Consider the following 72,089-nt stretch of genomic DNA (forward strand, 5'->3'; position numbering starts at 1 on the left):
AGAGGAAAGAGCCTTAAATCTGTGGTTTCTTGTAAAATGTTAGCCAAGGGAACAGAAAAGGGGAAAGGAGACGGGGGAGTGTGGGTTTGAAAAAATGAGACTTGGCAAACAGGAAGAGGAACGAGAAACCGCTCGTTCCTGTCCTGGCTGCCCAGCTCTACGCTCTGCGGCCAGGCCCTGTCCACGCCTCGGCCTCCGGGCCTCCTGGGATTGACAGAGCCAGGCCACTGAGATTATCAATTCTGAAGAAAAAGGGAAGCTTCCAGAACGATTAGGTCAAAATATTTCCTCCTGTTCCTGGGAATTCAGAAACATGTACAGGTACAAGTCCTTGCAGTTCTCAGTGATGGAGGCCGGAGCGCCTCCCCCCAGGCCCTCCTTCTGCCTGGACCTGCTGGTCACTTGCTGAGAGCCACGGCTGAGTCTGTATGGCCCCTGGCATTTTGCCAACAGTATTGATTGACAGGCGAGGCATTACTATCCGCCTCTGCCACAACTTTTGAGTTCTCGCACTATTTTGGAGTTCTCCTGGGGATTTCCGGGGATTCCCCGAGAGTTCCCATTGGTTGGGGAAGTGCAGGAGGAGGGATTTCCGGGAGAGATATTTCCGGCTGGGGGTTCCTGGACAAGCCTCCTGGTGTTCAGGACGATTCCCCCGGAGCTGTGAGAAGTGTTTTCCTACAGTTTAAAAATAAAGTTTGTTCCTGCTTCAGTGGCTCGTGATTTGTGCCCAGCCAGACTGCGGCAGTCAGTCACTCTTAAGGACGTAGAACTGGACCTCCATTAAGGCACGAAAGGACAGGGCTGTGTCCAGCTAAAACGTATCTCGGGCTGAGTCTGGACTGGGATCTTCGGAGCTACAGGGAGCCTCAGAATCCACCTGGAGCAAACCTCTAACCTTGTACCCAGGGATCTGTGACACGTCAGAGAAGTGGCTGATCTGCCTAAGGTCACACAGCCAAGAAGCCATAAATTAAACCAAGTTCCCCTATTTCCATATCATGCTGCGGTCTATTCTTTCTACTTCAAAAGGGTGACTAAGAATGAATGAGGAGCTGGAGGTGGCAGAGCACTTGCCCAGCCAGCCCAGAGCTTTACCCCAGGACAAAAATTTAAAAAAAGAATGAAACTACTTTTTGAAAATCACACATACCCCTCTCACATTAGACGAATCAATGTCACAACAACTATTCAGAAGCCCTGCTTTGGCATGAGCACTAAGTAAAAAGCCTCAGCACCTGAGTGAGCGGAGAGGAGGCCAGGAGGCCGAGGCGTGGACAGGGCCTGGCCACAGAGCACAGAGCTGGGCAGCCAGGACACCTCTTCCCCTTGGGTCCCAGCCACACCTTCCTTTGTGGCTGACTTTAGCTTCATCTGAAGGTGGGGTAGCTCCCAGCCTGAGCTGCACATTAGGCCTGACTGCTGTCACAGCGTCTACACCTTGGGCCCAGCTCACACCAGGCTGAGTCCTACAATAAACCTGGATGTTTGCTTGTGTCTTTGTTTGGGGCTTTTGAGCGTCCTGAAGAAGCCCTGGCCCTCATTTTTGAATAGTGCCAAGCCCTACGTGTTCCCCTGTAACCAGGCCCACAGCCTCGGAGTTTTTCCATAGTGACTTTGACTTTAGAAAAATTCAATAAGAGACACATCACTCCAAGTCGTCTGAGTGGGTGGGGGCAACGCCTTGCACCCCACCCCCCACGGCCCGCCACTCATGACCAACACAGTGCTCGGACTCAGGGCACTCAAGTTCAAGTGCTTGGCACTGCCTCACTGAAAGTGGGTTACGTCTACACTCAGCCCCAACCCTGGCTGCCCAGGACTCAGCCTGATGACAACGTATTAATGTGGCAGTTTTATTGCTGCAGGAAAAGTGTCACACAGGACAGCCGACTCGCTGAAGAAGGAACAAAAGGCCTCCTGGTAGGACTGTCCTACTGAGGGCCAGAGTGGACTCCCTGGGGTTCCCAGAAGGGACCCCAACCCTAGGGGTTCACACCCAACCTGTCTGTGCACATAACTAGCTAACTATACAAACCTGTGAGCGGCCATCGTTTCTTAAGCGCGTCTTTACCCAGCATCCCCCACTCTCTAGGTTAATAAGGAACAGTTGCCCTTGATCCCTTCATGGTCACCGCCTTGCTTTTGTGTCACTTCCTCTGAAGAGGGTGTCGAGAAGCACTGGCAAGACTCCTCCTAGCTGCTGCAGGGTCCTCTCATGGGCCGCCAGGAGTTTGGTTTTCATGAACATTACCACTATAGGTGGGCGGGGTGGGGTACTCCTGAATCCCAGCTACTCTGGAGGCTGAGACAGGAGGATTGAAAGTTCGAGGCCAGCCTCAGCAATTTAGTGAGACTCTGTCTCGAAATAAAAAGTAAAACGCACTGGGGCCATAGTTCGGTATAGAGTGCCCTGGAGTTCAGTCTCTAGTACAAGGGCTAAAAAAAAGTTACTGCTGGGGATGTAGCTCCTTCCCTTATTAATGTTTTTATGCAGAAATTCCTTAAATTGCAAATGCTTTGTTATTATCCATTGTTGGCTGAGTCCAAGAGAAACTGGTCTGTTTTCTTATATCTGCTTCAGAGACAAGGAGATAAGAGATTAGGTAGCAAGGGCTGAGGGTGCAGGTTAGTGGTAGGTGACTTGCTTAGCATGTGTGAGGGCCTGGGCCTTCCCAATACAGGAAAAAGAGAGAAAGAGAGATTGAGTAACAAGCAGGATTCATATTCTTTCTAAATCCTATTCACAGCTTCCTAAGAGGCAAAAACATGGGAGGGTAAAACATGGACTTTTCTTTCTTGTTAGCAAGTACACCAGGGTTCCGGTTCAGGCTGGCTTAAATTTTCACTAGCTGTGTGACTCTGGGCAAGAAACTTAACTCCTCTGAGCCTCAGTCAATACATCCTATGAAAGGTTTATAAGAAAAAATTGCGGGAAAATAATTGCAAAATGAATAGATGTAACAATTATGATTGACCCATAACAGTCCCAAATGCAGGGCATCTGTACTCAGCTGGTTCGTTTATTACCTTGGAACTGAATGGCCTTCTGTGCCATATGGCACAAATATTTTTGGTTCAAACACTTAGGGAGATCATTTTGACCCCCAAAATATTCATTCTCTATTCAAGTGAAAAACAGAAAACCCCACATCTGGAATACTGTCTTATTTATACTGGAAAATGAAACATTCAGCTTTTGAAGTGGACATTGGCGGTTTCCTTCCATTCACTTCATCCAGTTTCAGTCAGGAATATTGCATATCACTTTATCCCATCTCCAGGGTGGATCCTGATTGTCCCGTGCCAGCTGGTTTAATTATTGTTTCAGGGATGAGCATGTAACCCAAGCTAGTTAATCATAGGGAAGTCCAGGTTTTTGTTTATGGTTGAGGGCAGAACAATTCTAAGGTGTGGCTTGCACATGAAAAGTCTGGAGCTGCTGCAACCACTTTCTATTCAGAGGATCCCAACTGACAACAACATCAACTACCAGAAAAGGCAAAGCCAAAATCATCTCAAAGAAACAGAAACTGGGAGCTCATGGAAGCACCCCTGAGGACTCCGAGACTGTTGAAATTTTCAATTTCTTGAGCCAATAAATCCCTTTAACCCATTCAGAATTGGGTCATAAGATAAGCATAGTCTAATATACTTCAATACAACTTAATTTCCTTTTTCCTACTGTGATTCACTGTGGCAATTCACTCTCAACCCTCCATCAAAGTCTAATGTGGAAAACCCCTTAGAGAGTCAGCCCCGTATCCCTGGGTCCCACATCTGTGGATTCAACCAAATGTGGTTCAAAAATATTTGGAGGAAAAACACGTCTGTACTGAACACATGGAGACTTTCTGTCATTATTTCCCCACAAACCAATGTAAAGCTTATTTATATCGCATCCCATTGTATCGGGTGTCATAAGTAATCTGGAGAAGGCCACTTCTCTGGAGTCATCCAAGGAGGACGTACACAGGACACATGCACACACTCCCTGCTTTGTGTGAGGGGCTTCAACACAGCGGCTTTGGAACCAGTTCCCCCTGATGCTGAGGGGTAGTAAGTTTCCACATCTTCTGAGAAATCAACATGAGGACATTCTGTTACTGTTTCCCGTTAAACCTGAATCCTCCAGTGAATCTGTCCTTTGAATTTAATGTAAGAGGAGAACAACATGCACCTCTCCACAATCTAACGGCCAGTCCCCAACTAGGGGACCTGTGTGCGGCTGAATGTCCTTTTGGCCTCCACTGTCTGCAGAGCAGAGATGCACAGTGTTGGAAGTTGGTGATCAGCGCTTTGTGAGCCACATGTGAGGTGGGAGGATGGAAGGACGGGGTTGCAGGGTCCCCACACCACCTGGGCATCAAGGCGCTTGGGAGGACAGAGGGTTCAGAGGGGGACTCGGTGCCCTGGAGACGCAGAGCATCCTGGGCGGGAGGCGGCTCGCCAGCGGCACTTCTTTTGTGAACAGCATTTCTAAGAGCGGCAGGAGGGTCACCCACATGGGATCACCCTGGGAACAGGGGCTGAGAGTGCAGATTCCTGGGCCTGTCCTGGGCCTGCTCAATCTGGTTCCGAGTGGCCAGTGAGCTTCCCGACTGATCTGGAATATTCTAAATCCCCTCAGCTTGCCTTGCCCCAAGTCTGATCCAAAGCACTTTTTTTTCCCTTGATACTAGGGATTGACCCCAGGGCCACTTTATCACTGAGCCACATCCCCAGCCCCCCCCCCCCACTTTTTTTTTTTTTTTTTTTTTTTTTTTGAGACTGGACCTCCCCAGGAGCTTAAGGCATTGCTAAGTTGCTGAGGCTGGCCTCAAACTTGTGATCCTCCTGCCTCAGCCTCCCAAGTCACTGGGATGACAGGTATCCCCCACCAAGTAGGGCTCCAAAGCACCTTTGAATATACAAACTACAGTGTCCCATCCCAGATTTCATGGATCAGAACCTCCAAAGGAAGAGTCTAGAAATATTCGTAATTGACAAGTGCCTCAGAAAATTCTTATGATCACTTTTGTTCAGACCTGCTCAGCATCAGGGCGGCTGCTCAGAGCTGACTACACACAGCCAGAGCCGGGGAGGCCCTTGCTGCTTGGCCCTCAGATTTCAGCCTCTCACGCTCTCTTATTGTTGGACCTCCTGGTTGTTTTAAGTCACCTGAGGAGCTTTAAATAAAATGATACAGGGCTCCACCCCAAGTTAATTAAATCATAATGGCCGAGGCCGAAAGCTCGGTTGGTTACACCCTCCATTCCCTATCCGGGCGCTCCTTGCGTGCAGCCACGGCTGGGGAGCGCTGTGTGTCGTTTCCGCTCTCTTTCCCACTCTGATCTTACTTGCAACTGCCCTTCCTCAACTATTTTATTTAAAAAGAACTTCTTTAACCATTCTTGGGAAAGGGCGTGGGAATACATTAAAACATATTAACTGACTGGTTAATATTCAGCAAAACACCAGTGAGTTTGTTTTTTAAATACCCAACATACAGGTGATGTCTAAAACTCTTTCCTCCAGGATAGAATATACATCAGAAGGAACCCCGGATCCTCACTGATGCACTGCTGGCCTCTTCAGAATGCGATACTTTTCATATAGTCCATCCACATTAAGAGGGGGGGGTCCTTGGCTTTGCTTCTCACGAGGGTGTGCGCCCTCCACAGACTTTGGTCACGTACTTAAGAAGTCACACTTGCTCAGAAAGTGCTGCGGGCATCAGGGCTGCACAGCAGGGGGACTGAGAGGGTGTAGCATCACCCCCACCCACAATGATAAAATCTCCTCCCTAACAGTAAGCAGGAGTTCCAGGTCAGGTTTCCCAGCACAGGGTGCATCTGGGGGGGGGGGGGGGGCGGGTAGGTAAGCTCTAGACGGTGGGCAGCCAGAGCTTCTCTGACACCCTGAGCACCGCTCCTTCAGCCCCCCCTCCCCCACGGCCAAGTACCCAAGGGTCAAGAGTCAAATGGAAGGATTCCGAAAGGTCTGGAGGAGAGGAATTGATTAAAGCCATCCACGACGGTGGAAAACAGAGTTCTTGGGAAGTAGAGCAGAAAATCACTCCATGACCATGTACTTTCCAACGGTTTGTAGGCGTGAGCTCGGACACAGAGGAAAGGACACTGGAATCGGTGACCTCAGCCCAGCCCCAGCCGGAGCAGGTCCCGGCGCTGCTGGCCCAGGCAGGTGGAGTCTTCTAGAATCTTCTGAATCCCCCATCCTGGGAAAAGCAGGGAGAGAGGGTACCCAGCCCACCTGGTTAGAGTGATCAAAGAAGGAAGCAAGAGCAGCCTGGGGAAAGGGAAGGACGTGGAAGAGAGTTCTCCGACAGGACCTTCGCGGGGGCCCCCGAGCATCCAGAGATGGTGTCGTTAGAGCTGAGGTCAGGAAAGCTTTCTGCTGAGGATTTCAGGAAATCGGATGTTCCACAGCCAAAGGAAGGACATGGAACCTGGAGGAGACTCAGAAGAGCACCACAGAACCACCGAGCTCCAAGAAAATTCTTTCTTAAAAAAAAGAGTGCCACAGAGATGATTAAAGGGATAAAAATCAAAACCATGCTCAGGAAAGGCTAAAAGCCCTGGGCTCACTCTGCTTGGAGAAGACTCATCCACAGCGTGATTTAATGACTGTTTACAAGTACCCACAGCCTGTGGCCAGCTGCTGTTCCTGACAGACAGCGAGGAAGGAACTGTGGACTCTTGACACTGGCAGGTTTGACATGTGCCTTTCAGACGACGTGGTATGACTCTGAAGGCTCCTGACATGTGATAAATCTGTATTTTAACCACAGGTGTGTGAAGGGACTCCATTAAGGGGTCTGTGACTCAGTCTTTCCAATCACCCACAGTAGAAATCTCCACGGGAATGTGCTGCCCTCCACTAATCATCTTTCACACAGTGATTCTTAGAAATAACAAAAATAATAGCTACCTTTAAGTGTTTACTCTGTACCAGGCAATTTATGGCTAAGACCTTCATGGGCAGTACTTGTTTAATGGAGAAAGGAAATGAGGCATGAATAGGGTAAGTAACTTGCTCAAGGTCACCCAGCTGGTAAGCAGAGGAGCCGGGATTTTAACTCAGGTCTAATCCAGAGCCAAGTTCGTACACGCAGTAGCAAACTACCCACATGAACAATGATCCAAAATACAGCCTTCAGCCAGAGCTGAGGGAGCAATTGGTAAAATTTAACAAAGTCAGATAGTAATGGCTCTCACGGGGAGCCCAAAGTTTCACCAAAGTTGGATGCAGTTGATATTTGTGACACAAACTAGATCTTCTCAGAATGTGACACAATTGCTTACCTGGAGATGCCCCGGGTGTGCGGCCTTTCTCCGGCCTGCCTGGCTGGATTCAGGCCGGGCTCTGGGGACCTTGCCACCCATGCGGGTCTGGGATGCTCTCTCCATCCCTGCAGCCTCTGTGCTCACTGTCTGCACAACCCACTGCCAAGGCACGACCCTGCTCTCTGCACATAACCACCTTCCTGAGTGCCCTGCTTTCCAAAGTCAGAGCCTGGCGCAGGAACTAGCTGGGTAAATCCTCCTGCTCTTTGTCAGAGGTGAGATGGACCAGGCCAGAGGGTGAGCCTGGGAGTCGGTGCTTAGATGCGAACCAAGGGACCTGCAGCAGGCCCAGCTGTTGTCCAGATGAGGTTAGGAGGAGGCTCATTGGAAGACGGAATTAGACGTTGGACCCAAGGGGAAGTCAAGGCCAAGGCCAGAAATGGAACATCCAGATTCGTGGAGGGAGAAGCCACAGCAGGATGGGAGGCCTGAAGCCAGAGGGTGATTGGAGGCTGGAGGTGGCCAAGGGAGAGTCGCAGGTCGGCAGCGACAGGGCGCCCATATTGAGACACACAGCTCACAGGCCCATCTCCCAATTCAGAACACAGATCAGGCCACTCTCACTTCCTCTGTTTCCATGTTCACCTGGAAAAAAACGTAACAGGAGCCACATAATGCAGTGAGGCCATCTGGAGCGATAAAACACAACGTGACCTAAAGTCACACAGGAAGAGCCCGGAGCCCTGGGAGGACAGGAGGCTTTGAGGGAGCGTAAAAGGAAACCCAGTGGTCAACAGAGACAGAGGCCAGCGCAGGCAAAGTCAATGCGGTGGAAGTTTCTGGAAAGGTAAACTTTGAGGTCCAGCTGAGATTTAGAAGATCCAAGGCGAATGCCCAAACCAGGGAGCAGGTAGAGCGCGATCAACCGACAGCCAGAGTCCAGAAGATTCCAAAGGTTGCAATGGAGACCGTGGCAGTGAGAAGGTCAAGAAGTGGCAAGAGAGAGGCTCTGAGGAGAGGACGCCCACACCTCCAGGCAGGGTCACCAGGTAAGCCATGCTCCCTGAGCGAGGTGGGAGAAGGCTGGCAAAGCCCCCAGGGGAAGCCAGCATCCGGGCACTGCCAAGCAGGGCACCACCCGCAGGAGAGAAATTGAACTCCAAGGGCAATCTGATGAAAAAGGAGGAAGGCAATGAAGGGCGTGGGGGAGCAGGGGGGGTTGCAAAGAGGAAGAAAAAATAAGAAGCAAAACCAGGGATCTCACAGCCACTATAACCCCTGCCCCGGGCTGAGGCAGGAGGATCTCGAGTTCAAGGCCAAACTGGGCAGCACAGCAAGGCTGTGTCTCAAAATAAATAAATAAATAAATAAAGGGCAGGAGAGGTAGCCCCTGGGTTCAATCCCCAGTACCACCAAAACATAAATAAAGACAAGATTATTCTCTGAGCTCTTAGGAGAATCGGATACAACTCCTCCTGAGGGCAGGTTCCAGTGTCTCTCTTCTGCTTGGAAGGCGGAGAGAACTGGAGAGGAAATTACAGTCGATTCCCAACCAGAGTGCCAGGTTAGGCTGCCCGTGGACAATCAGTGATTGGCCCGTCACCTGTGTGGTCCTCTGCACTCTTGGGCAACCTCCTATAATGTCATTAGAAATTGTATCACATAAATCAAAACATGATATTACATATTTGATGTTATATACCATATGATAGATACGTATATACTATAGGAGTTCAATATATCAACATTGTTAGAAATGACATTATCCTCATAGTGATACCCCCATTAGGTTATGTGATTAACTAGACTACCCAATTATCATTCAAAATGCAACAGAGAGAAGAGTTCAGTGCCCACACTGTAAAACCACAGGTTCAAGTGTGGGCCTTGGAGGTCCCAACTGGGTGATCTGATCAGGCATGGTTTCCCAGTTCCTAAAACAGAGACAAGAACGTCACACACTGCTGTGGTGGAGAGGAGCAGAGGTCCTAGGTTTCAGGAAATCTAGGGACAGTCATGCTGATCCAGTCTGCCTCTGGACAGAAACAAGGCCACCCAGCCACCGAGAAGCACCTGAGCAGTGAGCCAGCTGCCTGGAGGGAGATCTGAGGAGCAGGTGGAGTCCTCCCGAGTCCTCCTGAGCCAGCGGGCAACTTGATGTGCCGAGTCCTTCTGGAGCAAGCCAGGTTTTCTGGATAAGGGTGATCTACAGATAGCAGAAGCACAGAGAGATTCAGGAAAATCTCACCAGTGCAGGGAGGCTGGGGGTGGGGGGACCTCAGAAGACACACACATTTGCTTTTCATGGCCTAAAACAACTGTGATCAGATGAGTGCATCGGACACACAGAAACTCCTACTTTAGAGAAGAGTTAAGACATTATTAGAACTCCTTATTTGGGGCATAACTACTTTATTTCCTAACAATAAAAGGAAATAAGTTGAAGCTATTTGTTCAAATATCAGTGTCTTGTGAAATCGTTCTTGCCCTTGGGGAGGAGAATCTAAGAACTCGTCCCCTATCCATCACGCAGACATCCAGGAAAAGGACCTACGCAATCCCATGCTATTACTGACACCTCTCATTTATCCACCTTGAGGTTATCTATAAGATTGCCCCTTCAGCCCCCAAACTTCTGGGCCATTTCCTGCCACTGTTGAGAAATACCCAAATATTTTAACAGATTTAACAAAAAATCTGGTTCAAAAGTGTTTCCTACAAAAAATAGGTGCTGTCTTCCAAAGCCAGTGAAAGTTGAGTTAGTTTCTGTTCTTCTGATGACTCTCTCCCACCAGAAATTTGCATTTCAACAGAAACGGCTAACATCTTGGATTTCCCTCCACCACATTTACCCAGCAGAACTAAAACACTGCACATCTCACTTAATCAGCCCATATTTTCAAACACCCTACTCAAACAAACAGGAACTCTAGTACCTTGCAGATAACAGGAATTCCATAAATTGGCTTCTGATGGCTGAATGACTGACTGATGGGTACCCTGGACCCCTCTGCCTAGCTAATGTCATTTCCTCTCTCCCCAGCAATGGTCTCCCCTCTGGCCACACTGGCCTCCTGGTTCCCAAAAACACTCAGAAGCATCCCTACCTCAGGGCCTTTGCACTTACGTTCTTAGGCTCAGAGGCCTTTCTTTATGATAAGGGTCACTCCCTAAGAAATCTTCCCACTGGACGCAACACAGCATCCCCCAATCCATCCACACCTCTGCAGCTACCTACCACCCATCCATCCGTACTTTTCCTTCCTGTCACTTCTGATATTTGCATATTTAACTTGTTTATGTTTACTGTCAGTCTCTACCATATAAACTCCACAATGGAAAATCTTTGTTTTGCGTGTTTTACTTACTTTAGTAGCCACAGGACCTCGGCAGGTCATGGTTCATAGGGGATATCACTAATAGTGAATGACTATTGGAGAAAAAAACTCAGTGTCAGGGTGAAACAAATGAGAAATTAAATTTCCTTTTTCCTAGGACCTGTTCTGAGCATGTACACAGCCACTTCAATGCTATTGTGAAAGTGGACTTTCTTTCTTAGGTCATCAGGATGTCCCGTAAAGTATTTGAAACCCTAGGCCTTCAGTGATAAAGCTTGCTGATGCAACTTGATTATAACATAGCAGTACAAACTCAGGCACCAGTGATATACTTGAAATGTAACTACGTGCTTCGTTGCTAAAGGATTAGCTGGCAATATGTTGAAATAACCGGTTGCCCCTGATCTGATAAGGCCACAGTCCCGGTGACTAGCCTGCTTGATAAGAATGAGCATTGCACCCAGCTGGTCCCATTAGAAAGGCCCTCGGGCCGTCTTCCTGCAAAAGCCCAAGGCATCAGTGCAAGAAGCTACCCTTGCACCTGCCAGGACTGGCTCCTGGAGAAGTATCCCTCCTCCCACTGGACAAGAAAGGACGCAGCTTCCCCGGGATCTGCCTGAACCCAGCCCTTATCTAGGGTGGAAAGAAATGTAACCCGTAACTGCCCTAGGAATGCCCACAACTTTCCAGCCTCTCCCAGTCTCGGGAAGACAGATTCGTTTTACTCTGAGAATCTACACGTCTATGCAAAAGTGTTCTTCTCTATCAGAACAGGAATTTGATTCATCTTTGCTTCTAGATCTAGAAAGTCAGCACTTCATCAAACTAATATACAGAAAGATAAGAACCACAGTTGCCAGGACCTCTAAATAACACCAACAAATATTTACTGAGTGTAAGACACTATGCCAGCAGCCGCCTGGAGGGAGGATGCAATCTGAGCTATCCTGTCGAGATCTTAAAAGACAAAATCTCAGTATGAACAGCAGGACCCAGTCCTGCCCCCGATAACCAGTGGAACCTCAGGATAGGTTTCTGAGAGGACCCTAGCATTCCTGAGTGAAATGGTAAATAAGACTTTAAACTGTCAGATGGAGAGAGCCTGGGAAGTCAGAATAAGAGAGAGATGACAGCAATAAAAGAATAAAATCATGGCATTTGCAGGTAAATAGATGGAGCTAGAAAAGATAATGCTAAGTGAAGTTAGCCAATCCCAAAAAACCAAATGCTGAATGTTTCCTCTGATATCAGGAGGCTGATTCATAGTGGGGTAGGGAGTGGGGAGCATGGGAGGAATAGACAAACTCTAGATAGGGCACAGGGGTAGGAAGGGAAGGGAGGGGGCAGGGGGTTAGAAATGATGGTGGAATGTGATGGTCATCATTATCCAAAGTACATGTATGAAGACACAAAATGGTGTGAACATACTTTGTATACAGAGAGATGAAAAAAGTGCTCTATATGTGTAATAAGAATTGTAATGCATTCCACTGTCATATATAAATTATAAAATAATTTTTAAAAAAGAGATATCAATCTACTGAGGACCCCAGAGACAGTCTAAAGCAAAGAGAGATAAGGTCTCAATCTCAAGTCCAGGAGAGTCTAGGAACAGTTCCTCTTCCTCTGTGAGGACACAGGTTTGTGTTTGGAGAAGAATATTTTGAGTGGGATGCCAGGTATTGTCACTTAAATTAATCTCCAGCTTCTGGAACTTTCTGAACCTCTCGCTTCCTTCCTTTTAAGTCCTTGAATCCTAAAAGGGAGAGGGTCTTTTAATGAAATAAGACATTAAAGATATGCAAGGTCATGGGTATAATCAAGAAGCTTGGAGCTGGAATGTAGCTCAGTGGTAGAGTATGTGCTTACATGTTCATGTTCAAGGCACTGGGTTCAGTCTCCAACACCAGATGAGGAGGAGGAGGAGGAGGAGGAAGAGGAAGAGGAGGAAGAGGAAGACAAGCAGGAGCTACATCTCTGTCTTGAATGAACACCATTCTGAGACTCTAGGAGGGCCAGGCTTGCACATATCCTGCTGTGCTTCAGGATGGAACCAAGCCTTGACCTCTTGAGTCATTACTATACACTTAAGTGGTGGGCAGGAGATGTGGTGTGAGAAAGGATGAAGAGATATCCAGGAGGGGAAATGGCCTCCCACTTCCATCAGAGACAGCTGTCTGGCGAAAGCAATGAACGTTCTCCATCACCCTTGGGATGACAGCAATAAAAGAATAAAACCATGGCATTTGCAGGTAAATAGATGGAGCTAGAAAACTCCATCTATTTACCTGCAAATTGGGAGAACTCCAGATCAGAGGCTGGCGACTCCTGCCCGCCATCAGTTTCTAGAAGTAAGATTTTATTGAAACATGGCCACAGTCAGTTTTTCTCCTGTCTGAGATGCTCTTCTACTTCACAAGATGAGAAGTTGTGTACAGACTCTATGGCCCTCAAAGCCAAATAGAGTCATTATCAGAAAGTTTGCCAAACCACTGGCTCAAACAGGAAAGAGATTCTGCTCACCCAATGTGCACTCTTTGTCGGAAAGCTAAAGAGATCCAGGGTTCTCCATCTTTCCCCTGCTGCCTACCCTCCCTGGTTGCAGCTCTTTTTCCCCCCTCAACTCTAGTCTCCATTTACATTAGCCTAGAGGAGAAGGCCATGTGCACCCACCTTGGGAATGGGTGACCCCAAGGACAAACACCACCTTTCACAGTCATGGAAGACACTGCGACAGATCTGAAGAAAAGCAGCTCCCTGTGCTCTTCTGTAAACACTGAGAGGTAGGTTTTCTTCCAAAGTCTCAAATGTCTTAGGGGTTTCATCAATAATCACAATAATCTTCATAAGATTGTATGTCTTTGAATGAAGTGTTCTTTTTAAAATACAAATAACTAACATGGATTGAACACTTACTGAAACTATCCCGTTGGATCCTCATGAGATCCCCGGGAGAAAATGACTTTCAATCCCCATTCTGCCCAAGAACAAACCAGTGGGGAAAGGAGTACTAGTCTGTTTTTTTGTTTTGTATTGTTTTATTTTTGTTACTAGAATGAAATACCTGAAGCCAGGTACTTCTGAAGAAAAGATGCTTAGCGCACAGTTGGAGGATGGAAGTCCAAGACTGGGCAGGCCCCCTGGCTGGGACTCTGATGTGGGCCTAATGGCAGATCAGAGTGGGAGAGATCACCTCGCCAGAGTAACTGGGTTCCACAATCCCCTCCGAAGGCATGCCTCCCATGGACCTAGAGACCTCCAAATAGGTGCCACCTCCTTTTCAAAGTTTCATCTCCCATTATTGCCACAGTGAGGACCAAGTGTCCAGCACCTGAAACCTTGGGGGAAATCCACATTCCAACCACAGCAGATGGCTTAATTAATTTGTCCTCGGTCACACTCACAGTAAATGGACAGCAAGTTTTCAGTCCACTTCTGAGATATGAGATATGCTCCTGACCACTAGGTTATAGTATTAGTTGCCTCAAGAAAATGTGAAGGGTTGGGAGTGTAGCTCAGACCAGTCGAGCACTTGCCTGGCATGCACAAGGTTCTGGGTTCAATCCTCAGCACTGAAAACACACACACACACACACACACACACACGCACACACACACACACACACATGAAAATGCAAAAACAAACTAAACCAAAAATCTAAGCAGAAATAATTGCTCATCTAGCACTCAATATTTAAGAATCTACTAAATGTTAATACCATATACTAATATGGAAGGACGATATTAGTTTTTATTTATACCAATTAATCTGATTTTTTAGATAAATATCTTCTATGAGACTTATTTTAAAAACTAAGTTTTTTCTCTTCTGGGTCTTTATTTGGTTGGAAAGCATTTCTCAGTTATTCCTACTAAACCCAAATATGTAGTACTATCATAAATGTAGTGATTTTCTTATTACATCTGAAGTAAAGACAGTAAAAGAAAGGCAGACAGCTCCAGTTTTTCCCCTTTATGTGATCCTATTTGTCGAGATACTTACAAAACTTTTAGAATTCCTAGGAATAGCACCCTAGTGTCTGCAATCTTTCAATTCTTGTACTTCAAGAATTCATCATTCTGCTAATTCATCAGAGGCTCCCAAATAGCAACTCCTCCTTTGTTCATGACTCAAAACATCAGTTAACAATACAACTCATTCACTATGTTTCAATTAACAACTTTGAACCAAAAAAAAAAGTCAATTAACTTTGGAAAGAAAGTTGCAAAAAATAGAATCAAACTCCTGAAAGATTAGGCTTCTGTCTGCATAATTTCCTCCAAAGAATGGAGCCTGAAAGTTGCAAATGATCCTACCATAAAATTTTCCTCCGATTTCAGTCAATATTATAGAACAGAAATACTATGTGGTGAAGGATTGAAAAGTATGTTTTAAAGATACAAACGGACAGAGACTTCCAGTTTTCACTTTGGCATGTAAGAAGCTTGGAAATCTGTACTCTATCCTAGGTAAAAAAGCGGAACAAACTGAAAATCAGTAACTCTACTTAAATCTGTCAGAGAATTGGAGAGAATTGAGAGAGACCAACCGGCAGACATAGAAATTTGCAACTCAGGAACCAGTGCTGTAGGCAAACTTGAACTATAATTGATGAATTGCTGGAAACTCAGTGTGAACCAGTCTAACAGTTAAGATTCCATATGACCCAATCAGAGAGGGTCTCTGTATTTTTGTAAGTTTTACCTCCAGGAAACTGACCAGGTCCACACGGTGAATCAGAGAAGATTGGATCCCCTTATACTTTCAGCAGGAAAACTGAAAAGGGAATCAATTTAAAATACACCAGTGCACTCAGCACTTATTTTTCTGACTTCAGGAGAAACTATCTTACTAGATCGTAACCCACTGGAGTTTGATCAGAACCTAAGCTATCTCGGAGAAGGGATGTACCATGCTTTAAATCCCCCTAGTCTTTCCAACTTATTAGAACAGCAATACCTAATATCCAAATAAGACAAACACATTCAACAAAAACTACAGACCAAGAATACAGATGCAAAAATTCTGGACAAAATGCCAGCAAATCAAATCCAATAATGTTTGAAAAGAATGATACACTAAGAACAAGTGGAATTTAAGACGTCCAAGGTTGATTCAACATTCAAAATTGAAGAGAATCCATCCTATCAACAGGTTAAAGAAAAATCATAGGATCATACCAACAGATGTAGAAAAAACATTTGGCAAACTCCAAGCAGTCAAGCTAAGAATATTCTTAGCAAACCAAGAATAGAGTTGAACTTCCTTAACTTCATAAAGAATCTCCATCTAAGGCCCCATGTAGCACACCCGGCCGCTCTCGGCTGCTCTCGGACGCTCTCGGACGCTCTCGGATGCTCTCGGACGCTCTCGGAAGCTCTCGGACGCTCTCGGCTGCTCTCGGACGTGGGGCCTCGCGCACCTTGGCTTCCTCGCGGCCTCCTCGCTCGCTCGCCCTCCCGGAATTTCCGGAAGGAAATTCGCATTTCCGGAAGGACAACAGCTTGGTTTTACCGGAATCCGCCATCGTTTTCCCCGCCGGTTTCGGCTGATCTCGAGGCTCGGCAGGAATCCTCGCGTCCACCCTTCCCTCTAGCCGTTCCCCGAGATCCGTTTCCCTCTCCTTCGCGGGCCTGCCTGCGCCGTACCCCGCGCGGTGGTCTGGGTCTGGCTCTGGCTCCTCCGTTTCCCCGGGCGCCTCCCCCTGCCCCTCCGCTCCCCATCCCCCCGGGCCGCAGGCCTCCTCGCCATCACGGAGGCCTTCCCACTGGCCTGGGATGCGGGGTCGTGACCGGGGCCTAAGGAAGCATGGCGTCCGGCAGCACCGCGGCCAGTGAGGAGGAGCGCAGCCTCCGCGAGTGCGAGCTGTACGCGCAGAAGCACAACATCCAGGCCCTGCTCAAGGACTCCCTCGTGCAGCTGTGCACGGCGCGGCCCGAGAGACCCGTGACGTTCCTCCGGGAATACTTTGAGAAGTTGGAGAAGGAGGAGGCCAGACTCACCCAGAGTCAGCAGACACCTGGCCCCTGCCCGGACGCCAAGGCGGAGGAGACCGCGCCCGCCCAGCCCCATCCCGCGCCGGCCCAGCCCCAGCCCGTGGTTAAGGGCCGGCGGCGCCGGGGCGCCATCAGCGCCGAAGTCTACACGGAGGAAGACGCTGTGTCTTTTGTTAGAAAGGTCATACCCAAAGATTTTAAGACAATAGCTGCTTTAGCCAAAGCCATTGAAAAGAACGTGCTGTTTTCACACCTGGATGAAAATGAGAAGAATGATATTTTTTACGCCATGTTTCCCGTCTCTTTTACCGCTGGAGAGACGGTTATTCAGCAGGGCGATGACGGGGATATCTTCTATGTGATCGATCAGGGAGAGATGGACGTCTACGTCAACAATGAATGGACCACCATCATCGGGGAAGGAGGGAGCTTTGGAGAACTTGCTCTGATTTATGGAACACCTAGAGCAGCCACTGTCAAAGCAAAGACAAACGTGAAACTGTGGGGGATTGACCGAAACAGCTATCGAAGAATCCTTATGGGGAGCACACTGAAAAAGCGCAAGATGTACGAAGAGTTCCTCAGTAAAGTGTCAATTTTAGAGTCTTTGGACAAGTGGGAACGGCTCACTGTAGCCGATGCCTTGGAACCCGTCCAGTTCGAAGACAGACAGAACATCATGGTGCAGGGAGAACCGGGAGACGAGTTCTTCATTATTTTGGAGGGGTCGGCTGCCGTGCTGCAACGTCGGTCAGAAAACGAAGATTTTGTTGAAGTGGGAAGATTGGGGCCTTCTGATTATTTTGGTGAAATTGCACTGCTGAAGAATCATCCTTGTGCGGCCACGGTGGTTGCATGTGGCCCCTTGAAGTGTGTGAAGCTGGATCGACTTCGATTTGAACGTGTCCTTGGCCCATGCTCAGATATCCTCAAACGAAACATCCAGCAGTACAACATTTTCATGGCACTGTCTGTCTGAAACCTGCCTCCTTGTGCCTCCCTTTTCTCCTTTGCCTACTCATGCATCACTCTTGCTTAATTCTCTGTTTGAAGTGCCAAGTGGCCACTGGCGTCACACCTTCTTGTCTTTATATGAAAAGTTGCATTTATTGCACCGTTCTCGATTTGGAGCATTCACTGAATGCTCACACACAAATAAATAGAGTTCTATAGACTTTGCTGTTACTGCTTCTCTCTGTGTAGTGCTATGTTCAAACTGGGCAGTGAGTGCCATGCTTTTTGGTGAGGGCAGATCCCAGCACCAATGAATTACCATAGAGTAATGATGTAACATGGCAAGATTTTTTTGTGTGACATAATTTTCCAGTCAACCATATTTAGACTATGGCCAACTATGCTGTATTTCTTGATAGAATAAATGGTTTTTCATTCAGTGGCATGGATTAGGAAAAGCGGATATAGAAAAATTTTAGAATAAAAAGACATCTGCCTGTAATCAAAACGAGTTTAATGGTGAAACAACGCCCATTTTTGCTCATTATTAGATGGATATAGTTGGCTCAGACCCCACCCTTAACCTGAATTTTTGTTTGCCAAACTAATTTGCCTGGTTTTGTTTGTATCTTATTACTGTTTATTCTCCAACTCTGAAGTAATTTTTAAGTGTGGCTATCTATACTAGCCCTTTAAGTTTGAAACCAAATCGTAGACTACAAATAGTGGCTTATGATTTAACTACAACTGCCTCAGCTCACAGATTTTTTTTATCCAGCTAGTGCCAAATACTGTTTCTGATGCTGAATTGAAAATAAGAATTTGAGATCTACACTTTTGGTTGTTAACTTAGAGCTTTTGATTAATATATGTTCTTCATTTGACTCCAGTATGATGTCCTATGTTCACTAGACTCTGATTCCAGGAGTTTGGATTTGCTGAGAGTAGTCACAGAGTAAATGTCACACAGAAAAATGAAGGTGATGTTGCTGAAGGGAAGAACCAGGTGGACAAACTGCATTGTCAAGAACTTTCCTCCAATAAGTTCACTGGGACATGAAGTTTAGGTATAAGTTTGGTACTTTGGTTTAACACTACCCCTCTCCTTTTTATGACAGCTAAAACTTACAATGAGGTAGAGTAAGTTAGGATGAGGTGGGATGTGTCTGTGTGTCTAAAAGTCCATCCATCCTGCTGGAAGACCTGCTTTCCTGCCTGTCCTGTATTTCTATGATAACCTTTTTTTTTTCAAGTCAACTTTGTGTTTTGAGTCTAACCTGTAACTCAGTATTTTCCTGCCTTATGTGTTATAATACTCCAAGAATACCTAACAATTTATTTTTATTATTTTTTAAACACAATTTCACAGTTCCATAGTGTAGGCACTTTTATTTTCATTATGATTTATGTATATTGTAGGGTAATATTTGGGAGTGACTGCAAGCATTTTTCCATCTGTGTGCAACTGGTTCTGATTAATAATCCTTTCTCCTAGTTTTTCCCAGGTAATTTTAATTGGACATGATAGATTTTTCACAGATTTTAGGTTGTTACCCACTTTGGGATATAAATCTGGGAAAGAAATTTTATTTACATGTTAGTGTGGGATAAAAAGCCACTTTGTTACAAGTTTTTTAATTTCCAAAATCTACATTAAATGAGGGTTTTCTGCTCTGTACTTTGTGTTTAGCTATTTTTTAATACCTAAAGAATTAAAAATTTTAAAAATATGTTCTTATTAGCTTTAAAAAAAGAACATCTACAGCTAACATCATTTAAAAAAAATTATAGCTAACATCAAGCTTATGGTGAGAAACTTGCAGCTTTCCCATTAAGATCAGAAACAAGAATGTCCCCACTTATCCCTTCTTTTCAACATTTTACTGGAAGTCCTAGCTAATGCGATATGACAAGAAAAAGAAATAAATGATATACAGATTGGGAAGGAAGAAATAAAACTGTCTTTGTTCATAGATAACAAGATTGAACAAGACTCACAATAAGCCTCCTGAAACTAATAAGCAATTACAAGAAAGACTGTTGGATACAAGATTAATATAAAATACCAAATAACTTTCCTAAATATTAGCAATGAACAAATAGAATTGGAAATTTAAAATGCACTTACATCATTTAAACTTACATCAGAACCCAAAAAAATGAAATACTTGGGTATAATTTAAAACATATGTACAAGATATATATAAGGAAAACTAAAGAACTTTGATTAAAAATATTTTAAAGTAAATAATAGAGAAGTAATTTGTATGTATGGATATTATTATAATATTTTAAAATGCCAGTTCTTTCCAGCTTAACCTATGTATTCAATTAAATTCCAATCAGTTCCCTAGCATGATATTTTGTGGCTAATGACAAACCAATTTTAAAGTTTATATAGATGGACAAAAGACTCAGAATAGCTGAATTAATGTTAAGGAAGATCCAAGGTAGAATAATAACACTAACTTCAAGACTTACTATTAAAATGCAGTATAATAAGTGGTATCTATGAACAAATAGACAAATCAATGAAGAAAACATAAAGCCCAGAAACATTCACATAAATTTTATCAATTGATCTTTGACAAAGATTCAAAATCCATTAGTTATGCTTCTTAATATATGCCTACATGAAAACTTAGGTCCATATAAAAATCTGCAAATGGATATGTATAGGAACTTTATTTTTAATGCTAAAGCTTAAAGCAACCCAAATGTCCTTCAGAAGTTCAATGGATAAACTTTGGTACACCCAGTCAATGAAATATTCAATACTACAAAAAAATGAACTTTCAAACCATGAAAACATATTTTACTAAGTAAAAGAAACCAATCTGAAAAGGGTGTATACTATATGATTCCAACTATATGACATTCTGGAAGACAAAACTGTGGAGATGATGAAAATATTAGTAGCTTCCAGGGACAAAATGGGAAAGACAGATAGGCAGAACACACAAGATTTTTAGAGCAGAGAAACTGTTCAGTACAATACAATAGCAAATACTTGTCACTATACGTGTATCAAAGCCCATAGAATGTACAGCATCAAGAGCAAAACCTCACAAACTATGGACTTGAAATGATAATGATGTGTCAATGAAAGTTCATTAGTCGTAACAAACATACCATTCTGGCATGAGACATTGATGACAGGAAGGCCATGCATGTGTGGAAACAAGGCACCCTGCACTTTCTACTCAATTTTCTGTGAACCTAAAAAGGGTTAACATATATGAACTACAAGTATATAAGGAGATCTTTAAGGAAAACCAAAAATCCTCATCCATATTAGCATCCAGTGGACAGGTGATGTGTTTTGATGGTCAGAAAGCACACTGCCCCCCACCACCATTACCACATTTGAGGCCTGGTTCTGTGCATGTTCTGAATATTGGTTAAAACTGGAGGGAAACAAACCAATGTCACTTGCTATGAATTTGGTCCATTTAGTTGTTGGAAATCTTATAGTTCTCAAGAGATTTCCTATTGTTCTTTTGCCACTGAGTTTGAGGTTAGACACACAAGACCAAAAGTCACGTCTGGCTAATGGTCATTACAGAGGCCACTCTGCTGGCAAAACACTTCTCACTCTGAGGTTCTCTCTGGGAAGAAAGTCACTCATTTCAGAGTTCTGTGTCTACCATGGGAACTCTGGCCAGAAATGAAACATCACCTCCAGGAGAAAACCAGATTCAGAATATCCTAAAAGCAGGAAACTTTAGTCCATTCTGGTCATTTCTTCTCAAATCTAGTGTTTGTTGAAGACCAAAGTGCTTTCTACAAGAGAAACGATGACAATGTAGACTAAATTTGTGGTACCAGATCCTCAGAAACACAGCAGGCGTGTTCTGCAGCTGAAGACCAGGATAACCACGTGCAGAAGGTGCCTTCCCTGTCTTGTTACTGCAGAGGGAAGCTTAAAACAGTAGAAAGAGGATGGAATTGGGAGTCAGGAAAATAGTATCAGTCTTTGTTCTGAGCTGCTGAAGAGCTAATCCATATTGGCTTCCTTATTTGCAAATATAATATTTGCCCTTTCTACAACACAAAACTATTGCAAAAACAATATAATGTAAATAAAAAGACTGTGAGGAAACACAAATGTAGTAGGCATGTCCTACTTAGGTTTATCCAAGATGGCCTCACACAAAATAATGATAGGTCGGTGATATTAACCAGAGCACATTCACATCCTCAGGAGTGCCTCCTTTAGAGACTCTCCACCTTCCCCAAATATCCCAGGAACTACCTCAACCACATTCCCTCTCCCTCCTGCTCTCATCTTACCCATCACCGTATGACCTCTGAGCACGCTGTTCATAACCTCAAGGCTGGAATCCCAGTGGCTTGCAGGTCTCTGTAATGACCATTAGCCAGACAATGATCTCCCGTCCATGCATAATGGAGAAGGCTGGAAAAGAAGCTTCCTCCCCCACCCTTCGGAGATCCCATATTGAATACTTTTTAATACTTGCAGTGCTCCCAGATGGCTGCACAGCCCAGGGGGCAATTGTAACGATAGAAACTTTAGTCTAAAATTTTTTTAATGAAGACCACAGAGTGGCAAGATGAGGGCGGCACTGGTGAGCCAGTGCATGATGCATGTTTCAACTCTTCCTAAAGAAAGCCTGCCTATTCTGCACTCCACTGTCTTTTACACACACCCTGTAGATACACTCCTGGGACAGAATTTCCCAGAACCATGTGAGTATTGCTACAGTAGATAGGAGGCCAGGAACTTCTATCCCACATACCCACTTTGGTGGCCACAGGTCCTGGGTGTGCCAGAGAAACAGGGTGTTTGCTTCATGGAGACCAAGCAATTTGTCCCATTTGTCCCAGTGGCTGCTGACAGGTATAGGGAGGGGCCCTGCCCTTCCCTACACACTTGTACAGGTTTTCTCCTTCACTGTCCTCCAAGAACAGGCACATCTTTTTTATTGATTTTATTTTATAAATACATGACAGTAGAATGCATTGCAATTCTTATTACACATATGGAGCACAATTTTTCATATCTACGTATATAAAGTGTGTTCACGCCAATTCATGCCTTCATACATGTACTTTGGATAATGACGTCCATTACATTCCACCATCATTGCTAACCCCCTGTCCCCTCCCTTCCCCTCCCACCCCTCTGCCCTATCTAGAGTTCGTCTATTCCTCCCATACTCCCCCTCCCTCCCCCATTATGGGTCAGTCACCTTATATCAGAGAAAACATTCGGCATTTGTTTTGGGGGGATTGACTAACTTCGCTTAGCATTACTTTCTCCAGCGCCATCCATTTACCTGCAAATGCCATGATTTTATTCTCTTTCATTGCTAAGTAATATTCCATTGTGTATATATACCACATTTTTAATCCATTCATCTATTGAGGGGCATCTAGTTTGATTCCATAGTTTACCTATTATGAATTGTGCTGCTATAAACATTGATGTGGCTGTGTCCCTGTAGTATGCTGTTACATCTTAAGACTTTAAGGCTAGAAGAAAATATAGAGATCATCCGATTCAAATTTGAGCCTGAATCCTAAAAATGTTAAACGGTTTCCCCAAGATCACACGGTTCCTCACTGGCAGAAGTAGAGAAATTGCAATAAGAAGTTTGAATTGAGAAAATGAAAAGAGACTCTATAATCATCATGACCTTGATTGCAAATATTCTTTAAGCACTTACTATGATATTTCATAAAATCAAAGACTATCATGAGAAGATTCACCATTATTTTGTGAACCACCAAGACAGAAAATGCTACTAATCATGACATTGTGGATCATCTTTCAGAGATATTAATTTGTGAGTCTCAGGATCAAGGAAAAATAGCAGGTACCCAGTACACTATGTACCTAAACATATTTAATTCTCAAAACAAAACTTCTGAGACAGGTAATAGTATTTGAACAATTTTTTCAGGTGAAGAAATAAAGGCTTAAGATTTGCATAAGTGGCTGAGCCCAGTCAGATGCAAGCCTGTCTATCCAGGACCTGAGTCTGTAACTGCCACACATTCTGAGGCTTATAAATATCTTAGAAGTTCAGGAAAGAGGCCATGGAATAGGATCCAAGTCACTCTGGAAGATTCCAGCGCTTACCTCTCACACCTGGTGGTTTCATTACCTGAGGACAAATGTCAGGAGAGCAGCAGTGACCTCTCCACCCTTGCTGTGTGCAATAAAGAGCTTCTCCTCATTTCTGCCCTGTTATCCACAAGCAGCTCCTGGAGTATAGAACGCAACTCAGGATGGACCTGCTGCCTTCCTCTTGGAAGCGTATAATATTCTGAGAAACAGTCGTATTTTCTGGATTTTATAGGTTCAGTATTTTATTTTTTCTACTTTTAGTGTTTAAAATTTTTATGATTAATTTTTTTTGCATTTTTATTATTTCATTTTAGTTATACATAATATTAGTATTCATTTGGACCTAATTATACCAGCATGGAATATAATTTACTCTAATTTAGTCCCCACTACTTCCCATTTCCTCCCCTCCAGCTTCCCCCGTTCCTTTTCCTCTCTCTATTCATTTTTCTTCTATTTACTTATATATATAAATATTTTTTTAAATTAGTATTTGATGGATATATATAGAGGTGAGATTTGTTGTGGTATATTCATGGGAAAGAATGGTCAGATTCATCTCACTATCCTTCCCTTTTTCTATAATTAAAGTTTAAAAAATTCAGACTACTATATGGATAATGGTCAGTGGTTATTAAACCTTTGCTATTTACCCAAGCTCTAATTTTGCTTAAGATCTTATGCAGGTTGAGAATTCCTTACCTGAAATGTTTCAGATTTTGGATTTTTTTTTTTTTTAATTTTGGAGTAATTGCATATAAATGAGATATTTTGAGAAACAGAAATTCAAACACAAAATTTAGCAGGAAATTCCTTTGTGCTTCCTAGGCACCTTAGACACATAGCCTGAAGTAATTTCATACAACATTTTTAGCGTACCTGCACTTTGACTGCAATCAGTTCCGTGAGGTCGGGAGTGAAAATTTCCACTTGTAATGTCTTGTCAGTGTTCAAAAAAATCTTGGATTTTGGAGCATCTCAGATTAGAGATTCTTAACCTCTACCTAAAAAATGTCTCAGTCCTAAAAATACACCTAAAAGAAACCGAATGTGCGGCGGAGAGGGTACATAGAAGAAAATGCTTGATCAAAATCTTGCAGGGCAATTAGCTCAGTGTCCAGAGGAGATGAAGAAAAACTATGCAAAACAAAAAACAAGAAAGTCTTTAGGAAGACCAGGAAACTGAAAGTGGCATTGTGGCTTGCCTAAGCACTAGACCTCACACGGCAAGTGGCCTTTTTCTCCAGGTACTCACCTTTTAACCCAGGAACTCTGTGAGCCTTTTCACTGTTTTCATGTGCCTTCTCGAAATGTCATAGACTCAGCTCAAGTGCTCATGCAGAGAATGAGTGGCTGATCCTGCCACACCTGCAGTGTTCCCTGGGCAGTCCTGAGTGTGCTCTTGTCCTCACACACCTGCTCAGAAAGCAAATGGATCAGGCTTCATGTACATCTCTCTCACGGTCAAGGAGAACTCAAGGCCTAGTGTGTCTATCAAAAACAAATCCAAGGATGGCCTACGTCTGTAATCCCAGAGGCTCAGGAAGCTAAGGCAAGAGGATAGCAAGTTCAAAGCCAGCCTTATCAAGTTAACAAGGCCCTTTCTTAAAATAAAAAAAAATTTAAAAAAAGGGCTGTGGCTGTGGCTCAGAGGTAGTGCACCTGCCTGGCATGTGTGAGGCACTGGGTTCAATTCTCAGCACCACATAAAAATAAATAAATAAAATAAAGGCTTATCAACAACTAAAAAAAATTTTTTTTAAATAAATAAATAACAATAGAAATAAAAAGGGCTGGGGATGTGGCTCAGTGATTAAGCACCCCTGGGTTCAGTCCCCGTTTAAAAAAATAATTGAGAGAAGGGAAGTGTAGCATTTGCATAAGGGCTAAAAAAAATAAAATAAAATCATCTAACTGGACTCAAAAAGACAGGAACAGTGGTGCATATCTGTAATTCCAGCAGCTCAGAAGGCTGAGGCAGGAGTATCACAAATTCAAGGCCAGCCTCAGAAACTTAGCAAGACCTTGTCACAAAAATTTTTAAAAAGGGAACTGGGAATGTAGCTCAGTGGCAGAATGCTCTTGGGTTCAATCCCAAGTACAGAAAGGGAGGGAGGGAGGAAGGGGAGAGAAGGGAAGGAAAAGAAAAAGAGAAAACAGAAAGGAGACTGATCTTATTAGCAAAGTTAAGGCAGCAGAATCTTTGATTTTTCATCGCAGTAGGGGTGATTGTACTGATGCCCCATGCAGCCTGGGGAAAAAAAGAATGAGAAACGTAAAACAGACTCAGAAAGAGTGAGAATTTGCTAAAAAGTTGACAGAGTCACAGTCCCTCGTGTTGGCTAAAGAGTGAAAGCAAAATTTGGCTGAAAAATTGATGCTGAATTTTTCAAATGGACACTCAGTTCATAGAACCCTGGACATATTGGTCTTCCTAAAAATATTTTTTAAATATTAAATAGGTATATTGTTGAATGGACATGTTGAGAACATTTAACCTTATTTCATACAGACTCATAATTCTTCTCTCCAAATCACTTTTTCCCAAAAATGAGAAAGATATATATATAATAATATATTAAAGTTGCTGGCTTCAATGCCCTTTTCAATTTCAATTTAGGATGTAGATTTGATACCCTGGAATATTCACGTTGGCACATTTCCCATTCATCTATTTGGAAAATCAAATGATATCTGACGGAAGCCAGGCCATCCATCGATAGATGCTCTAAAATACAAAGTTGATGAGAAGGGTGGAGTTTGCAAATGGAAGTAATTAAACTCATTAGTCAAAAGCAGAGAAAGAGAAAACCCAGCCAATAGTTCATTAGGATAGGAAAGGATTTTCTTAATGGAAGGATATCATGAAACTGACAGTGTAAAATGGAATTAATTTTCATATCGTAAGGGATAATATCTAGTCAATGCAGAAGTTGCTTTCAAATCCTTGGTCATGGTTGGGTTTGTAGCTCAGTGGTAGAGCACTTGCCTAGCATGTGTGAGGCACTGGGTTCAATCCTCAGCACCATATAAAAATAAATAAAATAAAGGTATTATGTTCATCTACAACTAAAAAAAATAAATAAATCTTTGGTCATGTCACCATATGTAGCATCCTAAATATTTTCCCACTGTGAATTTCTTCATCATGCTGAACTCCTGACAGGTGTCTATAGGCTATGTGGTATAGGAACAAGTCTTTCCTCTGGACTGGTAAAGGTTATAGAATGTTCTAGAAGTGCACTGATTCAGGTTCAAAAACCAAATCTTCACTCTTGTCCTTTGAAGTCCTCCTGTTCCTTTGGAGAATCAGATTTGCCCTTTGCCTGAATCAGCCCACGCTGGGCTAATGAGCTCGCCAGAACAGTTGCCAACAGAAAACGCCTATGATAAGCAGGCATTTCTCATTCAATCGGGTTAATTTATTTCCTTTGTTCACTCAGTTCTCCTCAGAGCAATCATCCCAGGCTCCTTGCTGCAAAAACTGCCAAGTCACGAGAGGCAAGTCATGAAAAGTTGGATGCCTGACTTTCTGGTTTTAGGGGTGTGTTTGTTTGTTTGCTGCAGCAGGAAAGACAAGGTAGAGACGTTCATCTCTCTGGACCCCCAGCTCCTGGGCCGAGAACCCTCCAGCCTTGTCCAGTTCTCCTCTTACAATGGCACTTGTTTTCCCAGGCACTTTTGGATCAGGAGGCCTGGGAAGGCAAAGAAAGAGTGTGATGTGCATGCACAGAAGACACACAAGCCCCAAATCCAGCTTCTGTGAGGACTGCAGCCTGCTGCACAGTGGGAAGCGAGAGACACAAGGCTGTCCACGTAACAGATGCAAGTTTCCCGTGCTCCAGTTCAGCTGGGGACGTGGGCTGTAAAGCAGAAATAAATCACATGGAACTTGCTGTCATCTCTCTACCTTCCTGCTAAACCCTTCGACACCGCCGCCGCTTGACTGGCTGGAGTCGCTCTAGTTTTTAAATGAAGCCTGGAAACCGGGATTGGCAGCACTGCCTAATTTTTAGCTAATACCTTTGTGGATTCTGCGTTCGCATCTGGCCAGTGCCATCGTGCTGGGTATGATTATCATCGGCTGCTGCTCTTTCCCAAGCAGGAAGCTGGAGTCCTGTAACCGACAGCTCAAACAGAGGCTCGTTCCAAGCACAACAGCACATCACAGCCAGAGAAGGGTCTGCGGTGCGGGACTTCTCCCAAGGCATAAAAAAGAGAGAGAGAGAGAGAGAGAAATGTGTTAACTGTGCTAACAGTGCCAAGTAATATGCTTCGTTAAAAATTTAATCACCTACAAGTGCAAAACAAGTGCAAAGCAATCATGTTGTAATTAGCACAGCAATTAACACCTCCCTTTTCGATAGCACATGCATCCTAGGAAGGGCAGGATTGCAAGTGTTTATGCTGCTGACAGGCTCGGTTCCTATAGAGAGGGGGGAAAAATGCTTAAATAGAATTTTTTGGTTTCTGGCATTGGGGCTGTTATGTGTCCATGAAACCTCAGAACCAGCTGCCATTTTGGTTTTGTGCAAAAGTTGTTCTGCTGCGTGGTGCAACTAACCAACTTCCCATTGTATGTGTTCTCAAAAGCTTCTCTTTATCATCACCTTCCTGTTCCTAACACTGAACTATAAATAAGTCAGTATTGAGACCATGAACACAATTTGCATGCTGAATGGCGCCTCCTTTAGAAAAGAAAATTGTTTTTCTTGTCCATCTTGTCCTTTATCAGAAACAAACTAAAAGAAAAAAGAAGAAGAAGAAAAGGAAAGAAAGAAAAGAAAAAAACCTCAATACCAGGATGAAGAACTACTCATAAAAGTGCCCTAAACCTATGCTTTGTATCATTTTGGAAAACTTCTTCTCTTCCCCCAAGAACAGTCTAGTTTTGGTCAGCTTTCTCACCACTGTGACTCAAATACCTGACAAGAACAATTTTAAAGAGGAAAAGTTTATTTGGGGGCTCATGGTTTCAGAGGTCTTAATCCATCGATGGCCAACTCCACTCCTCAGGGGCAGAGGCAAGATGAAAGAGTGTGGCATGGCTCAGGACATTATTTCACCAAGAAGCAGGAAAAGACTAAGCTCAGCTCACCAAATATATACCCCAAGGGCATGCCCCCAATGACCTACCTCCTCCAGCCACATCCTACCTGCCTACAGTTGCTGCTCAGTTAATCCTCATCAGGGGATTAATAGCGGATTGGGTTAAAGCTCCCACAACCCAATCATTTCACCACTAAGCCTTCTTGCATTGCCTCACACGTGAGCTTTGGGAGGACACTTCACATCTAACCAAGTACTAAGTAAAAGAGAATAGGGAAGAAAGGTGAACAATCTCTCCTTCCAAACCACCCTCACGTCAATCCCAAATCCAGTAACGGCCCCAGATAGAATGTGGCACTGAGATTGTCTGGCATTGCCTGGCACGGAACAAGTCAGCATATACTACTTACTAACTTGGTTGACAGGTACCCCAGAGATCATCTCAAGAAATAGCGACTTGTGGATGAAATCACAGGGAAGATAGAGGGAGTGGTCTTCAATCCTCCTTTGGAGAAAGAAATCAAAATATCTTTTGGAGTCAAAGTGTAGCTCAGAGGTGGGGTATGTGCATTAGCATGTGTGAGGCCCAGGGTTCAATCAGCAGCAAATACATACATGTGTAAATAAAGTATCTTTAACTTTGCAGTCTGTCTCATGTGTCTACCCTAGGCCAAGGGCAACTCGTCAGAGGGTGCCCTCTGAGATGTCTCTTATTGGAATCTCATTCCAAGGCCTTAATGTCCTTGGCAGAGGAGTTAGATTAGAATGAGTCACTATGAGGATGGAATCTACCTGGTAACTCCATAACTGTAAATGTGTTTAAAGGGGTTTTATCAGGAAATTTTTTAAAAAATAAAAAGAGTTTATGAAACATGGGGCTTGAGAATTCAAGAATCAGTGTGAAGGAAAACAAACTGAATCTTGAGTATGACTTTGTTTTATTCTTACGGACCACTGATAATGGATCGAATGCGTTCTAAGAGGCAAGCAAGAATTTGGGGTGTGACATTGGGGCACAGAGAAGCAGTGGCCTTAGCCTTCCATCTCTAGAGGTGGCTTTTAACAGCACTAAGATGCGAGGGGCGAGAAGCCAGCGTCAGCAGGCACGGCTGACATTCCAGCACTGAGCCCTCTGTAGAAAGCTGAGAAAAGAAACCTCCATGAGTAGAAGACACACTTTATAAGTGGGGCAGACTGTCGCGCACAGAAAAAATCACACTGAAAGCCTTAGGAGGAAGAAAAATGAAACCCTGTCTCAAACACCAAGCGGGACAAATGCCTCATTATGATAACAAGCCACAAATGAAGGGTACAGTGCTCGTTGAAATAGACAGTTCCCATAGCCATTATCTTATTTTTGTAAAAAAAGTCATCTTTCAATACTGAAGTTCTTTAAATGTTGCTATCATTTGTAAAACTGGTATTTTTTAGTCTGCTGTATTGTAGCCTTAATCGAAAGTCCCGGATGATATGTCCCTGCATTTGCATTTTTTTTCTAATAAATATTTTATCTCTGCTGCTCAATTTTTGTTTTTTGTCTTATCAGAAAGTCGAAAATCAAGTAATCATGCAACTTTAATAACTTCTCATCGTACATATTTGCTAGTTCATTCGTTCACTTAAGGAGGAGTACCTACTATGTATTAGGCACTGATCCAGGACTAGGCACTATTGACAGTATTAAAACAGACTAACAGTAACAACAAAGAATAAGGAGCCCGAGGCGCCCCCTTCCTCAGAAGCTTTTTGTCCACTATCACCTTCCCAGTAGTTTACGTAGAACCTAGCAAGCCTTCGAAATCTGTGAAATAAATGAATGAATGAATGAATCAGTCATTAACCAAGTTCACCCTTAGCTGAGAGTCTAGAAGTCAAGTCAGTACATCTCCAGCTCTATTTGTATTTTATTTAGAGACAGGGTCCCACTCAGTGGATTAACCCCTCAATGTTGCTCAGGCTGGCTTGGAACTCGAGATCCTCCTGCCTCAGCCTCCCAAGACACTGGGATTATAATCGTGCACCACAGTGCCTGTCCCCCCCCCCCCCATCTTCTAAAGTGATCAGAAGCCAAAGAAAGAGACACATGAAGTGTTAGAGAAATGGCAGGAGGGGGAATAAAATTAGGAAGACAGAAACAATAGCTATTTCAGTTTATAGGAGCTCGGTGTCCCTCAAGGGGAATAGTGTCAGAATATTGCTGGGGAGGTAAGTGGAGGCAAGCCACAGAAGAATCTGCCAAAGGAAATCAGGCAGCGGTAAAAGGAGCTGAATCCGGCCTCGAGGTATACAACAGATTAGATGAGAAGAAGGTGGCAGCAAGGAGATCAGCTAAGGAGCTGTTGGGATTTCCAGGCAAAAAGTTAAACTGTACTTTAGCTGGGAAATGGCAGCACAGATGAGAAGGGGGCGAAAGCAAGAAAGGGATGAATTTCTAGCAGAAACCGACAAGCGAGAGCCCGGCCTCGCCACACAGCACATTGACGCTTCAGGGCCTGGTGGCTGGTTCTATTTACAGGAATTAGAACTCAGAAAAGAGCCAAATGCTCTCCTGGACATAATACTGTTGAAGGGTCGGCTGTACGTTTTGTGGCAAATGAGAAGCAACTGGAAATGTCAAAATGAAGGTCAAGGGGAAATGTCAGAAGTGGATAGAGAAAAAGGGAGGGAGGGAGAAAAGGAAAAAAGAAAGAAAGAGAGAGAGAGAAGAAAGAAAGAGAGAGAGAAAGAAAGAAAGAGGGAGGGAGGGGAGAGGTGGGGAGGAAGGGAGGGAAAGAAAGAAAAGAGAGGAAAAAGGAGAGAGAGAAAAGAAAAGAAAAAGAAAATTGGACCCTTTGCAAAGAGCTTGGGAATCAGTCATGTGTTGAAGCCATGGATTGAATGAGAGAGAAAAGAAATTTGAGAGTGAAACCTAAAAGATCGGCCAGATGTAGAAACAAGAAAGGGAGAAGAAGAAAGAAGTGAGTAGGGTGATTCAGAACCCTGAAACCCAAGAGTGTGCAGAGTACTCAAAGCTAAACACCACAAAGAGACGAAAGTGTATGTGGACTGAGAAAAGGCCACTGGGTTTGACCACCGAGAAGGGACTGGTGACCTTTGAGAATGCAATTTCCATAGACCACTGAGGTCAGCAGACGGACTGCAAGGGACCAAGGGTGGAGAAGGGGGTAAATCCGTGGGAGCAGAAAATCCAGAGAGTGCCTTCAAGAAGACTGGCATTTAGGGGAAGCAAAACAAGATGGGCCAGAAAAGAGAAGGTCAGAGGTCGGTTTCTTTAAGACAAGTGGGCCTCGAGCTGAAGGAGGGTATTTATCAAATAAGACAGAAGGTACAAGTAGGAAGGGATGATTGGTGAAGCAAGTTTTCAGAACAAACAACAGGAAACGTGACAGTCTGGGAGCCATCAGGGAGACTCTAACCCTCCAGGACTGAAGAGAATTTCTTCTATCAAGGCAATAGGAATCGAGAAAAATACCACTGTGAAAAAAAAAAATGAGACACTCTGAAGATCTCAACATTCTCCTTATAAAGGGGTCAACCAAAAGTTGCACTTCTGACCCGATGATGATGTGGACGTGCTTTCTCCTCCTGCTAGGTATGACCAAAGACCCTGGGCATCATACAGAAAACAAATATGAGTCTAAAAACAAGGAAGAAACAGAGCAGCTAGAGATGTAGGACCCACCCAAAGAATGATCTAGTGATGAGTTCCAGGAGTTTTCTTTTTGCCTCAGATAACCCATTTTTAGCTCTACATCAACCTAAACTTTTTATTGATGAATTGATTGATTTGGTACTGGGGGTTGAACCCAGAGGCACTCTACCACTAAGCTACACCCCCTGCCCTTTTTATTTTTTATTTTGAGACAGGGTCTTGCTAAATTACTTATTAATTTAGTAATTTAAATTACTTAGTGCCTCATTAAATTGCCCAGGCTGACCTGAGATTTACAATCCTCCTACCTCAGCCTCCCTAATCACTGGGATTAGAGGTAGGTGCCACCACACCCAGCACAACCGAAAATTTTTAACAAACACAGACAAATAAATAAATAAAACAAGTACCCAGAAAGGGGCAAACCAGCAAGACAGAAAAACTTTTAGATAACAACTGTTCCATTCCAATGAAACATTACAAAAAACCCGAAGCCCTACCCACACCTATGCCAGCAAAGACTGAGGAGTGAGTCCAAACTTCCACCCTAGCAAGGCTATCTCAAGGTGCCCAACCTCCCCACAAGGGTGGGCCTCAGAAAAGATCAGATAAGGAGCTGGAAATCCACCCACTGTGAGAGGTAGTATTAGTGGAAAATACTAAATTAGGGTTTATATTTTGTCTCTGGTGATCAGAACGCTCACTCCCTTCCTCCACCACCATCCTCCCTCGCCCTCTCCCTCTGTCTCTCTGCTTCTGGTTGCCATGTCCTGGGCTGCTTTCCTCCTCCATGCCCTTCCGCCATGATGTTCTTCTTACCTTGGGCCCAGAGCAATGGAGTTGGCCCACCAGGGACTGAACCTCTGAAATCCTGAGCCAGAATAGACTTGACCTCCTCTGTGTTGTTCTTGTCAGGACTTCTGGTCACAGTAACAGAGAAGCTGATTAAAACAGAGGGTCAGTAATACGTCATTGCTTTCCTACTACCACCCAGCTCTCAGTCGAGGCCTGTTGGGGAGCTGAAACTCCCAGTCTCCCACAGGCCTTACAGGGAGCCCCTGGATGGCTCCCCTCCCTGTCAGCACTGAGGAGGAACCTGCCTCCACACCACTGTAATAAAGGATCACACTGCTATTCCAGAAGCTAGCTAAGACGGAAGGTTTAAATAAGATCCAGAGTCTCATAATTTTACCCAAAATATCCAGGTTTAACCAAAAATCACTTATCATGCCAAAAAACTAGCAAGATCTCAAACTGAATGAAAAAGACCATCAATAGATACCAACATCAAGGTGACAGAGAAGTTAGAATTACTCAATACTGGTTTTAAGGCATCCATCATAAAAATGTCCTACTAAGCACCTGCAAACACATTTGAACAAATGAAAACATTTTAAAACTCTCAAATTAGGAATAGAAATTCTCACCAAACAAATAGAATATATATAGCAAGGCCCTAAGCAACTCAGTAAGACCCCATTTCTATTAAAATATAAAAAAGGGCTGGGGATAAGGCTCAGTGCTTAAGTACCCCAGAGTGTTTAATATGTATGTATGTGTATGTATATATATATATATATATATATATATATATATATATATATATATATACTAGAACTGAAAAATACAATAACCAAAATAGAAAATGCATTTCCTGAGCTCAATAACAGAACAAAGGGGAAAAATTCAAGGATAAGGGGACTGAAATTGAATGATGGAAATTACCCAAGACTAAACAACAGAAAGAAAACCAATGGCAGGGGCTAACAAACCTAAGAGATGTGAAAATGTGTGGGATTGTAACCAAACATGTGACCTTTGTGTCACAAGACACTTGGAAGGAAAAAAAGAAAAAGGGCAGAGGTGAAAATGAAATCATGCTTGAAAACTTCCCAAGTTTGATAAAAGATGTAAAGCTACATATCTAAGAAGTGGAGTAAACCCCAAACACAAGAAACTCATACCAAGACACATTCAAGCTACACTTCAGAAAACTAAAATCAAATAAAAAAGTTTGAAGACATCAAGAGAGAAAGAGCACCAGACCCGATGCCACACACCTGTGATTCTAGCAACTCAGGAGGCTGAGATAGGAGGATCACGAGTTCAAAGCCGCCAGCCTTAGCAACGGAGCAAGACCCTGTCTCAAAATAAAAAAGGGCTAGTAATTTGTCTCAGTGGTTAAGCACCCCTGGGTTCAATTCCAGGTACCGAAAAAGAGAAAGAGAAAGAGCACCTTACCTGAAGGTAAACAATGAAACAGGGCATAGTTCTCATCAAAAAACATGAAGACCAGAAGGAAACGAAGTAACATTTAATGAGTGCTAAAATAAGTGTCAATCAGAATCCCACAGCTAGCAAAGACATCCTTCAGAAACTAAAGGGAAACCGAGGAATTTTTCAAATGAATAAAAACTAAGACAACTTGTTACCAGCACACCTATCCTAACAGAAGAGCTAAAGAAATTCTCTAAGCAGAAAGGAAGAAAGAACGCAGCAAGCATTAACATGAGCAAACGCAAGAGACTCTCCTTCTCTTGAGTCTTCTAAATCACATCTGATGGCTGAGGTAAAAATTACTAGCACCATCTGATGGGTACTAAATACATATAGAGGAGATATATAAGATAATTTTAAAGAGGGAAGGTAAAGAGAGGCAATTTTCTATACTTTTCTAAAATCAGTAAAATTCCAATGCCATAGAGCATTATATGTAAATAATAATATATATTATATACGTAATATATATATTATAATATATATTATATAATATATATAATATGTATTTATACATATTATATATAAATACAAAAGTCATATATATATATGAGTTTTGTTTATATTGATAGATAAATATCAATACCAAAAGTAACAACTAAGCATATATATGTATACACACACACGAACACACACTCACATACAAAGATAAACTCAAACTACTATAAATAAGTCAAAATGGGATTCTAAAAAAAAAAATGTTCAAGTCACTCAGAGAGAGATTAAAAAAAAAGAAACAAAGAAATGAAAAATAGAGATAACAAAACAAAAAACAACATAAAATCAAATGGCAGGCTTAATCTCTAACATATGAATTATTTTATACTGTGCAAATAGTCTAAATACTCCAATTAAAAGCTAAGTTTGGCAGAGCATATTTAAAATATGACCTAACTATACACTGTGTATGAGGAATCACACTTTATATGTAGGCAATAGAAAGTAAGGATGGAAAACCTTATACCTTACAAACATCAATCAACAGAAGGCAAGGGTGGCTTTATTCATACCAGATAAAGTAAATCTGACAGCAATACACAAGAAAAACCCTAATCAAATACCAAGAGGGACATCACATAATGATAAAAAGGATCAATCCACCAAGAAAACATAACATGCCTAAAAGCATATGTACCAGACAGCAGAGCTACAACATGTGAAGAGAAACTGATAAAACAAAAAGGGGAAATAGACAAATCTACAAATATAGTCCAATATAACATCTCCTCTCAACAATTGATAGGGCAGAGACAAAAATTCACTGCATTAATACCATCAAATAATATCTATTCAACATTGATAGGAAACCACACCCAATAACAGCACAGTGTATATTCTTTCCATGTGTCTAGGGATATATACCAAGAAAGACCATATTCTGATCCATGAAACAGATTTAAAAGAATCCAAATCAGGTAGCATACATAATGTAATCTAATTAGCAATCATGAGCCGAAAGATTAACAGGAAAATGTCCAAACTCTTAGAAACTAAACAACATACTTCTAAATACTACATGAGCCCCAAAGGACATCAGGAACACTAAGAAAAATACATTGAACGAAGTGAAAATAAAAATAGAATACATCAAAATTTGCGGATCACAGCGAAAGCAGTTCTGAGAAGGAAATGGAAAACACTAAATGCATCCATTAAATCAGGGAAACGTCTCAAGTAAAGTTCTCCAAGAACCTTAAGAAAGAGCAAAAATGAATCCAAAGCGAGAAAGAAATAATAAAGAGTGGAAATCAATCATATGGAAAACAATAGAAAAAAATTAATAAAATAAAATGGGAGCTGATTTTTTGAAAAGATCCGTAAAGTTTGCAAAACAGAGAAAGAGAGAGAAAGAGAGACAGACAGAGAGAGACCCAGTCCCCTTAATGGAGCTGTAAATAATATAGACTGAAAGTTCCCTGCCCGAGCTCTAAGCGGCATCACCGAGCTGTCCTCTCAACTAGGTCCTAACCTGGCTTCTGAGTTCACCTCTGCTTAGTCCAGGTTTAGCAAGAATCCTGCTGGGTCATTCTACTGCAAACCCCCCACCTATCTGATGGAATTCCTTACCCTCCATCCTCAATATCTTATCACCCAGGCCAGCCTTCCGCAATAATCCTGTCCAGTCAGTTTAGCCAGAATTTCATTCCCCCCACCCCTGATCTTTCCTCCCAGTGATTTTCCATCTTCTGACCCCGACCCTGATCCTTGGGCTAAAAATATCCATTTGTCCTGTTGTTTTCAGAGTTGACCCTGGTCTCTCTCCATCTATCCTAAGGAAACCCCACTGCAAGAGCCCTCCTTGACTTTGAATAGTCTGCTCTATTGTTCCTTTAACAAATATCAAGAAATTTTTTTCTTTAACAAAACCCTACACACCTGTAATCCCAGTGGCTTGGGAGGCTGAGACAGGAGGATCTCGAGTTCAAAGCCAGCCTCAGCAAAGGCAAGGCGCTAAGCAACTCAGTGAGACCCTGTCTCTAAATAAAATACAGACTAGGGCTGGGAATGTAGCTCAGTGGCCGAGTGCCCCAAATTCAATCCCCAGTACACACACACACACCCCAAAAAACCCTACAGACACCCACAGTATAAGACGGGAATACTACCAACAACTTTACACACATCAATTTGACAACTTAAGTGAAATGGACCAATTCTTTAAAAGGATAAATTACCACAACTCATTCAATATGAAACAGATAATTTGTATAGCCTTATAACCATTAAGGAAATTGAATTTGTGATTTAAATGCTCCCAGAAAAGAAATCTCCAAGCCTAAATGATTTTACTGGTGAATTCTACCAGATGTTTAAAGAAGAATTAACACTAATTCTATAAATTGCTTCCAAAAACTAGAAGAGGAGGGCACTCTTTGCAATTCAGTTTACGGAACTAGAATTATGATACCAAAACCAGACAAAGACTATTAAAAAAAAAAAAATACAAAAACCACAGACCAACAGCTTTCAGGAATATAGACACAGAAATGCTTAGCAAAATGTTACCAAATCAAATTCAGCAATATGAAAAAGAATTATATACCATGACCAAGTGGGATTTGTTCCAGGGATGCAATGTTGGATCAATATGTGAAAAATCAATGTAATCTACCATATTGACAGGCTAAAGAAGAAAAGAAAAAATAAGATTATTATATGTATTGATGCACACACACAAAAAAAAAAACACCTACCACTAACATACTTAATGATAAAAAGACAATGTGTTTCCTCCTTACAAACTAGAGCCAAGAAAGGAAGAAATAAGACTGTAGAACAAAACTTGCAAAAGATGTGACTGTAGACATTCCTAAGGAATCTACAAAATCTCAGAGAACTACTAAATGAGTCAGCAAGGCCACTCACACACAAATGAGTCATCAAGGCCACAGAATATAAGATAAGCAGACAAAAAAAACCAGTTGTATTTCAACATACTAGTAATGAACACTTAGACTCCAAAATTGAAAAATAAAAGACCATTTACAGTTTCCCAAAAAAGAAAATCTAGGTGCAAATCTAACACAACATTTACAGATTTGTATGCAGAAATCTAGAAAACAATGATGAAAGAAATCAAAGTCTGGGCATAGTGATGGATGCTATAATCCCAGAGGCTCAGGAGGCTGAGGCAGGAGGATCGAAGGGTTGAAGCCAGCCTCAGCCAACTTACTGGGGCCTTTTCTCAAAATTAAAAAAAAAATTAAAATAAAAAGGGCTGGGAATGTGGCTTAGTGGTTAAACACCCTTGAATTCAATCCCTTTGGCAAAAAGAAATCAAAGAAGACATAAAAAAATGGAGAGACGTATGCTGTACACAGATTGAAGCTTCAACACGAAGATGATGCCAATTCTCCCCAAATGACTATCCAAGTTTATGTTCACTTCCTAAGGCTACTGTAATAAGTTGCCACGAACCAAGTGGTTTAAAATAAGAGAAATGTAAATGTCCTTTTTCATATTCTGGGGGTGGGACATCCAAAATAAAGGAATCAGCCAGATTGGCTCCTTCTGGGGGCTCTGAGCAGGGAATCCACTCCATGCTCTCTCTACCTTGCCACAGCTGCCATCTGTCCTTGGAGTGCCTTGTTTCTAGCAGCAGACCCCAATCTAAGTCTCCATCTTTACACGCCCTTCTTCTCTGAGTGTCTCTGTGTGTTCTCCTTTTCTCATATAGAGAAGTAGTTTGATTCAGGGTCCACCCTAATCCAATTAAGACCTCACCTTTATTTAGCTAATCACATCTACCAAAAATGCTGTTTCCAAATAAGAACACATTCTGATGATCTGAACAGACATGAATTTCAGGAGGATGCTATTCAACCCACCACAAATTGAACACAATTCCTATCAAAATTCCAGCAAGACTTTTATTTATTTATTTATTTATTTGGTAGATATAGACAAAATTGGCTAAAATTTACATGGAAAGGCAATGAAAAACTTTTGGGGAAAAAAAAAAAGAAGAAAATCTTAAAGAGTTCTTAAACTTGACTCCAAAAGTTAAAAAAAAAAAAAAGTAATAAAGTAGATTTCATCAGCATTGAAATTTTGCTCTGTGAAAGATCCTGTTAAGAGGATGAAAGACAAGCTACAGATGGAGAGAAAATATGTGTCAACCACTTATCTGACTAAGCTGGGTATCTAAAATAAAAAGGAACTTTCAAACAATAATATTTTTAAAAAATAAAATCTAATTAGAAAATGGGCAAAAGACAAGCAGAGGCACTTCACCTAAGAGAATAAACAGATGGCAACTAAGTACATGAAAAGATGTTCCCCATCATTAACAACTGGGGTAATGCAATTTAAAACCATAATGAGACATCATTATACACCTATTAAAAAGGCTAAGATAAAAAATAATGAGAACACCAAATGCTGGTGAAGATGCAGAGAAACTGGATCACTCACGCATTGCTGGTGGAGTGTGAAATAGTACAGCCACCTTGGAAAGCAGTTTGGCAAGTTCTTTAAACATGCAAATCAGAGATGATTGAACTGTGAACATTTATCCTACAGTAACAAAGGAAAGACACCTAGGCAACAATGTTTGTAGTAGCTTTATTCATAATAACCAAAAACTGGGAGCAGGCTGGATGTTCCTCAACTGATGAAGGATTAAACAAACTGGTAAACCCATACCATGGAATGCTACCCATATATACAAATGTAAGTGTGTACACACGATAATTTCCAAAGGATTGTGCTCAGTGTGGGAAAAAAATACTGCCATATGGTTGCATACTGTATGATCTAATTTATTATAATTTTACCAAAATTATGCAAATGAGGAACAATTGAATGAATGCCAATGGTTAGAATAAAGAAGGATGGGAGGGAAGTGGGTGTGACTATTAAAGTATAGGATGTAGTGCTGTCACGCAGTTGTAGGGTACAGGGTGCATAGTGTGTACAACTCCAATATCAAAAAAAAAAATGGTGCAGGGGGGTGGGGTAGGGGTAGGGGTGCTCAGCATGAGGGATACTTTTGGTGATAGAAATGCTCTGTATCCTATGTCAATTCAGTATTCCAGTGTGATGCTGTCGATATTGCGCTACAGTTTTGCAACATATTACCATGGAGCAGGGGATGGAGTGAAGGGTGCCCAGTTTCTCTGCATCCCTGCTTATAACTACATATGAACAATTGTCTTGCAATTGAAAGGTTCATTCAACACCAGAGCCATGGCTGCTGTATAGTAAGTGGTATATGTGAGTGCTAAGTAAAATGAGTTGTTAAGCACTGTCAAGAGGCGGGAGAGGAAAGGCTCTCTATAGATAGGGTTTCAATAGAAAGGTTTTTTATAGAAAGACTTTTTCCACTTAATAGGAAACCAAGGACTAATTAGAATCGATTCTTCAGGTATCAATCGTAGAACTGCATCAGAATTCAACAGACGTACATACACACATACATGCAAATATTCTCAGCTCCCAAGAGCAAAGCAGCGTGTGTCAAGAGATTTCTTTAGAGGCCAAGTGTGGTGGTGCACTCCTCTAATTTCAGTGGCTCAGTAGGCTGAGGCAGGAGGATCTCAAGTTCCAAGCCAGACTTAACAATTTTATTGAAGCCCTAAGCAACTTAGCAAAACTCTATCTCATTTTTTTAAGGGCTGGGAATGTGGCTCAGTGGTTAAACATCCATGGGTTCAATCCTCAGTACCAAAAATAAATAAATAAATAAATGGGGCAGGAAAATAAAAATATATACTTCAAGGAATTAGCAATTTCATTAGTAATGAAACCAGTACTGACCATTTTCTAAACATCCACATTTATAGCTTTACATGCATTATCTCATTGGGGCATTTTCAGATAAATTCCAACAATATCTCAATTTTACAGAATTTGGGACCTGCAAAAAAGTTAAAACTGCCCAATTGGTACAGAATAGAGGACACAGAAACCAATCCACAAAACTACAACTATCTTATATTTGATAAAGGGGCTAAAAGCATGCAATGGAGGAAGGATAGCATCTTCAACAAATGGTGCTGGGAAAACTGGAAATCCATATGCAACAAAATGAAACTGAATCCCTTTCTCTCGCCATGCACAAAAGTGAATTCAAAATGGATCAAGGAGCTTGATATCAAATCAGAGATGCGCCGTCTGATAGAAGAAAAAGTTGGCTACGATCTACATACTGTGGGGTCGGGCCCCAAATTCCTCAATAGGACACCCATAGCACAAAAGTTAATAACTAGAATCAACAAATGGGACTTACTCAAACTAAAAAGTTTTTTCTCAGCAAAAGAAACAATAAGAGAGGTAAATAGGGAGCCTACACCCTGGGAACAAATCTTTACTCCTCACACTTCAGATAGAGCCCTAATATCCAGAGTATACAAAGAACTCAAAAAAATTAGACAATAAGAGAACAAACAACCCAATCAACAAATGGGCCAAGGACCTGAACAGACCCTTCTCAGAGGAGGACATACAGTCAATCAATAAGTACATGAAAAAATGCTCACCATCTCTAGCTGTCAGAGAAATGCAAATCAAAACCACCCTAAGATACCATCTCACTCCAGTAAGATTGGCAGCCATTATGAAGTCAAACAACAACAAGTGCTTGCGAGGATGTGGGGAAAAGGGTACACTTGTACATTGCTGGTGGGACTGCAGATTGGTGCAGCCAATTTGGAAAGCAGTATGGAGATTTCTTGGAAAGCTGGGAATGGAGCCACCATTTGACCCAGCTATTCCCCTTCTTGGTCTATTCCCTAAAGACCTAAAAAGAGCATGCTACAGGGACACTGCTACATCGATGTTCATAGCAGCACAATTCACAATAGCAAGACTGTGGAACCAACCTAGATGCCCTTCAATAGACGAATGGATAAAAAAAATGTGGCATTTATACACAATGGAGTATTACTCTGCATTAAAAAATGACAAAATCATAGAATTTGCAGGGAAATGGATGGCATTAGAGCAGATTATGCTAAGTGAAGCTAGCCAATCCCTAAAAAACAAATGCCAAATGTCTTCTTTGATATAAGGAGAGTAACTAAGATCAGAGTAGGGACGAAGAGCAGGAGAAGAAGATTAACATTTAACAGGGATGAGAGGTGGGAGGGAAAGGGAGAGAGAAGGGAAATTGCATGGAAATGGAAGGAGACCCTCAGGGTTATACAGTGGAGGGGGTAGAGAGAGAGGAGGGGAGGGGAGGGGAGAGGTGGGGAGGGGGGAGGGGGGAGGATGGGAAAGGCAGCGGAGCACAACAGACACTAGTATGGCAATATGTAAATCAATGGATGTGTAACTGATGTGATTCTGCAATCTGTGTATGGGGTGAAGGTGGGAGTTCATAACCCACTTGAATCAAAGTGTGGAATATGATATGTCAAGAAATTTGTAATGTTTTGAACAACCAACAATAAAAAATTTAAAAAAAAAAATAAAAAAAAAAAACTGCCCAATTGGAAAACAGCCAAGCAGGAGAACAAAACCTGATTTGTGAGTTGGTCATCCCCCAACGCACTGTCTGGCTGCTGCCCAAGAATAGAAAATGACCTTGTCAAAGCCACATGGCATGGACACTAGACTCCCCTTCTCTTGAAAGCTAGAGAAGGGAAAATACCTCCGAGAAGCCAGGATTGGAGCCAATGAGGCACCTTCCTTCAGATTGGGCCAGATTTAAACTTCCCAGGAGAAAGGGAAAACTTGGGCCCAATTCAGACAACCTTGGTTTCCACTATTTTCCTCAAATGACTTCCAAAACCCATTTAAAGTCTGCTGCTACTTATACAAGGACAAGATTAAAATGAGAGCATCCTTAAAGTGTTAATTTGTTAGGCTGTGTCATGATGGTTAGTGCTGGTAATTATTTAAACGATACTGGTTAATTTGTTTTATTGTTCCACATACTTTGATTTATTTGCTATTTATTGGTTCACTTATATAATGAGGAAGGTTAGATTAATAGATTTTCAGATGTGAATTCATTTCCCCTCATGTTTATGAGCTACATTTGTAGATGGGGTTTAAATAAGTACACCACCAGGAATCAAGATTACAGTATATTTTCAGAGTAATAAAGGATTCAAATATGTTCCAGAAATAAATAAGATATGCAGATTGGCAGAGAAAACTGTCTACGAGGGGCAGAAGTCACAGTCAAATTCTGCCACACAGTAAATACACAGTATTTCATTTCTTCTTTCTGGCTCATCCCAAAATGAAAATAATCAAGGGTCACAAATAATCATGGAAAACAACTCACAGAGAAAGGCTTCCTGGATTTCAGTGCATCTGAGAAAGGAGCTTTAAGGGATTCACTCAATTGCCTTTCGGGATCTAGCTGCTGCTCCTACCAGTTACCAAGTTCAAGGCGAGTGAGGGTAACAAAGAGGGTGCTGGAGTTTGTGGGGAAAACTCTTTGCAAACCCAGCATCATGCTCTTCTTATATTTAAAAAAAAAAATAGCAAGAAGTTGCTCTCTGAAATGGGATAAAGGAACTCTTTCCAAGAACAAGGGTATCACTGAGGACACCAGAAGGATCCATCCTTCAAGTGGCACCTTGGTGCCTTAAAAGAATGGATGGACTGATCACATGGAGAAACAGCCGAAGTCTCTCTTTACTGACCAGAGACCAAAAGAGGGATGAGGTCGCTGTCTGCGATGGCCTGAGCTAGCGATCTAGTTTTTAATCAATCCAAATATGCCAACCAGTCAGTAAGTTTTGCATAAGGGAAACATGCTGGTCACTGCAACAAGTTTAAAGAACAGGAAGGTTAAATAAAGTGCTACCCTTTCCAGCTCTTAATGTCAATTGTGCACTGAATTTTGCCCTTCTCCCTATTCATTTATGTAAGTCGCAACCCCCAAGATCTCATCTGCATTTAGAGAGTCTTTAAAGAGGTAACTACTGTGAAACAAGGTCTTTAGAGTGGGACCTAATCGAATAGGACTAGTGTCCTTATGATTTAAAAAAAAAAAAAGATTAGGTCTCCATCAGAGTCCTGCTACCAAAGTGGGGACTTACAGCTCCCTGGTCCCAGCAACACTCCAGTGGTGCACTGTCTTAAATTAACTACCACAAGACTGCCTTTTTCTAACTTTTAAACTAGTGGAAACCCTCATTTATCCTATTTGAATGTTGCTCACTTTTACTGCGATGGGACCCTGAATGGAGACAAAGGGGTGAGATACAGCCCGCAAGCAAACTGTGTGTGATGCAAAGCTTGCTGTTCTGTACCTCACCTGTCACCTGGGTGCCATGAGCAGCTCTGAGAAATCCAAACGATTGATGTGCTTAGGACCTGAAATTCCTAGGCCTGCCTCATTCTGTTTTATTTCGAACTTCTCCCATAAATAAATATTTAATAAGAAAATGGACCGATATGTGAAAATCGGGGTGTTAAGTGATCATCGAAATCTGGGTTTGCCCTTAGGGATATTCACAAATGAAAACTATTTACACACTTGGAACTAATGTTGGTCCTCCAACTCCATCATGGTTGGGAAGGCTGGGGAAGAAAGAGTGGATGGGTGAGTTCAGCCTTGTACTAAGGACCAGCAACCTTAGGAGTCAGTGCTTGGCGGTTGTTAGAAGCACAGATACACAGGCAGCAAGCCTCCGCCACAGGCTCATCATGGACTGTACATGAAACAATCTCCTTTACTATCAATCTCCTGTCTACTTGTTCATCAGTAAAACAGGGATAAAAATAAGACTTTAGGGGGGCTGGGATTGTGGCTCAGTGGTAAAGCACTCACCTAGCATGTGTGAGGCCCTGGGTTCAATCCTCAGCACCACCTAAAGATAAATAAATAAATAAATGTATTGTGTCCATTAAAAAAATTAATAATAAGACTTTAGGATGTTCACTTCCAGCCATGACAAAGGAGTAGGAACTGGATTTACCCTCTTGTCCTCAACGATGGACAAAATAAATGAAATAACAGCTCTGGAATATCAGGCAACAGGAAACACAGCAGAGTGATCCTGAGTGAAGAGAAACAATCTGTGATTGTCCCCGGAGAAGATCCCGGGACCATAACACAAGGAAGAGAAATCCAGGAGAAGCCCAGTGGTCTCCAGGAGTTGAGAGCTGGGAGTGGAGAGGCCAACAAGTTTAACATTCACAGGGCAGAGAGCTGCACACAGCAAGAGAGGTCTTAGGTTCTACTGAGGATCCACTTTAAAACTTGAGCTAAGTGCTGATCTGTAAATGCCTATAAGGAAACTGCCAGGGGTCAGGGGAAACAATCACCCAAAAGAAGCAGGAAAAACAATCTTTGGAGCTCATAGAATTCCTAGAACAGTCTGAGTTTCCACCTGACAGAAGAAACCTCTTGGTACATAGAGTACCAGGTAACAGAAGGGAATTGCCTCAGGCCAGCCCCACACTCAAGGCTGCTGATGCTGCCGACAGAGTTCAAAAGCAATTCTCAAAAGAATCAAACTGGTTCCAAGTATCTTAATTAAATCCCAGCACAAAGCTTAAGAATATATACAAGACTATCCCACATCCAACCAGGTAGAACTCACAATGCCAAGGATACGATGAAAAATTCCTGGGCATATAGGGCAGCAGGAAACTATGACTCCTGAAATGGGGGAAAGCAATCAAAAGGACCCAAAAGTGGTACACAGGATAAAATTACTAGAAAAAAAAGATGGAAAAACAGTTGTTGAAACTACTCATCTAAACTTTCAAGAAGGTAAAGAAAAACATATATGCCAAAGAAAAATATTCAAAATATTTAGAAGTCCCAAATCAAACTTACAGAAAGGACAAAACAATATTTGAAATAAAAACGTACTGAATTGAGATTTTTGTAAATGCCTCATAATGGTATTGTAAGGACTAAGATAATAAATGTAAAGTACTTAGCACTTTTAAAAACTTTTTGTTTAAAGTTGCTTTTTAAGCAATTTATAAAAACTCCACATATTAGTCAGGCATGATGGGATGGCACATTGCCTACAAACCCAGTGACTCAGGAGGCTGAGACAGGAGGATCACAAGTTCAAGGCCAGCCTCAGCAACTTAGCAAGACCCTGTCCTGAAAAGTAAAAAGACTGGGGATGTCACCCAGTTAAAGCATCTCTGGGTTTAATCCCCAGTAAAAAAAAAAAAAAAAAAAACTGCACATATTTATGAGACACCATGTGAAGTTTTAATACATATATACATTGTGAAATGTTAAAATCAGGGTAAATATATCTATCTCTTCAAATATTTATCATTTCTCTACAGTGGAAACATTCCAAATCTTTTCCTACAGCTTTTTGAAATACACAGTACCTTCATTCTTGATTACCCACTTAAATTATAATTGGTAACCACTGATGTTAATGATGTCTTAAATACAGATCGGCGTAATAATCGCAATCACGGTTAACTTTTATTTAGCACCTACTTATGTTCCACGCTGTGCTGAGAACTTCAATTTAAATATCTCTAAAAGATACTGTAAATAGCAATAGATATGAGTTTTTTTTTTCCCTTCTGTTATTAGTAAGAATTGGTTTCCAAGTTCAACGTGAACCTCTGGTTTCTCTCTCACCTCTATCACGTTTTACATTTTACTTTTGTCCTTCTGATTTATGACCTTCACCTTAGCAAAACCCTTTTTTTTTTTTCTGTATTTTTTTCGTTCTATTGGCATTTCTTTTTCTCGCCTTTCAGCAACACACTACGCAGAGGTTTTGCGGGAAGAGAGAAGGAATATTCCTTTTAGTAGAATGGGGTATTTGAGGTGGACGCAAAGGATCATTCTAGAAAATTAAGTAGGCAAAACCAGACCAGAGACTGAGAAATAACCAGAAAACGCTGTTTACATAAAGAAGATGAAGCAGGGTGAACACTTACGGCTATTAATGAAGACAATGGCTTCAGAAGTCATTCAACCAGGAACAGAAACAATTCAGGCAGCCGAGGGACACGTTTTAGAGTATGGGGGGCATATGTTCATCATTAAATATAAGTTGATATCAAATATGAAAGAATCGTAAAATATACATCTGAGAACCTAGGACATCGACAAAGATTCGGGATAGAGAAGAAAGGGGGAAGACGAAAGGAGTTGGCCACCAGGAAAACACAGGGCTGTGTCAAACTCTCCAGTGACGGAGACGTCTCCCTGTCTCCAAGTCCTACATCTCATCCTGCTCCTGAACTTCTGCCTGTCCCCGCCCTAGACTGCCCAATCAGCCACATCAAAAAGGCCAGCGGTGGGCAGAAGAGAATCCGGCACAGGACAGAACACAGTGGACCCCAAACCAGCAGATGTGCACACCCATCCACCCAGGACAGACAGCTAACATTTGTTCCCCGTTTGTTATCAAGGCTGGAAAGCAAGAGGGCCCCGAGCGCTCAAAGGGACTGGGGGTGAGCAGGGAGACGGACACACGCTAAAACGCCCGGCTGAGGGGTTTCTACAGCGAGTAAGGAAGCAGCTCCATACTTAGAACATGGAAGTTCCAGGCACCCTTCTAACCTCTGGAGCACGTCAACTGCTTCGTCCCCTAACCAGCCCTTTTTGTTTTAAAGAGGGACCTACCTGCATGGAGCTGGGGATGTGGCTCAGTGGTAGAACACTTGCCTGGCATGTGTGAGGCCCTGACTTCAAGCTCCAGTTACTACAGATTTAAAAACAAAGAAAAAGAAAAAAGAAGAGAAACTGCTAAAGAGAAAGGTGGCATCCCTTGGCCCAGCAGTGAATTGGCAGGAACACCATCTGTCCCTTAGAGTCCGGCCTCTTCATCATGATGCCCGATGCCTCTCAGAGCTGGAGGCCTTCCTCTTATTTTTTAAAATTTGAACCAGGGACTGAACCCTGGGCCACTTAACCACTGAGCCACATCTCCAGCCCCCTTTGTTTTTTGTGGTGATGCTGGGGATTGAACCCAGGGCCTTGTGCATTCGAGGCAAGCACTCTACCAACTGAGCTATATCCCCAGCCCCTTATTTTTTATTTTGAGACAGGGTCTTGCTGAATTGCTTAGGGCCTCACTAAGTGCTGAGGCTGGCTTTGAACTTGCCATCCTCTTGCCTCAGCCTCCCGAGTTGGTGGGATTATAAGCATGCACCACCACTCCTGGTGCTTTTTCTTCTTTTTGCTTTGTTTCTAGGCCTCACATGGGTGACTTCTTCATAAGGATATTCCACTCCAAAAAGAATGCATTCATCAAGGGAAATGTGAACAAGATCAAGACATTATCAGGAACATTGGTCTTATTCAGGAAGAAAAACAAACATCTAAGTAAACTGAGCAAAATAGTTACTGGGACATTGAGGATGAGTGCAAACTAGAGATTAAGTTCTCTATAATATTGTCCTTGCACTTCATGCTTAAATTTTGTCATAAGGTAGCATTATAGCGAGGGCCTACAGATACTTTCAGAAATTCCCTCTCATTTTTATAGCAATTTCCTCAGAACAGGATAGAACCCAATTTCTTTGTGAAAGAATCTTGGAATCGTGAATATATAAACCATGATCATGTTATATTTAATTGGGGACAGTGGACACGGGGAAGAACCTAAGAAAGCAGAAAAAGGTGGATTAAGAGGTTGTTTATTTCTTCCAATGATTGACTCTTCTCTAGATAGTTTCAGAAAAATTGGGTCCGGTTATATTTACCCCAAGCATTTTCTGAGCCAAATTCTAACCTTGTACTACACTAATAAATTAGCAACTCCTTCTGACTGTGCTGGTGCAGACAGCCATGAGCATGACAGATTTGTGATGGTACCAGGATCACAGAAGCTGTGGGAGAGGGTCTGTCTTCAAGGGCAAGTTCGTAGTCAAGTGTGGAAAGTACTAGGGACAACTCTTCTGGTCTGCTGCACATGTCCTCAGAAGAAAAATCACATTTGTATGATAATCGTGTAAGACAGTCAACTGAGGAGCGTCAAATATGAAAGGGCAGTTCCATGAGTTTACAGAATCCAACAATGAACCCATTTAGTACCTTGCTGAGGCAAGTGTAAACCAGTGATGTTCAGACGGTTCTCTGAGGCAGGCACAGTAGCTCACGCCTGTAATTCCAGCTACTCAGAGACTCAGGCAGGAGGATCACAAGTTCAAGAACAGCTTGGGCAATTTAGCAAGACTGTCTCAAAATAAGTGCTGAGGATGTAACTAAGTGGTTGAGTTCTTGCTTACCATGTGTGAGGCCCTGGCTAGAATCCCCAGTGTGGGGGAGACAGGGGGGAGACATATCCTACCCCAATGCAGGATATTTAGATTCCCTAAGGCATCAAAAGAAAAAATAAAAGCCACACACAGAAACGAGTATTTTACATAATTCTAGCTCTGTGGTGATATTAATAACACTCATATAGCACTTCTATTCTGCACGTTTATTATCTACCTCCCCTCATTTAATTCTTACAACAAATGAGTTCATTAGCGTTATCATCATCATCATCATCATCATTATCCAGGTTTAATATGTGGGAAACTGAGGCACAGATGAATTAATTAGCTCAAGTATACATAACTAATGAGCGTAGAGCTGAGATTCAGACTTGGGCCTTCTGCTAACTGGGAACTGAGGCTCTGCCCTGCTCTGCCTCCCATCTCCTCAAGGTCCATCAAGCCCAGAGCATAGGCCATCTCCCTAGTTTGCAGGAAGATCAGATTCTAGCAGAATCTCTAAAACATCTGGCACCTTCATTCTGAAACTCAGATGAAAGAATTTGTCAACACTTGTCTTGCTCCTGCCATGGATGACCAGGTCTCCAGTCCCAGGTCTGCAACGTAACAGCTATATGACCAAAGTCAAGTCACTTCATCTCTACATCCCTCAGTTTCTCAATTTATAAAATAAAGAAAACAACATTGTGCCTATCTCATAAATTTCTTTTAAAGATCATATAAGTGGATACCTTTATAGCCAGCCATTTGAACCCTTCCAGCAACCATATGGTGAATGTCCTGTTAGCTTTTGATGTTCCTGGGTAGAGTCCCCTGCCTTATGCATCTCTGTGTGTACAGCTGAACACACAATGAATGTCAGTAAATATTGGTGAGATCAATCAATAAACAAGCAAGGATTTCTGAAGAAAGAGACACCAGCTAGGTCTGCTATGAGGAATGAAATTTGGAAATGTGTCTTAGGTGCAAGAATTAGATCTAAACACTGGAGCAGGAAGACCCAAGGTAGACTACAGAGATTGTAAGGAAACAAAACAAAGTCTTGTAGCTGGAAATTAATGGGAAATAACTAGGAAAATTAGGGCAAGGACAAAACATGGAAGCCCAGAGCAGAAAGGGCTTCCCAGATGCGCATGACTCCCAAGTCTGTGTCTGCTCTTTATTGTGCTTCAAACTATTTGTGTATTTATTATTTCATACAATAAACTTCTTTCTCATAGGTCATATAAATAATTTATAATACTGTTGTATAATAGTATATAAATGCTTTATTATATATTGCATGCAATGCTTTACTATTAGATAATGTTTGATTATTTTCTAACAGTCTTTCCAACTTAAATTGGCACTGGAGTCTAAGAAAGGAATTCATAAGTCAGGTCTATGTTTTACAGAGAAGAAAACCAATCAGTAAAGATCAACACTTTGGCTTATTTGCACGTCGTCTTCATTTTCAATCCATCTTATATCGTGATATGTGCAACGTGGCCCTGGACTGAGTTACTCGATCAGGTTATTTCCTCGTTCCCCTTGTCACTGTTGATGTTACCGGGGATTGAGCCCAGGGTCACTCTACCACTGAGCCATATTTCAGCCCTTTTTATTATTTTTATCTTGAGACAGGGTCTGACTAAGTCACCCAGGCTGGTCTGGAGCTTGCAATCCTCCTTCCTCAGCCTCCCGAGTAGCTGGGATTGCGGGCATACACCCCCACGCCTGGCTGCAGCAAGCTATTTTCGATGAGTATTTGATGCATGACAAAATTTCAGTTAAGAATATATCAACCTCTCCTGCTCATCCCGCGAGACGGCACCTCAGCCCACGAGACTGAACCTTGTCCAGGCAAGGCACAGACCTCAACCTCCCTGGAGGGTGGGCAAAGGCCCGGTGGAAGACAGGTGGACTGGTTAGCGGCCCTCGGCCCTCGGGCAGTTGGTGTGAGGAACAGCAGAGAAATATACCACTAGGCCATAGGAAGTGCCACCACCCTGTGGGAGCTCTGGTGGCCCTTTGTAGAAGGCCTGTACATATGATGTGCAAAGCTGCTCTCAACTCATCCCAGACCTGTTCAGACTTCTGCTGCATCTGGACACTTAATGTCAAGAGGTTGCCCACCCATGATGGAGTTAGAAAATAACACCCTGTAAATGCCCATTTGTTTTAAAAATCAGAAATGTCTTCTGGAAGTGACTTTGAATGGAGTGGTTAGACCCCCCTCTAGGAACCACACTTGTCCAGGTTGGTCAGTGGCTTAGAGGACATAGAGAAGCCTGACCTCTAGAAGAAGGAGGTCGTGTGCCACACTGGTTATACGTAAAAGATATTTTTCATATTATAAGCACTGTTTTGTGTGTGCAGTTTATTTCTCATTTCGGTCTATATAGTTGACAGCGCTGAGTACCTTTTTTGAAATATCTACACTTTCTAGATGTTCTGAAGTGCCTGATACGTGTTAAAAGTAGAAGTGGTAAAATATGACAGATTTTGTAAATTTCTTTTTGTTAAAATGGCTAGGGAATGTTTGGGGGAGCCATAGCCAAACCAGCTGTTGAGTAGCACACACTGCGTTCTGGTTCTCGCCAGCGCCATGCCAGCGTGCTTACCATGAGGCAAGAGTAACCACTGTTTCTATGTCTATGGGTTTTATTTGACTTTGCTTTGTACAGTGTATGTAAAGTCCTAACCCTTATCTAGATGTAAAGAGGTTGTCACTCGATGACAAAAGTAGAATTAGTAACCAAATTCTGTATGTTTTGTGTTAAAATTCCTAGGAAGGATTGTCTTCTGAAAATTTGAGCATTGTAGCCCCCTGGGTGGGTGAAGGGCCAGAAAGCTCATATTTTGAAGACATTTTCAAATTAGAACTATTATTACAGGTATGCAGTTTCTTCAAGATTTCTGTGTACATACTGGACAAATTGAGTCCTTACTTGAAACATCTAGTCTGTCTAGATGTTTAGAAGTGCCAGATGTGTATTAAATGTAGACATAGTGAAATATCACTTTGTAAATATCTTTTTTGCTAAAATTCATATGAAATATTGTCTTGGGGGAATGGAACTGTCAAGGCACCTCTGTGAACAGTGTAGTACTATCTGTACTTGTTCAATAATGGGGAGGAGGTGGGAGGGAAGCAATTGCAAAAAGTAACATGTTGGTGTGTTCATACTTGGACATTTTCAGATATCTGTTTTCTGTATGTTTTGTACATTTTGTTTTGCTGCGTATATAGTATATATAATGGACAGGTGAGTCCCAATTTTGCAAAATCTAGTCTCTAGATGTTAAAGAGGTTGCCAGTATATGACCAAATAGTTAGTAAAATTAGCACATTTTGTAAAAACAAAAAAAAAGAAGAGATATCAATAAAGGGATTTTCATGTGCTATAGGTCAGAAGCCCACCAAAGTCTCTTTTTAGGAACATAGATGGAAATTGAGTGCTCTAACTCTGTGGATGTCTCGCTCTCCTTCCTCCTTCTTCCCTCCCTCTCTCACTCATACATACATACACAATGAGAAAAAGGGGGTCATTGATTGACTGGAATCAGTCCCGGCCAGTGCTAAGCAAGCTTCCCAAGAGACGGCAAATGCTGACTCTGGCCAAACCCCCTCAGCTTTATTAACAGGATGATAAATTGCAATTAGTTACTTTCACCTTCTTTTGCATTGACCTTGTCGATAGGTAGGATGAGGGCAGTTGTGAAGCGGAACAATTCGGGAGCCTTTCACACTATGGCACTTTGGGAAGGAGGCTTTCAGAGACTTTTAACCCCAAAGATCACTCAGAAATAAATTTGTGTCCATTTCACAGATGGACAGTCTTCACCTGGTCCTTCACTCTGGCAGCAACAAAAGGATCCAGTCATCCTGAGGTCTAGTCACATGCATCTTGACAAACAAACACAGGTCATCCCTGAGTCACAAGGGATTAGCAAATCAATATTCCTTTTTTTCTCGCTGAGTCGCTGGACTGCCACCTTGGAAGCATTTGTACCTTCTCCACACTGCATGCTAGTTACTATGGAGTATGTCCACTCTGCCATACATGTAATAAAGAATCCATTTCCAATCAATATTCTATTGAATTTTTTTTGTTTTATGAAAGGTGACTGGCGGGCACCATACTAGTAACCCTCTCTAGGATCTGACATCCTGCCACACTACTGCCACATTTCAGTGATTTAGAATGGCCTGTCACCAAGGCTGCTCTTCAAGATCTGCAAACTGGGCACCGTTTCCCTCTACCATAGACTTACCAGGCCTGGTCACTTCTAACTATCATTTTCCCCATCAGGTTGGCATGAGAATCATGAGCAAAGCAGAAAGTGGTACAGTCTGTTATTTTGCTTTTATTACCTTCTGCCTGTATAGAGGGGTCCCCTGTGTCCCTTTCCAAATCTAAGTTCAACATGTTGGGCACAGAACTCAAATTCAGCAACACGCAGTTATGGAATAAACAAGGAAATGAATCACAAAAGCTTGGATGAAGTCAAAGCTGTAGAGCCAAGTCACCCACAGAGTGCCCACATTTATAGGCATTGTAGATGCTGCTGCTGATTTTATTTAAAGCTGGGGAATGCTGGACTCAGGCTGCAACAGGGAAGGGCCATTTGAAGGCAAATGCATGTTTTGCAGCTTAAGCTGGTGCTATTGATAAGCCTGGGAGCCTTGTGCAGAAGCACACACTTCCCAACCAGTCCCTAACGAGATGGGAGTGACACTTGCAAGAATTTTATGGCAGCCCCGGTTTATGAGCATGGCAGCAGACCTCGAGAACCCCAGGGTGCAGAGTTGGGCTGATGAAGAAAGAAAAGGCAGCCTGGGAGGAAGCATTTTCTCCCCTCCCTCATGGGATGCTCCTTTGCATTTCCTCTGCACACAAGCCCTTCTACTCTGCATCATACTTTCAGGACATCGACAAGCCTCTTTTCCTGACCAATGAAATGCCCCAGAGAGCCAAGCAATCTGCACTGTCACAATATGGCATCTGCCACATGAAAACACCAGGTCATCACGGGCTCCTCCTCATTCTGTCACTTCATTGGCAGAAGTGTCATTAACTGTTGCGGTGACAATTATTCGAAGACCAAGTAAACTGTGGAAATTTGTAAACTCTTGCACGGCTAAATTAAATGCTATTTTAACTAACAGTTAATAGTGTTTACTGCTGTGTAATAGTAATTTTCATTTTTTACTGTATCTAATGACATTCTGATGACTGGAATTCTCTGTAGGGATACCAAATCATTACATTAAGGATGAGTGATTTTAGTATGCAGTGACTGATCAGTACAATAATATGTAGACTAATGCTTAAGCTGGTAAATTAAATCATTTGCACCACAGTGTTTGTCAACTAGAATAGGGATTCCATTATGCTGTTAAATTATAATGTAGAGCCTGCTTAAAGTAAAATAACAAATGAGCATCTTAAATCGGTGACACATGGGTAGGAAATTTTCTTAAGAGTTATGGAAAAGACGGAAGCACTCCTAATCTGCCAGAGCAGATCATCTAGAAGAATCCTGTGGACATCTAGAGTGAGAGGCTCTGCTCACTGGAGAGAAAACAGGGAGGTGAGATCCAGGAAGGTTTGGGTAATTGTTCATAGTGAAGAACTTTTTTTGTTTTGTTTTGTTTTTTGTTAGTATGTGAGAGTTAATGCAAAAAAAAACAGTGGAAAGGAGAAACAAACAGCTCCCTTCCCACATGTTTATTGGCTATTCCTGGGAAACATGATCAGAACATAAGAGCACCCAGGTGAAATCCCTGCGTTCAGACTCTAACTTGGGACTCCACTCCCTGGCTTCAAAGCCACCAAGGTTTGCCGAGCTCTCAGATAGACTGGACTGCACTTTACAAACAGGAAACCCTTTAGAGGACAGCCTTTCCAAAAAAGCTAATGCACGTGCCATGTCTAAGATATGAAATCAATTTGACTGGAGAAACTGCAACCCTCTCGAAAATAAATAAAAATGAAGTCACCCAAGTTCCTAGGCTTTCTTGGATCACAGTGATTCTCAGTCATCAGACCACATTTTGGAATCAACGTTGGGGGAAGCTTTGAAGAATAGAGTTGGTAGAGTAAAAAACACACAGGAGGAATATCATCCTCTTTTTTCCAAAATAGAGACTGTGGGGTACTGTGGGAAGGGGATTAAACTTCACTTTAAAAAAAAAAAAAGTCTTTTATTTTTAAATATTGTTTAGTTGTCAATGGACCTTTGTTTTGTTTATTTATTTGCAGTGCTGAGAATCAGACCCAGTGCCTCACACATGCTAGGCAAGCGCTCTGCCACTGAGCCACAACAACCCCAGCCCCTCAGTGTCTTCTGTAGATGAACTTTTAGGAACAAGGCCTACTCCGTTCCATTCCACTGAAAGCTGTGTAACGAAGCCTGCTGTATGGATCAGCCTTCAGCATCAGCCACGATGGTAGATCCTGGGTTTACAGAGGTGAGTACTCTGAGTTGCTGTCCTCTGGAAGCCCAAAGTACAGTAGATGGGACAACATGGGAATCAAGAATTACTCCATGGCTGTATTTTAAATGCAGAGACACACAGAAGGACAGACACCCAGAAGACAGGTCTAACTCTATAGATGGAATGAGGAGGGTTTCCCATCCTGGGAATCCTGGATCAGGTATTAAAGATGGAGGTGGAACAAATGGATGGATGGATGATGGATGGATGGATGAAACAAAAAATCTCTATGTTAGCATCATCTTAAAAAGCTAATTGGTGAATAAATGAAGCTTTTTATCTGGAGAAAGAGGCATATACTCATATATATAGTTTTTTTTTTTTTTAAGGAAAAGTCTCCCAAAGATCTTATCCTTCAAATAAGAGTTGACCAAATAAAGAAAAGGAGAAAGGACTTGCCATCATTTAAATTGGGGCTGGGGGTGTAGCTCAGTGGTAGAGCATGTGCTTAGCATGTGCAAGGCCCTGGGTTCAATCCTCAGCACCAAAAAGAACAAAGGAGAAAAATTGGGGTCATTAAGCAAAATTCAAGAGAGTAGAAGGGAGAGCCCTGCAGTGCCAATAAGGGAAAAAATCACTGAGAGCTGGTTGTGTGGCACGTCGTAGTCCAGGGTAATGTGACCATGAATTAGTCTTGTTTTCTGAAAGTATCATTCTGGTGACAATGTAGAAATGACTTAAAGACAGGGGGAGGTACAAATTGAGATCCCAGTCACAAAATTATGACAATAATTATAACAAACAGGTGATAAGGGCATGTGGATTATAGATAAACATATATTTTGAAATAAGATAAGAAGACTTTTGACTGGGATTGGGATTGACATAGAATAAGATGATTAAGTAAACTGGTACCAGGCATGACCCAAGGAGGCCATTCTTTTTGCACTTAGTCATACTAACCTGAACACTTACATATCTCCATCTTGGAAACAGAAACACTGTTTCAGTTTCTTTCCCAGGTTATCAAGCAAATTCTGATTATGTCACTATTATGTATTTTTCTATGATTCAGGTGACTGTGCCCAAGATGTAATTCGGAGCAAAATTTCACTCTTGAAGATTGCATCACTCGTGATGGCAGGCGACGGGTATATTCTCTCCCAGAGCCTGCAGTGTTCACGCCCTAGACAGGGCTGCTTGGTTCAGGAATGGGTTCCTGACTCACAAAGCTAACAAGCTATCCTGGCACACAATCTCTACCAACAGGTGACCAGCCAAGCCTAGCAAATTCTTTCTCAGGGAGTCTGAATTAAAGACACCAAGAAAGAATTACTAAGTCCGTGATGACAAGAGAGAGAAAAGCCAAGAGAGAAAAAGTAGCTGAGTCACCAAAGTAGAAAATCACCCAAGCAAAGAGGAACATATCCTTGCTGCCAAAAGGAAAACAAACTTCACCGTTTTGTTAAAGCTGTGTCAGGTCTTAGAAGATGGGATGTGTGGGTTGGACACTGCACAAGAATCTCTGGCTGAGGGGACAAGCGGGGACAGAAACACAGCTTGCCCTCTTCCTACCAGGCCAAACACGCTGTCTCAGGGCAGTGACTGGTCAGATGAGGGCTGCCTTTTCAAAATAACCACAAAGGCCCCCTAGGGCCTTAGAATGGCCCAGTCAAAGACAACACAGCAGTTTTTAAAAGTTCCAGCGTGCATGCATCTTCCTCTCCATTGTCATACCCAATGGTTCACACATTTCTGTCTATTGCTTGGAATAAAGTCACTTGTGTTTTCATCCCCTGACTCAAAGTGACTAACATGACTCTTTTCCTCACCGTCCAGAACACCCTACTAACCACAAGGAAGAAAGTGTGAATAACAGAAGAAAACCTAGATATCCAAAGGCAAAAACATTAACAGTGCATGGACTGGAGGACGGACAGAGCTGTCCAGTTCATTAAGTATTCGTGGAGTCGCTCTTCCTGAAAAGTCTCTGGACGAGGCTCAGAGACTGCAACCATGAACAGCCATAACCCTTATTCTAGCCTCCACACTGCAGCCAAAGGAATCTTTTCAAAATATAGGGGAGGTCTTGGAATCTCTACACAGACTCTGTGGAGCAAAGGGCTTATAGCAGTTAGGCATGTGGCCCACACCTGTAATCCCAGCTACTCTGAAGGCTGAGACAGAAGGATGACAAGTTCAAGTCCAACCCTGGTGACTCAGCAAGACCCCCTTCTCAAAAATAAAAAGGATGGGGGATGTAGCTCAGTGGTAGAGTCACCCCCAGTACCCCCCCCCAAAAAAAAATACACACACACACATATATATATTTTTTTCAAGACAGCGGTGGGGGGCAGCTTAAGGCATTTTATGAGGCCCTAAGACCTGTTTCATTGCCTCTTTGATTTTTTTTTTCCCCAGTGCTGGAGATGGCACCCAGGGCCTCACACATGCCAAGCCAACGCTCTATCACTGAGCCACACCTCCAGCCTCCACGGTCTCTTTGAATTCATTTTCTTCTGCTCTCCTCCTGGCTCACTCAGTTCCATTCATGGGCTATGGAATCGGGACACCAAGAACAGAAGGCCACCAAGTGACTTCCTGTTCCTCAAGTGTCTGGCATTGGCACCTCAATCCCATTTAAAAATCACGACCTGCATCTGTGCACTCTAGTTCTTTCCATCCCCTTACGTCACTCCATGTTTTTCCCGTAACTCAGACCTGCTAACCCACTTCACGTTTCACTCACCATTTATGATCGGTTTCCCCCGCTGGAACGACAGCGCCCCGGGGTGAGAATCTTTTATCTATGTCATCACGAATGGGCCCCATGTGTGTCCCCCAACAGTGCCTTAGACTCTTAAAATACTTGTTCAGCAAATGAATCATGACTTACTCTGGCCAGAGGCTGAACTCTGAACCTTCCTAGAGCTTTACATCTATTAGCGGTTTCATTATCAATAATTATCCTATAAAGTAGGAGCCATTTGCAGAACCATTTTGCAGAGGAAAGAGCTGAGATGGAGAAATTTGTAACAACTCTATGGTCATGTGATTGACAAACAGCAGCACCCAGAACTGAATTCAAACACTCCTTACTCCATCTCGGAACCATGAGAAGCATCCTGGACCTCAACAGTTTTAATGGCAGCAAATGAATACATGCCTTCTTGCAGTCACTGGGTTATCTGAAACTCCCCAACCAAACAGCCTTTCAGGATTGTATCACCCTGATCAAAATCACTAGGAATGAAAATAGGGAAAGAAATGTTGAGTAGGCTATTGACTGCTTTAGGAGGAAGGACAGATACTGTGGATCACAGTTTACCCTCCAAAAAAGGATCGTCCACAAAGGAAAATTTTAAGTATCTTGAAAATGTGTGAACTATTTTTTAAACCATAGCTCAAATATGCAACAGACAAATTCATAGGATTTTTTTTAATGTCTTCAACTATAACTTTCTTAAGAATATCAGCTCATGAAAAACATAGCCACAAGTGGTGACACAATTGTTTTCCTAAGTGGCTGCTTCTCTGCTCTATTAAATGAAAAAGGAGATTATTGACAAATGTAGCATAAAACAGGAAAAAAAAGAACTAGATAAAGTTTTGATGGCCCCACATTATAAAAATCTATTTACACAGACACTGCTTAATCTGCTCACTAATGTCACATGTCACATATATGGTGATAGTGATAAGTGCACATGAATTGAATATTAAATGATATTCCTTGGAATACTGCCAGTAAAATAAAAAACAGAGGAAAAATAAAGGTCCTTTTTAAAAAATGTTATGCACTTAGATGATATTTCAAGATACAAAAAAAAACACAACTCTTTTTTCAAAAACTCTAGGTATGTCCTTGAAAAAAAGTATATAACCCTTTTTTTGGTGGGGTGGGGAGGATTCTGGGAATTGAACTCAGGAACACTCAGCCACTAAGCCACATCCCCAGCCCTATTTTGTATTTTATTTAGAGACAGGGTCTCACTGAGTTGCTTACACCTTGCTTTTGCTGAGGCTGGCTTTGAACTCATGATCCTCCTGCCTCTGCCTCACAATATAATTCATTTTTTAAAATCTCAAATAAGTGCAAAATTGGCAAACAAAGAATAATGCTTTATTAATACATTTAAATTGAGTTTGATTTTACAAATAATTTAGATTTGGTTTCATTTGGGAATATGAGTTTCAAAAATATAAACTCAGTTTTGAGTTTGTTTGTTTTCAGATCTGATTCAAAACATTTCATTTACATCTTCTGAATCTACTAGTAACATGTTCTAAGCATCTTCATGAATTTTGTTTTCTCCTTTAAGGTAACTATGTTTTCTCTGTTGTAAACTGTTCCCTGCTCATGAAATCTCAGGGCTAATATTTTACTTTCTCTGACAGGCACAAATGAAGCCTTGACTAGATTACCTTAAGTAAATAAGTGTGGGTAAAGAGATTATCCAGCATTGTGCTTTATTGTAGTCCTTAATACACGGACCCGAAGTTTTAAAAGGATTAACAACCTCACCGTTTACCCTACATAAAAGCCCTTAGCCATATAGCACCCTTGCGTAAGGTCATGCCTAACTCTTGCATAATCCAGCAACCATGTGGATAGCATGATCAGATTTGACTTTGGAAAGGAAGTTGTGTAACATCATGGAAAGAATTTTTTAAAACTTGAACTAAGATATTTTAAAAATTCGGAGCATTTTCTGGGATATCTGATGATCTAAACCAAGTTATTTAAATATGCGATGTTTTTTTTTTAAGTTGAGTTTAATAGGAATCAGAAGCAATGCATTTCATATAGGCATTATCTTGCTGCATAGCATGCAAAAAGCAGATGAGAACAGGAGAGCATTTCCTCTGCTTGCTAGTTTCACTAATTTGTGTTATTGGGTGATCAGATATCCTTACTTAAGGGATTAGCCACTGCCCTACCGTTTTATTCCAGTGTTCCAAGAATTCCTTTGGAGATTAAAAACAAATCCTTGGAATAAGGATCCAATTTTTTTAGTCCAAAATTACTTCTTGGGACACCAATGCAAAACATCAGAAATGAGCTAATCCCTTAAGAAAGGGATATTTGATAACTCAATAGCACAATTTAATTGTGAGAATGCTCAGGGAATCCAAATGCATTATAATTAATTTAATTCTTAAGAAATACATTGAATAATGTAGTTAATCCCCATAAATGTAACCTAGTGGAGGGAGGGTGGGAGTTGGCATTTTTTTTTTTTGCCCTTCTTTGATTTCATAAGCCAATCACCAGCCTGAACTTCCAAGAAGCAAAATTTTCCTCTGCAGCTCAACAGTCTATGTATATCCCCAGGTAGACAACGGTATAAGCGTGTAAACTACATTGCAAAAGAAACCAATAACCTTTCCATGTACACATAGAGGGAAACAGGTATAGACTGGGGATTCCTGCTACTCTACGAAATAAGCTCTTCTGCAGGAAAATGAGGACGCTCTTCTGAGAAAGAAAAGAGCCCATTTGGTGAACACATTTAAAGCTGAATGCGTATATTGTCTTTCATGGACTTAATGAGTCATTTTATTTTTTCCCCCAAGAGGTCCAGAGTTACAAAAGCATTATATTTTAAGTTCTGAATTCCTCATTACAGAAATGTTTTATGTACTCTTGCATTCAGATTAAGCTTCTCTAGCGATATCAGAAAAAAAATTAGTTATCGGGTCTATTTTATGGCCTACTTGACATGCTTCAGTAAGAGACATTTACCAAATAAGATTGGTAGGTTGTCAACTATCTTAAACAATATCTCAGCTACTGAGGCCACGTTGCTTCTTTTCAAACAAAGACGGTTCATGTTCCAAAGCCTTTTTTATTAAAAGCACTGGTAGTCTGAAGCTAAGTGTTAAATAGTCCAGAAAAGTGTTGCTGGGGAATTGTTGCTATTCTACAAAATTAAATACAGAGAACCAAAACCAGAAAACAAAATATTCATCTGGTCAACAGCTGACTCTTCTAGGTAAGCAACTTCAGAGGATATGACCATTTCTCACAGTTTTTCCAAGTAATGATCATCTCCAAAGAGGCATGGAGCACCAGTCCATGCCAGAAATCCATACCAGCTCAGACCTACTTTCTTCTGGAGTAATGACAATGGAACAGGAGGTAGAAAAACAAAGCCTTGCTTTCTATTTCACTCCCTCCTTGGCCTATGTGACCCTACGTGATTAAGTCAAGGTCATTGTCCCTCCATTCATCCTCCAATGAACAGCCATTGTTCCTTTCCTACAAGTGCCCTGAATGCCCACCCTGTGCTGAGTTACACCAATTCGGCAACTTGCGGTTCTGTCCATTTCCAAAGGAAGTGACCATTCAACTGTGGGAGCCACAGTGAATCACAACATTCAAGAACAATGCAAGATTAAAATAAACACAAAAGGCAACCGGAAATGACGACCGTGAGCGGCAGATGACTAACGGGCAGATAAATGGGTCAGACAAGAAGCTTTTATGCACAAAGTGACTTGGAGGTGGGCAGGATTGCAACCAACAAAAAAAGAGAAAGAACTATGATTGTACTTCCATAACTGTGCACATGCCAATCAACTGCAAAAGGAAGCCACGTGTTCAACACTGACTGTTCTCCATTATCCACTGAAGTTATTTCCTTTTTTCACTTGTTTATTGTTTTCCATTTCCTAAAGGAAGAGAAAAGAGAATAATGGCATGGCCAGAGCCTGGAATAGAAGAAGACCGAAGGGCTAGCTCAAGGCATCTGCTATGGCCATGGTTCATGCCTGAGGCTCTTTCCTTCCATCATCATAGGAACTAGGGACAGGGAAAAATGAAGGTTCAGAAAGATGCACCCCCTCCCAAGCATGACTCCAGACTTAGAGGGAGGTAAGCCATCATTCTGGCACATCATGCCCCAGGGGAAGGGGGGGAGGGAGAAGGATGGAGGAGGACCAAAGGCTGCAAAGAGCCCAGAGAGACACCAAAACACTGCAAATTCCTTGCCTCTGCCAAATCCTTGAGGCTAACTCATTGTTGATTTCCCTTCAACAAATAGGAAGTGTCGATTATGTAACAGGCACAGGCCTTTTTTTTTTTTTTTTATCCCTTCTTAGCTCTAATAAAGGAAATGATGGCTCAGAGTGGAACAGGCATTATGAAGGCAGTTGCAACATCTGCAGGGACAAAAGGGTCCTGGCATGCCTTGCTTTGTCATTTTTTAGGTACTGATCAATTTTGCAACATATGCCTCCATCGTTTATCAAATGGAGAAACTAATGCATGCTTCAAAATCTTTCTGAGGTATTTTCAAGACTAATTACCTAGTTCCAAAAGGATTCGAGGTTCTCAAAACATGCTTTACATTAGGAGTATGATCCTCCCACCTGTACCCTCAGGTGCAACTAAATCCTCAGGTTGTCTGTCTTTTGTATCTGCAGAAGATGTACAGTTAAATACATTCAGCCCTCCATATCTATGGATTCTGCTTCCATGAATTCAAAGAACTTAGATCAAAAATACTTGAAAAAAAGATTTCATCCGTACTGGACATGTACAAACTTTGTTGTCATCAGTTCCTAAATAATATAGTATCATATTGCTATTTATATAGCATTTGCATTGCAAACAACTATTCACATAGTATTTACATTGTTTAGGTATTACAAGTAATCTAGAGATAGTTTATACAGGAGAATGTGCATTAAGTTCTATATTAAGTCATATGTAAATATGACTATGCCATTTCACATGATGTACTTGAGCCTCCCCAGGTTGTGGTATTCCTAGAGTTGGGGGGGAGCACCCATCTCCCCTGGAAACAATGGTGCCCTCAAACCAATCCCCCTTGGATACTAAAGGATCTTCCTAAAATGTCCAATCTTAGGGAGCATTTATTGTGTCACACTAGGGACAGGAAGTCTAGGCAAGAGACAGGCAGACGTAAAATTCCACAAATGAACATGTGTAAGACAATGTTTGATGTTCATGATTTTAAGCTTCTGAATATCTGGAATCCACTAAAATTCTTCCTGCTGTGACCCATGGCTTTGGCAAGAGAAGAGGAGAATTATTGTTTCCAAAAATCAATTTCTTAATACTTTCCAAATAAACATGTCCAAAGCCAGGAAAAAAAAAATGCCTATTATGGAGGAGGTATTTAAAAGTGAGCTTAAAATATCCTCCATGTTTTTTAAATAAATTAACCAACAGTCTATAAACAAAAGTTAAGAAGGAGATTCTAATGTATACTCTAACCTGGATAAACCACCTGTACGTTATGCTAAGGGAAATAAGATACAAAAGCATAAATATCAAATGGTTCCACTCTATGAGGTATTCTAATGTGAATATGAATAGTCACAGTCAGAGACCAACGTAGAACAGGGCTGGCCAGGGCCTGGGAGGTGCAGAGGTCCAGTTTGGCAAGATGAAAGAGTTCTGTGGGTAGATGGTGCAGGTGACACAACACTGTGGATTTTGTACTTTGTGTCACTGAATTATAAACTTAAAAATGGTTAAAATGGGGAGGGGTCTAGTTCAGTGGTACAGTGTGAGCTACAGCATGCTCAAGACCCTAGGTTCCCAACCTAGATGCCCTTCAATAGATGAAGGGATAAAGAAGCTGTATACATAGACACAATGGAATATTATTACTCTACATTAAAAGATAATAAAATCACAGCATTTGCAGGTAAATGGATGGAGTTGGAGAATATCATGCTAAGCGAAGTAAGCCAATTCCAAAAAACCAAAGGCCGAATGTTCTCTCTGATAAGTGGATGTTGATCCATAAGGGGGAGGGGAGAGGAATGGAGGAACTTTGGGCAAAAGGGAGGAGAGGGGACATGGGGGCAGGAAAGATGGTGGAATGAGATGGGCAGCATTACCCTGGGTACATGTATGACTACCTGTGTGGTGTGGTGCTACATCGTGTACATCCAGAGAAATTAAAAGTTGTGCTTCATTTGTATACAATGAATCAAAAGGCATTCTACTCATGTATAACTAATAAAACAGCAACAACAACAAGAAGACCCTGGGTCCCATCCCCAGCACCAATAAATAAATGTCTAAAATGGCAAGTTTTATGTAACGTGTAGTCTATCACAATTTTAAAAACCAGAATGCATTCAGTGAAATGATGTGATGGCTGCAGTGTGCCTCAAAATAACAAAGGAGGAAGGAAAATGAGTAAGGTACAGATAAGATAAAGTTGGCTAAGAGTTGCTAATTGTTAATTGTCTGGGTAATGGGCACGGGGTTTAATGATATATCATTGACCTGCTTTAGTATATATTTGAAATGGCCCATTATTTTTTAGTGTTTTAAAAAAGGAAACGCAGAATATAGAGCAAGATCACAGTTTTCGAAGGATCACCTCCGTGTGTGTGTGTTCGTAACAGTACTTCATAAGCATGTACCGCCTTTGAAATAAAAACATCACTGGGGTGGGGGATGGGGTGTAGCTCAGTGGCAGAGCACACACTTAACAGCACAGAGGCCCTGGCCAATCCCCAGCACCAAAAAAAAAAAAAAGATAGAAAGAAAGAAAAAAAAGCAATCAGATTTTAAAAGATTTATATAAGTAACCAAATAACACTTGACTGGGCAGAGCTCTGGACACTTAAAAGGGGGCAGCACAGACTGAATCTTGGGTCCTGAAGCCAAGCGTGGAGTCAGGGTTGTAGGATTCTGGGGGGGCGACAGTGGTGGGCCCCTGGCACCCTGGGCCTCCCCCAGCCACTGCTCCGGCTCCTGCCCTCCCAAGCATCCAGAACAGATGCGCACACACATTCTTCTGTTAGTCTCCCTTCTCTAGGTTAGATTGATGAGGAGCCCATACTAAGCCCTGGGTCGACCCCTGGGAGCAGGGCCAGTCAGAGCCGTCAGCCGGGCTCTGCCCCAGGCCATCTCTCAGCAAAGAGCGCAGACACTGGGGCTGGAAGGGCCTTGTCAATTCTCCCGGAGCCAGGGCCTTTTAGAGCCGTCCAAGAAGAGACTCCATTGTGGCTCTCTGCATCACAATCAGCCCAGGGCAGAGAGCATGAAATGCTCTTGATGTGTAAATTCTGTGTTTTACAATGAATGTTGCACACTAACATTTTAATATGTGTGTACACACACATTATTTTAGTTCTTCAGCTCTAGTATTTATATATGTCATGGTCTCCCACAGAATGGTCTCCACTTGGCCATCCAAAGAGATCCCTCGGTTTTTATAAGGTTGTATATCTACCACACTCTTTTTCTCAATATTTATGTGTGGTTACCTCTGGGGTAAAAGGCAACTGGGAGGGTGAATTACAACCACTCTTTAATGAAGAAGGGCAAAATTACATTACATTCTCTGTGACAACAAGAATAATAAGACTCTACCATAAAGTTTTTTTGAAAGCCCCATAAAGGATTGTTATGAAAACAATCTAAACTAAAAATTGACAAGCACACCCTGGCTCCTGGGAAATCTCCAGAGTGGTCTGATGATCGTGCACCGTTAAGACTCTTTGTTTCCAATCTCAGGTGGTCACCAGTTTGGACAGGGTCCAAATGACCAAAAAGAAAAGTACTTATATGTTTGTATTTTCTCAAAATATTGAGAGGCATTGCGTGTCTTTCGTTTTACACAGATTCACTTGTTGCTCCTCTAAGAAGGAGGGCATGCGGCACTTGTCCCCCGGGAGCCCCTCTGTAACAGGTCCTGATGGGAGAAAGCCAAAGCTCACATACCTTTTCCTGGTGGGAAAACAAGCACAGGTGCACCAAAGGCCTCTGGACAAGCCCCCAGGGCTGGTGCTAGCTCCCCCATCCACAGTACCTTATAGTCCAAGGTTGTCTTGGCGGACGGAGGACATAGATGGGTGACCGCCAAGAAATGTGAGAGAAGATGGTGATGGGGAGCAAATTCTTGTTTTCCTGAATCTAGCCCACACCCCAAATCTTACATGATCCTAAAGTCCTAGGAAAGCTTTTCCACACACACAGACACAAAAAGTCTATAAATATCTATTACAGATTTTCCCTCCTCCATGGTCGGGTCATATTTTAACAGTTTTATTGGATTATGAGACCTCTTGATTATCCCCAGGAAGATATAGGTAATAAGTAAGCATCACCTACTTCCTGTATAAAGGAGATGGTCCGTTTCCCTGTCGCTAACTCTCTTTCTGTGGCTCTATTCCAATGGACACGACCTCCTTACATTGCAAAAAGCTAATTTGGGTCCCACCTGCATTCAGACATCTAGGGACCTGGGAGAGGCCAACTCACTGCACCTGGGGGGGGGGTGAAATTTCACATCTTCGAAAGGGAGAGGTTGGTCTTTCCCAGCTCCAACATGATGTGATTTCATACATCAATTCTAAATGGCAACTCGGAATTATTTTAAAAGGGAAATTAGAGCCACCGTGTAGCTTACAGAGACAATGACTGGATCAGTTAGTCCTCGAAAAAAAAAAAAGAAATATGTGAAACTGCAGAAGAAGACGAAAAACACACACACACACAAAAAAAAACCCTGGACCGCAGGAAGCTAAATTGAGCCTCTGTTTTCTCCAGATTTCACTCTGTCCTGTCCCAGGCAAATCTCTGATGTTCTCAAGACCTCCCTCCTCCTCCAACGGCCCCGTCTGCCTCCCAAATACCCAGGAAGGAAGCATATTATCCGTGTGTCTGCACACTGTGTGACGTTGCTGGATTTTCATTTTTTAATAAGCTCTGTTAATCATCAGACATCTTTCATTTTTACTTCTTTACCTCCTTCCAACAACCGTGTGAGAAGGGTGCAGTGAAGCCCAGGCACACCGTAAGAGCAAATGATTCCTTTTTAAAAGCTGATCTGAAGTTCTAGTATACTAACCAAAATGACTACAGCTGGGCATATAAACCCCTTAATCTTTCTATTACATATATAAATACATGAAAATAATTAAATCAGGGACACCCCCCCCCAGTGAATTATCATTTTCTCCCCCCTCCTGGTCTTTTCTATCTCATTTCAAAGAATGTCCATAATATCAACTGCGGGGTCTCCTGTGTGTGCATCCTTTGCCCTCCTTTCTTTCCTCTTAGCCACTGTGGTCCCCTTAAGGTCAGCCAACAATGGTCTGACATTACACACCAGCTCTACGGCAAGGCTGCTAAAGCAGCCGCAAAGGAGAAGAGAAAAAGAAAGAAAAGAAAGGAAAAAAGTCTGGGGGGGGAGGTATTTAAAGCTCTCATAAAATTAAATCTTAGATTTAAATTCCCCCTCATATTTTATTGTCTTTTCTTTTCTTTTTCCTGTGGTAAATGGTAATTAGAGTCAATAATCTTTTGCTGAGAGAGCACCTTGTCTTCATAGCGTTTATATCATCATCATCAAAGATCTGCCTTAAGGCCCTGGCGTGTTAATAATTTAAGGTGTGCACAGCCTAGTTATAGCAGGAAGCCTAGTTATTGAGTTTGTAAACCAGCCGATGATTTATGGGAACACCTTGCATGAGTCATGCTCATTAAATAAAATACTTCAGTTTAATAAGGAACATGGGGTAAACAGTTCTTCCCGTTACAGGGTGAGTGTGCGATTGGAGATTGTTGAGTTTTGTCACCCGGGTTCACCAGTGCTATTTTGTCTTAATTGTATTGGCAGGGCCAGGGCGGGAAGCAGGGAGGGCCCGCCCCGGGGTCTGTGTGCATCTGCACATGAAGACACATCCCGTGGTCTCCCTCCCTCCCCATCAGGGGCCACCAGTCTCAAGCTTTCTCTCCCTGGAAAAGCTGTCTTCCTAGAAGCCAAATCCTCTGATAGAGAGAATGTTAAATCTCTCTCTAAAAGGCTACTAATTAAGAAACCAGAAATGTTCATGGAAATAAAATTACAAGAAAAAATCAATATACGGTTGTTAAATGTAGCGGCATTTCAGACCCATAGCCATATTTTACTGTTAAACACTATGGTTTGCCCATTAGCAATTTCTAAGCAGACTGAGATAGCAAAAGCCAAATAGAACATTCCAGTCTGTTTCAAAGAAATATTTGTAGGCAGGGCACACTTCATTTACTTATTTATTTATTTAGTGGCCCATATCTGGAGCTTATATATATATATATATATATTTGAACCATTTCCTTGGTTGTCGGTGCTGAGTCCTGTTTTCTAACAAACACAATCTGGTGGCCACTTGCATTTCTTTTACTCCAGATGCATTGATAGGCTCACAATAAAGTTGGCACAGAAAATGACAAGCCACTGAGCTCATTTGGTTTCACAGATTCCTTATGGAACGTGAGCTTTGATGTTCGGTTGGGTTGGTGGCTGCATGGTTTCTTGGGTCCTTTCGGAAACCTTTCAAAAAGTAGAAAAAAAAAGAAAGAAGACCGCAAACTGAACTTCGGATTATTTCACGTTTGAAAAATTCCTCCACCTCCACATCCAGATTGTTGTTGGTCTTGGGGACATTTCTCTACATGACCTGAGTCGCTGGAAGAAAATCAGTTGCATTCACTGAATGTGGTTTTTATCAGCTTTCTTTGGAAAATAAACATATTGTGGAAAGGAGCTGCCTCTGCCGATGACTGAGTAGGTGTACTTTGTGGTCTCTGTTTTACCACAGAGAAAATAGCTAATCTGAGTTTCAAATTACAGCGCTTTCCTCCCAGGAATCCTACCTGGCTTTACTTTAAGGCTCAGCTTGTATTTGTCTGCAGTGTTTGTGGCTGAGCCTTCCCTGGGCAGAAACACCACCTGCCACATTTCACTCCTCAAGACAAGACAGTGCCTACCTAATAGCCCACCTTGGATTTGAATAAAGTTTTCCACCTTGCTTTATACTATATGGCATTGTATTTCTTTTCTATTTTTTAAGGAATTATGAAGTAATGCAAAAATCATGCACAATGAGTGTTGCCTATGTGGGACTCTGCACAATAACTTCAAAACCCAGAGAAATGTCAATGGATTCTTAGTTACACTACAGATCAGAAATGACCCAGTTTCCCAAATGCAGTCAGTTTTACCCAGCCACAAAATACGAAGAAGTATTCATCTCTCTCCTAAGACCTATTTTATGTTCTTCCTCTTTGTGCACAGAAATCTTCCAGAAAGAAGTCATTTCAAGTCGAAGCCCTTTATTCAAAACATTCTAAATTCCAAGTGACCTCATGAAGCATTTTAATGAGTAACATTTATAGGACAAAGCTGACTGTAACCTCCGAGTAGGTGAAAAATAAGTATTCGTAATATTTTCCATAACATATATTATATATAATAATATATATATTACATATTATTAAATTTACTGTGTTGCATCATTAAGTTCTCAGTAAGTAACTATTTGCATACTATCATCTCTTGCCTCTTAGGCTGGACAGTGTTTTCTTTTCCTGTAATAGCACACAGATCTGGTTTACACTTGATTTTTACAAATTCGACTTTGGTTTCAGAAAAGTGTTTAAGAATAAATTAAATAGCTGTGTGTGTGTGTGTGTGTGTGTGTGTGTGCGCGCGCGCAGGCTCTAATAAACTTACATCAAGACAAGAAGGCTGAGCCCGCTGAGACATTAATGAATATGTCCTGGGTCATACAATCTTGGAGTTATTTGGGGTTTTCTAAGGGTGAAAACAGGGCCATTATTCTTTCTGTTGACAATGTCTTTTTCTCCTTTTGGGGCCTCAAAACCCTTTTCCAGAGTCACTTCACACCTGCTTGCTCCCCGTCAGCCTTTGTGAGGAGCAGATCCCTCAAAGTGAAAAGCTCCTTAGCCAGGAAACTGCAGTAGTCCCAAAGCACACACAGTCCCTAAACCCCACTTCAACAGCTCCCCTACAACAAAGCCACCACTGGTCCTCTTAGTAGAATCTGACATCAGTCGTTGTTGCCATCAGTTTCACTGTAAGGTGAGTAATGATTTAAGAATTGTCTCCTAACTTTCGGTTCTGGCAGTTCCCCGGTAAGTATCCAAGAGAAAGACAAATAGGAGCATTTTGGAAAAACCAAACCTACCAGCTGTATTTTCCACTAAGGCATCTGACGCTCACTCTCCTGCCTTTGATGTCAATGGGAGCGTGGCTTTCTTAAAAGACAGTGGCAAAGATCATATTTGCAAAGTCAGCCTTTGCAACATTCAACTTTTCTCCCCCTTGTCACAGACAGAATGAAGAGCCTAGGACCACAGAGCTGTGTTTCCAAAGGGGATTCCCAGGCAGAGCTCTCCAACCAAATCTGCGGAGATCGGTCTTCCAGAAAACCAGAGTTGCTGCTCAGGATGGCCTGCCAGCACACCTGTCTGATAGCATCTCAGCTACTCCCTTCAAAGACAACAACAGGGGCTGGGGATGTGGCTCAAGTGATAGCACGCTCGCCTGGCATGTGTGCAGACCTGGTTCGATCCTCAGCACCACATACAAACAAAGATGTTGTGTCCGCCGAAAACTAAAAAATAAATATTAAAAAAATTTAAAAAAAAAAAGACAACAGGGTAGCTTTTTTTTTTTTTTCTTTTTTAATGCCTCTGTTACCATACAGTACATGTTACTCACAATGCCAAGGGAAGCCGCACTGGAGAACAGATTGTTTACCATATCCAAAGATTAACATTTACTAGCTAGCAAATGCAAACCCTGTCACAAGAGTCAACTGGTCTAAAAGTTATCTGTTCAGGAGAAGGATGCATTTTATCTAAGGGTGCGTCATCCTTTCTGACCTCAGCTACTTTGCAAGGGGACCCTGTTGTCAGAATCCATCCAGTCCCTGTTTTCCGTGTTAAATAGCAGCAGCTGCCGGGCAGGGAACTTTTGCTGCCTCTTCTGAAACTCAAACAGAGATTTTTTTCTCCCTAGAAATAAAAGCAGAGATAGCCTAGTGGAAAAAAACAGCGGTGGGAAGATAAAAATCTTTAAAATGTTGTAGGAGGAGGTCTCTCTCCCCCCCCCCCCTTTACTTTGTGTGAGGACAGTGACTGGCTGGGGCCTCTTGCTCAGCCACCCTGAATGTATAGCTGCCTTTTGTGCCCGAGGGCCAGAGCAGATTTCTTTACTGGAGATGCAATCAGCTCTACCCAATCAGTAAGAAGGGTTAATCAGCTGATCGATTGGTCCCTGAGCTGCCGGGACCTGGCTCCTCTCTGACTGGCTCTAGCCTGGCCTTGGGGCAAGAGGTTGGGAACTTTTAATTATCCGCAGCAGCTACTGCTCTGATTGAATGGTCAATGGGTTTACTACTGAGGCGGCACGGCTTGAATAATAATAGAAAACAATGTGAAGGCTGGCAAGAGCAAGTAGAGACCCAGAAGAGGCACTTGGAGATGTAGAATGCACGTTAAGACAGGTTAATTGCCTGGCAGAAACCAAATTTCAAAGGTCTGGAAGATGTTTTATCCAAGTGGGGTAGGTGGGGTGGGGGTGGGGGTGGGGGGAGAGCGCAGTGA

The 72,089-nt window shown here is 42.2% G+C and overlaps 1 non-coding gene and 1 pseudogene across 1 annotated transcript; one reads left to right on the forward strand and one right to left on the reverse strand.

Moving 5' to 3' along the window:
* Positions 1-16,433: 16,433 nt before the first annotated feature.
* Positions 16,434-17,600, forward strand: LOC114102813 (cAMP-dependent protein kinase type I-alpha regulatory subunit pseudogene; annotated as a pseudogene).
* Positions 17,601-47,996: 30,396 nt separating this feature from the next.
* On the reverse strand, positions 47,997-48,069 carry Trnal-caa (transfer RNA leucine (anticodon CAA)). The gene has a single exon. It is a non-coding gene; the product is annotated as a tRNA-Ser (tRNA).
* Between the last annotated feature and the right edge of the window lie 24,020 nt (positions 48,070-72,089).

This window comes from Marmota flaviventris, chromosome 6 (assembly GCF_047511675.1).
Source record: "Marmota flaviventris isolate mMarFla1 chromosome 6, mMarFla1.hap1, whole genome shotgun sequence".
Classification (NCBI taxonomy): domain Eukaryota; kingdom Metazoa; phylum Chordata; class Mammalia; order Rodentia; family Sciuridae; genus Marmota; species Marmota flaviventris.